This window comes from Periplaneta americana, chromosome 3 (genome assembly GCF_040183065.1).
Source record: "Periplaneta americana isolate PAMFEO1 chromosome 3, P.americana_PAMFEO1_priV1, whole genome shotgun sequence".
NCBI lineage: Eukaryota > Metazoa > Arthropoda > Insecta > Blattodea > Blattidae > Periplaneta > Periplaneta americana.
Window position 1 is genome coordinate 205,796,876 of NC_091119.1, and position 62,047 is coordinate 205,858,922.

The window sequence follows — 62,047 nt, forward strand, 5'->3', positions numbered from 1 at the left end:
TATAAGGGTGGACTGGAAGAAGGGGTGATCTCGTACAAAATGTACACAAAAGGAAATACTATTACGAGTGCTTATGAAATGAATTCGCGTTCAATGTTTGCAAAACTATCTTGGACTATAATTAATTAATAAAGAAATATTTATTTTACAGAAATAATAGAAATTCTATAGCTACTTAAATGTACAATATCATTTTGTTATATTTTTATTTAGCAGTACATGAAAACGAGGTTTTATGCTGTTGGCAGCTGAAAGGAACAGTAGCCTACTGATCGTAATGAAACATCAGTTACAGATGTTCGATGTCTGCCTTTATTAAAGTTGATTATAGAAAACAGTTGCTCAGAAATATAAATGTTGAGCCAAACATAGCAATCATTTTCACAGCCAGCCTGTGTAGTCGTGGATATTATTGCTAATGTTTAGGCTTGTAAAACTCAACCAGACTAGTAGTATTATTCAAACGATCTTTAGCCCTTAGGTCACATTGAAAATCAATAAGTTCGAGCTGTAAATCGTTAAATGTTAAATGTTATGTTCCGTCTTTTAGATTCCTCCATGCTGTACTGTAGCAGTAGGTAAGCAACGTGAAACAGTTACTGAGAATAGGCCTACACACTGCACTCCACTAGATAACTGAGTGGTCGTTTCCCTCTCCTCTACATATAGCAAGTCTATGTCATTCTGACGTGTTTTCCTCTCCGTTTCGGCGAGCGGTAAGCACCGCTCTCTCGCTCCCAAGGAGCGCGCGCGCTCGTTGAGCGCTGTTTGTGCAGGCCTGCTCTATAAGGTCTAGAAATTAACATCGTAAAAAGTATGCCTTGATATAAAAGTATGCGAAACATATGTGCAGCTTATAAACTGCAACAAAGACAGTTAAAAGTCTGCATTAGGTTTAAAGAATAGACAGTTATTGAAGGACCTTTGATATTTATTTTCATCTACTTGTTAACTTATCGGACCAACATGCCTTTCAAATAATGAGTGCTTTGTACAATATTCATGAATTTTAAACTTGTGGAAAATATTGTTTAATTTTGTCATTATTTATTAAGGGAACCCGTATGTTAAAATTTTAGATTTTCATGCATTTACATATTTTTAAGTAACTAGGCCGTTTTTGCATATAATGAGATAAAATTTTGAACACTCGTTCTTAAAAGTAGGAGAAAACATAATTTAAAATTGCATGTAAATCGACATAGTAGTTTTGGAATAATTCAGATGTAAATTATGCTAATTAATTATACATAATCAATTTGATAGGTACACTTTTCAAAGAATGTATTAAGCCTAGAGACTTGAAACTTTGGAGGCCTAGTAATAATGCTTTTGGCTATAATTTACTACCTCTGCTAGAATGCTGACTTATTTCTAACATTATTTAAATCAATTTCATTTTTTATAATTAATTTACATAAAAAACAATCAATCCTGTGTGACTGGTAATGGAACTAATAATGTTAGAACAGTAATTGTGGTAGCAAACAATTACTAATACGATAATAAAGCACTGTTCCAAATTTCAGACTGATAGCTGCAATAGTTTTTTAGAAAAGTGTACCTAAATTATAAAAAATGTAGTTTTGAGAAAACAGTGGATAAAGTTCAAACTTACAATTACTGTAGTTTCAATGCGTCCCTGGATTGTAATCATCTTCCTTCTCCTTTTCTTCCTCTTCTCGTCTTCTTTTCTGGTTCCTCTTTGCAGTCCTATGCTCTTTTGACTGGGTCTGCATCGCTTTCTCAGCTTCTTTTACTCTCCGGACGTCGATGGCATATAGCGCACGTTCCATATTCAATCCTGGTTTTATGCCCATCAACTCCAGAACTTTCTTTCTGCTGCTACTGCCATCATTGAAAGTGATGACAGCATCCAGGACACCAGTCTTGAGGACATTCAGGCCCACAAACACTGTCTTTGGCAATCTTTCTCATATACAATTGTTGAAACTTTCATTGGGGTTTTTGGTGCAGCCGTGTGTACATTTCTCTAACAGCTTCTTGTCAGCAAGATCTCTGAATATTGGCTTTACCTTCAACATGACAGTTTCTTGTAGGGAATGTTTGTGATCATATACTTTATTTTGAGCTTGTACCTTATTATAACCGCACCACGAATCCAGACCTTTGGGACAGAGTTGATGGTATGGTTTCTCGTTGGTTGAAATTTTATGGAAGTATGTAGCCCATACACTCTTCCTCATTTCTTCCACATTCCCTGTGTTCCTTCTAATGGTTAAGCCATAGTAGGTCTGAAAGAGATCAATTTCTGTATTGGTCAAACGACCCGCTCCAGCGAGTGTCTTGCCATCATCCAGTTTTATCCCCCTTAGCTCCTTCTTGAGTCTTCCCAGTCGTGCTCCCATTCTCTTGTGAACATGGCCTATGCATTCAAGTTTTTCAATTTCTACCCCCTCCCCATAGGGTTTGTCTTCTTGTACCTTTTTGAAACGCTTGCTGTCACCATCACCAAGATATTGCACATACCGAATATTCAGAGAATCCTTAGACTGCCTAAAAATGTTCAATGCACCTTGCACCTCCATTCCTCCACTATAACCTTTATAGTTTTTTATACATGTACAGTTCCCTTTCCCTGTGAACATGTCTGACAATATTTAGTCAATATTTCCACTGCCAACACCTTGCCAGTGAGTAATGATGTTGCAGTGACAACACCATTTAGTGACGTATGCCCCCGCTTTTGCCAACTGCCATCGAAAGCCCCACATATATCTCTGTTGTTACCATTCAACTCCACAGTTTCCATTGCAGCTTTTCTCATTGAGGCTTCTGCAATTTCAGAGAGGGATTCATTTATAAAGAAAACTTCTCTGTCAAACCTAGCAGGTGGAGGAGGAAGATTCATAATAGCACAAAATGTTTGTGCAGCCTGTCTGCCCTTACCAACGCTTCGCATACCATACACAAGTCTTGTATTTACATCGTACAGCCTATTTCTGTTCATTGCAGATGTCATTGTGGACTTTACACTTTCACAATTACTGCAATGTAAATTTATTTTTGTTGCCAATCCTTTCCTGGAACTAATGTTTTCAAACATTTCCACACAGTCTTCACTATTGCAGTATTTGCATTTCACATGCTGTTTTATGAAGTCAGATAGTATACCTAAATCTATAATAATATTATTATTATTACTAGATGATGACACATTTTGACCTTCAGTACCTGTTATATTCTCATTCTCCAAATAAACAAGTTTTTTCTTGGATGAGCTAGGTGTAGGTTCATTGTTTTTCTCTGCCCTAACCTCAATGCTGGGGGTACAACTAACACTGTTTGTATTTGTATATTGATCGCCACGGAACTTATGTTTTTTCCCTTTATTAAAACTCTTTCTTCTAGGCATATTTACACAATAAGAGCACTATGAACTATATTCACAACACCACAAAATCACAATAAACAAAGCCACGTGCTAATTCACTCTCACAACTGTAACAAGCAAAACACTGTTGGCTACTCTGTGCTAGAACAGAGTAGCCAACACAATTTTCGTCTTGTACATGTTTTCTTCTTCTCCTTACATGAATTCAAGGAGAAAATAATGATAGAAACAGACTGCAGCCGAACGAACTACAGAAGTGGGCGTGACGCTAGCATGCATTTAAATACCCACGCACACTCTGCCATTTAAAGTCATAAAAAGACATTCAAAAAGGTCCTACCGCTAATAATGTATATATCAATCTGTTCAGAATTGAATAAGGAATAATATTAAGTAAAAATCTAAAAATGGATATTTTGGTCAATTTTAACATACGGGTTCCCATTTCTGACATGCAATACTCCATTTTAACTGCCTTTGTTACATTTTATAAGCTGCACATATGTATCGCAGACTTTTATATCAAGGCATACTTTTCACGATCTTAATTTCTAGACCTTATAGAGATTTGAATTATTACAAATATTCGCATGTTTTAAAGCCATTTTTTACTTTGCCTTTTTTACATTGTTATTTTAATATTGTAATTCTCTCACGTCGAGTACCTTATTATATTTCATTATGCTACATTTCCATCCATGTCTTTATGTGAAAAGCTCAATAATACGCAAGCCAGACTTGAAGATGCTATCTTAATAGCGAAAGCTCCAGTCGCATATGTGTTTTATGTATGTAACCTAATGTAATCTTTTGTATTATGCATTAGGTTTGAAGAATAGACAGTTATTGAAGGACCTTTGATATTTATTTTCATCTAAAGCATTCATTGTTAACCACTGTCTGGTAACAATTTTAGAATCTATATTTAAATCACAAAATATGAGGGCTTCAAAATGTGTATGCTAAATCACAAATAAAATTCCCATGACATTACAACAGTCATTCAAATTCGAGTTTGGGGTACGATAAATACACTCCAGCTGCTTTCCAAATAGTTTCTCAGTGCAAAATTGAGTAATATTAATACTGTGTTAAGAAATTCCTAGAAGAATTTTTTAAGTAAAAATCTGATATTTATTATCGACTATTTTGCAATAATTATATAGTGTTCCTAACAATTAATAGTTAAATTAATAGATTAATCCTTTAATGGGGACAAAGACGATGAAACATAAGTTGGATGTAATTGTGAAAAAGAATATTATGAGTTCTTTAAACAGTGAAGATGGTGATAAAGCTGAATTAGAAAGAAAGATTGAATGAAAGATGGAAAGGATAAGACGGAATCAGGTAAACTAAGAAGTAGAGAAATCAATAAGATGAAGATTAAAATGACAAACGAGTGTTAATAAGAGGTTGACGATATGGAGAGGAAGTTGAAGAAGTCGAAGGTGTAGTAATGGTGGAAATTATCATGACAAACGTGTAGAACAAAATTAATAAAAGATGGCAACAATGCATCAACAATGATGATTTGAATACTATAGTCCCGTCGCTCTAATTTCCGGCAGCCAATCGCGTTGCAGGTCGGCTACATTTAAACGTGTGCGTCTTGTGATTCGCTTATGAAGACGTTATTCATTTCTTAAGGCTCGATAAATACTTAATATAATCGCCCGCCATTTTGCCTCTTTCGTTGGTGTTCGCAGAAAGCACACGAAGATGTTATTTGCCGCTCAATTATTTGCTGAATTACATTGCGTTTGATTTATTATCATAGGAGCTACGACATGATAATGTTTAACGGTGTGGCAAATAGATTCCTCATATGGTAGCTCGGGAACGAAAGAACAAAAATGTCGAACGATACTACCTACCTAGACTTTATAGAGCCTTCACTTCCTAAGACGTAAGCAAAGAGGAGGAGTCACGCCGGAAATAACAGCGTCGCGACTATAGTTCTGCTGTGACAGCAACTTATGAATGAAAAATAAGAATGTTAGCAAATACGTCCTCTAGAACACAAAATAACTGAACTTCAGAATTAAAAAAATGTGATTATATTGTGTATAGGTGTACTTCCATTGACATAAAAATCATAATCCTGTCCTGTAAGTGTATCAGTTCGTAATTCCAAGTATCAAACAGAATTGCGGTAATAAATGTGGCCATGGCAGATCTTCAACAAAGATAGTTGTTTTTCCCCATGCTTCCGGAACCAAGGCCAAATTATTCAAACAATAGTGTAAAAAAAATGCGTTTCAACGTCCCCCAAGCAACATGTGACTGATGTGTATAAATATTGCAGAATTTCTGGCACTTTCCACAGAGCTCAACATGTCTGCTACATCGGTGTTTGTATTCGTGGCCCTTGCCTATGTCGCTGTGACAAGAGCGGCAGTATTCAAAGAGGAAAATCCTTGTGAGTAAGAACTACACTAAGTTCACTTCATACATTAAAATCATTCCATTACAACGTGGTCTAATTTTAGTTCCAGTTTCCACTTGTTCTGTGCATGCGTTCTGACATGGGTTCGAATCCCTCTTGGGTTGAGTACCGTGCTGGATCTTTTCCCAAAGTTTTCTTCTTTTTTCAATTGTAAGGAGAATATTGTCATGGTGATTTTTTGGAATTCATCTTGCCAAAAGACAATATCCCCCTATCATCAATTACGTAGACACTGGATAACTTCGAATTCAATATAGCGTTATTAACTAATAAATTATGAATAGGCCTACTTTTTTAATCACCATTACCTAAAATATAATTTTTCTCACAATCTCTCAAATGTTAAAAGCCTAAGTCATTTTTAACAACTGTAATTTTTTTCCGTCAAAAAAAAACTAGCACAACAGATAGTTACCTTACAAAAAAGTAAAATTTTCAACAAGATTATTTCAATGAAATTTCATTAATTGTTAACGAAAATTGTATTCTTATTAATATTATTTAATTATATACCCATTAATTCCTGGATCACGAGCTTCATCTGTACAACAAACTATGATAATTTGGTGTTAGATTTATTCCTTCATGACATTTTTACGAAAGATCACATCGACGGGCAGAGCGTTTCCTGTATTTTTGCTTGTAAAGATCTATTTAGCAACTTCCATTTTGTTCTCCATGATATCTTCTACATAAGCTGATAGCAGTATGTTTACTAGCAATAATATCTTCTACGCTATGACTGCTAATAAATATTAAATATTCAAGCAAAATTAACAACAAATTTACTTAGGCCCATATCTACTCATATTTTATATTGTTGGTAAATTGTTACTATGGAAACCACTAAAACTTATAACCATCATCGTCGTGGAAAAAAGAAAAAAAAAAATGCCTAGTAGATCCTATAGCCTATACACCACGGAATCCAAACACAATTTTATCCTTAATGTACAATATACTAAATTAATGGTAATATAATTATGACATCTTTTCAGGAATTGTATTTATCATCTTTCGCGAAATAGCCCTAGCCTGTTCAGAAATCTACGTAAAGATTAATTTTTGGTCCTACAGAAAAATCTGTTATGGCAACAATGATTATTACAGGAGAAAAATTCGCTCCGGCACCGGGGTTCGAACCCGGGTCCTTACCATACCAAGTACTCTAACCACTGAGCTTCGCCGAAGTTCAAAAACACTAGAGGAGAGGGATTAGGTCCGGTACTCGGCGTAGCTCAGTGGTTAGAGCACTTGGTATGTAGAACCAAGGACCCGGGTTCGATCCCCGACGCCGGAGCGAATTTTCTCCTCTAATAATACTGTTCAGACAGGCCTATCATGCGAGTTGTAATCTCTTTGAATAATTCACTCACGAAGTAGCCACAAGATAACTCTTGTGATAGCTTTAAAAATGAGTATACCCTATCAAGACAAATAAAAGAAGAAAAAAAAAACATTATCGGATCTGAAACTCGTAGACCTAACAAAACCTTTGGCCACCTCTGTATAATAGGTGAAGATTCATAGACCTACGTTACGTAGAATGCAGCCGATCGTAAAATGTGTTAACAATAGCCTAACTTGGAATAATTTGAGCGATGTAAAACTGGCTTTGCTAGGCACACATTCGGTTCTAAATCATCACAGTCTATTTAAAATATCACCAAATCTTAATCCAAAGATTGTCATTCAGTCATAAGAAAATCTAGACTATTCCTATCCATGTATAACTTAGTCTAACACCTTATGTTTGAAATATTTTTTACTCGTATATGGAATACAACAGAATGCAGTGCGAGACTCTTGCCCCGAAACTGCGCTAAGGTGTGTCGGTTCGAATCCTTTCTGTGACGGTTTTATGTAGTTTGATTATTGGTAAGGTTTCCTGTAATTGTAGGCTATAGCAAATGTCCCATAATTCCACAGTGAATCCTTAAACTCGTGTCCCAAACTACCACTTCGCTATCGAATTCCAAAACGATACTCAACTCCACGCCATACAGCGTCATTAAACAGTAAGTACAAAATGTAATTATACAAAATCCTACGTAATCCTAGCACTTTCCACCAACTACAGAACTCAAGACCCCAGAAATATTAACACTGAAGTAGTAGTAAGTTTGCCTACTGACCCGGAACTGCGCTCAGACGTGGGTTCGATTCCCATTTGGGCTGATTACGTGGTAGGATTTTTTCCGAGGTTTTCCTAACTGTAAGGCAAATGTCAGGTAATCTATGGCGAATCATCGCCAAATACTATCTGGTTATAACCAATGTCAACGCCTTCAATGCCAGGTTAAATACTTAAATCATTATTATTATTATTATATTATTATTATTATTATTATTATTATTATTATTATTATTATTATTATTATTATTATTAAATAATCTAGCAGTAGATACAAGTTTGTTAAATAGCCGAATCAGAACAAAGAAACACTGCCACTGGGTTACAGCTGGCTATAGCTTACTTTAAGGATCATCAAAAGCGCACTTTCCTCGTAGCTACTGACGTGCATCTATGCTTACAGTTGCGCACGCTCTGCTTCAGAATCAAATAAACGACATCTTTTCTGCATTCTCCACCCACTCGCTCCACAACGTGTCCAGAGTCACCCGAGGGCTAGGCAAGACGGTGAGCTGGCTGATTCCTCTACTATTAGGCCCGTAACACACTTGCAGAGTTTTCGCCAGCGAGAAATGTATTGCGAGAAAATTAAAAAATTGATAACATGGATTCAAATGGACGTCCACACACTGGAAGAGATTCTCGTTCGAGGCAAAAACCTCGCGCGAGTTTCTCGCTGGAATCGGTAGCTCAGCGAATTTTCTTGACACATTTATCAAAGATGTTTGACATTTATACTCTTTATGACGATTGAATGTAGAAAAAGATATCACAGGTGGCGATGAATTGTATTGTTTTTATTTGAAAATGAAGAAAGATGGCTGATAATTGCAGTCAGAAACTTATCGAACTTGTACGATGTCATCCGTAGGCCTATTTGTATGATACACGGGATGAAAACTATGAAAACACGGAACTTAAAGAAGAAATCTGGAGACAAATATCAGATTGTGTGAAAATAAATAGGGCTATATTTTATTTTGATGAGATTTAATAGTATTAATTAAACATTTGAAATAATGTATCTATGTCTTAACAGTTTACATAATTTTAATCAGAACATAGCAAAGAATCCTCTATCATATCATGAATAGCAAAAAACTGTGGTCCATTCAATCTGAAATAACGCCTAAACGTATCATCATTCAAATCGAAACCAGTGTCCAAAACTCGCCCTTATTTTCGTAAGATACAATGTGATTTTCAGATATTTCTGGTAACAAAATATGTTCATGTAACTCCATTTCCTCATCATCTGAATACTCAGTTTCAACACAGCGTTCGTACGTAATTTGTAAAGTACAACATACTTACAGGTTATACATTTAAGTACGACAATATACGTAAATAAATAACCTATAATATTTCCCCCAACGAGCCATTACTATAATCAGAAAAATGCTTTCTGCATGAAGGCAGTGCATAGCTGATCATAGCGAGGTGTGATCTGTGACAGCGAGAACTCGCCAAGTGTGTGGAGGAAGGCTCTTCGCCTCTTTCTCGCAACACATTTCTCGCTAGTGAAAGCTCTTCAAGTGTGTTAAGGGCCTTAGACCATAGCATTAGTAATCATTAGAAATTCATGAGCCTAATTCACAAGGGTAGGCTTATAGTAGGGCTATAGTTTAGAGATTAATCATAAGAACAAATAATCGCGTATAAGTTAAGCTATATTGGATTGGTGTATAAGTTCGTAGCGTTTTTCTGTACTTTCATTTATTTAATAGTACTATAGTGACACAGCTACCATAGCAACGAAAAACGTTATGAACTTAAGTTATACACCAACGCAACAGATAGACAGTAACTGAAGTCTTGAATAAATGAGGTCAATGGACTAAATGAAGCATTTGTAGCAACGGTTTCTTTTTAGATTATTCTATGATACATTTGCAGGTTGTTCATAAGTGATTTCACTATTTTAACAGGTATCGAGTAAAACGTCATCGTGATCACTAGCAATAGTGACGTCGCAGGGGTAGCGCAGTGAACTGTCCTTGCTTCACTGCCTCTCTTCCAGCCAACTCTCCTACAAATCCGTAGGCCTATACAAGCATCTATCAGTGGCGGGTTATCTGCTTAGATTTAGATTGCTTCTTTCTAAAAACCTAAAACGTGTGTTTAAGGAATAATAGGAGGAACAGTATTATTTTGTTGTGCACGTGAGGCCGAGACGTAGATGGGAGGATAATATTAAAATGGATTTGAGGGAGGTGGGGTATGATGATAGAGACTGGATTAATCTTGCACAGGATAGGGACCGCTGGCGGGCTTATGTGAGGGCGGCAATGAACCTTCGGGTTCCTTAAAAGCTATTTGTAAGTAAGTAAGTGATGAAGCTGCAGATGCCTCGTGTGTTCTAAAATTCTATAGACACTTATTAATCAGCATCGGACGATATTGTGACACATGTCATAATGATTATCACAAAATCATAGGTAAGCATGAACATAACCAATCTAATTATAAACGGAAATATCTACAGTAGAAAATAAGAATAAAATATTTATCTTTACCCAGGAATGGACGGGGCGAAGAAATTATAACATTTGAAAATATAAAATTAAAATAATAGTAGGCCTACCGGTACTAAAATATGATGAAACAGGATATGAGTGAAAGAAAACTGCATGGCAGTTACACATTACTGCTTTGGAAATAAAAAAATCATTGAAGTACAATAATGAAAGAGAATTTATTAAGACATGTTTGGATAAAATTTCTAATATTATTTGTTTCGAGTAATCTGATGTGTTTAGTAGTACGAAATTATCCCCACGAACAAAACAAAGGAGAATAATGAGCATTGAAATATTAGCTGAACGAAAATAAAATCAAATATGCATCATTCTCTCCTTACAGGTGAAAAAACAGATAAGTTATTCATACAATAGAATTGGTAATTTCCATCCGTGGAGTTACGAAGAATGTCTCCAAATAATAATATTTTCTCGATGTCATTTCACTTGAAGGAAATAGAACAGGAGAATTCCAAGCATTAAGAAAATATAGGCCTATACAGGGATATCATTTTATTTTTACTAAAATTTTTAATATTAACCTGTCTATATCTTTGGGATTAAAGGTCTAGAACCAGAAACACCGCTTGCTCCCCCTTCCAAGACTGGAGTTCGATGATACTGGCGTAAAATACAAATCACTTTACTAGGTATAGGAGGGAAGAAAAGTAGTTCATCCATTTATATAAACTAGGAAATATCGCAATTTTGAGTTTGATAATTTTCATTAGGTTTTTGTTTAATGAAAATATAGTACTGTATTAACACTTAGTGTTTTTACTCACGAATTGAGCTATCCATTCGGACTTATTAATTATGCAATGTATATTGTACTGTTAGGCCTACTGTTAGCGTACAATATAGAGAATGAAGTTAAATTGAAAAATAATCATAATATGGATATTTAAACACATTTTTGATAATGGTGGCCGTTCATTTCGATACAGGCTTCAGTTCTTTTGTGCATATTATCGCACTATAGACTATTGCATCTAATTCCAATTGCCAGTTTCGTCCTTCGTACGAGTAGGCCTAACTCATGTTGAAATAATTCTGTACCTACTGTATAAAAGAGTACCTTACGTACTGTAAATTTAATCTTCACTTCTGCCCGATCCGAAAAGATAAAATTACTCAGAAATGCTATCTACTGTCCGTTCAAGTGGTTTTGTCGCAGGGTCGTAGAAAAGGGGGGGGATCACGTGACATTTAATTACTTAACGAGGCCCTTTTATTTAAGTTATTTTAAACAGTTGTATAATATTACGTAAACGTCCAATTCCTAACAGAAATTAATGTTTTCAGGAAAGAGCTAAGACAGCCCAGCTGTTACAGAGGGGAGAACAGAAGTAGGTGGGGGAAATCGGGATGGGACGTAGGCAAACGGACGACAGTACCTGTGCGAAAATATGATTCAATATTGAAAGCTCTTTCGTCACTGGAAAACGCGACCATATTTCTGGAACGTACTATACTCACTAACTCATTACTGCATACGCGGCCTCGGTTCTGTGTGGAGAACGGTAGGAAGTTTAGTAGTAGAGGGGGTGGGAGTAAAGTACATTCAAAAACTCGGGTACAATAAAAATTGAAGTAAAAATAAATGATGTCCCTGAAGCCTACAAGATTCAAATTAAAAGATAGAACAATGCCGGTCATGAGGTTTTTATGAAGTACTGTGTCTATGCATAGACACCAGAAATAAAATACTGCAATGAATTAGCATCGTATGTGTGTTAACATAATGTAAGGAAAGAAGCAAAAATATTATAACACAGGATGTCTGACAAGATAACCATTTGGAGCAAATCTATTTACATACTTTGTGGCAGTGTTGGCTTCGTAAGACGAGTCAATCAGGTATGAGACGTCAAAATACTTCGTAATACAGACATCGTCAAGAGTTATTTTCTTCCCAGCTGCAGGCAGAAGCTTTGTAAGTAGGAGAGATCGAACGGTTCCGTTCCGTCCACGTGATGAGCAAAGACGGCTAACATTGGTGCGGAAACGGAGGCGGGTCAGGTAAGGATGCACTCGGGCCAATCAGCTCCTCTCTGCTTTGACAACTCCTCCTGTGCTTTGTTCTGTTCTTTCACATTACAGTCCAAGTCAGCGGTTCCCTGCATGTGGCCCGCGGGCCCTCCAGTGATTTGAAGGGGGTTCGTGGAACCAAGTGTGTGTTTTCGAACGGTATTTGACTAACCTGTTGTTTTAACCAAACTTAACTTCATCACGCTCTCTGATTTGTATCAGCTTTTTGGAATATTTTTTTTGTTTATCTCAGACTTCTGAGACACAGGAATTTTAACAAAAATCAGATCTTCTGCGGAATTCTGTTGTCTTGCAAGTCATGCGTAGGTACCCATCCGATATTTTTAGTTTTTTTAAATAATAATTCAAAATAATCCATTTTGAATCTTGCGTACACTACTTTTAACACTTGAATATAAGTAATTGATTAACTAGCGGTCTTACTCGTGTTAATTATGTAAGTTTGTGCGCCTTACAGCTGTTTCGGTGTTTCATCACACCATCCTCAGAGCCTACTAGATGCCACATAATTACACTTACATAATTAACACGAGTAAGTCCGCTAGTTAATCAATTACTCAAAATAAGACTCTAGGAACGACATAGCATTTCTGAGTAATTTTATCTTTTCGGATCGGGCAGAAGTGAAGATTAAATTTACAGTACGTAAGGTACTCTTTTATAGAGTAGGTATAGAATTATTTCAACATGAGTTAGGCCTACTCGTACGAAGGACGAGACTGGTAATTGGAATTAGCTACAATAGTCTATAGTGCGATAATATGCACAAAAGAACTGAAGCCTGTATCGAAATGAACGGCCACCATTATCAAAAATGTGTTTAAATATCCATATTATGATTATTTTTCAATTTAACTTCATTCTCTATATTGTACGCTAACAGTAGGCCTAACAGTACAATATACATTGCATAATTAATAAGTCCGAATGGATAGCTCAATTCGTGAGTAAAAACACTTAGTGTTAATAAAGTACTATATTTTGATTAAACAAAAACCTAATGAAAATTATCAAACTCAAAATTGCGATATTTCCTAGTTTATATAAATGGATGAACTACTTTTCTTCCCTCCTATACCTAGTAAAGTGATTTGTATTTTACGCCAGTATCATCGAACTCCAGTCTTGGAAGGGGGAGCAAGCGGTGTTTCCGGTTCTAGACATTTAATCCCAAAGATATAGACAGATTAATATTAAAAATTTTAGTAAAAATGAAATGATATCCCTGTATAGGCCTATATTTTCTTAATGCTTGGAATTCTCCTGTTCTATTTCCTTCAAGTGAAATGACATCGAGAAAATATTCTTATTTGGAGACATTCTTCGTAACTCCGCGGATGGAAATTACAAATTCTACTGTATCAATAACTTATCTGTATTTTCACCTAAAGGGAGAGAATGTGGTCTCGCTGTGTTATCAATTGAGAATTCAACAGTGTGAACCCAAGGTCAGTCCATTTGACTATTTTCATTATTCATACATAGGCCTATACATGATTATTAGGGACCGGATTTTTTTTGTAATATCAAGGTGTGAAATATATACATATTTATGTAAGAAAAATAAGCTGAATATGTAAAATCATGAAAATATTTAATATCAATATCTGGCAGGTATAGGATAGGTAAGACTCCCCAGTTGTGATTTCATAGAGCACCCGACTTTTTTACTGCACACTTGACACATTACTATTTTTCCATCTGTAGTGAAAGCTTCGTCCATCGCAATCCGTGGTTTTATTTTTATCGTTAGGGTTGAAGATACAGGGGCCATTTTAGTTAGTTAAAAGCAGTAGATAAACTCACTCGCACTTTATACTGTAAGTACTAAAACTAGAGAACTGAGTGAAATGAATGACACAACAGTACTGCAAGCACTGTTTCGCTTTACTGGATTAGAGAAAATAAGAGGAGATGTGGGACACATGCATTTTAGCTGCTCCCTGTAAGGAACAAAGTACCTGCTAAAAGCTCAAACTATAGGCATTTACAAACAGTTGTTTGCCTGGAACTAAGGACGTTGTGTTTCGTGCCGAAATATATCTTTTCTTGGGTAGGTAAAAAGGCCTTTTAAATCTGTGTATTTCAAATTGTAAACTTCCCTATGAGGAGTTTTTTTTTCCCCCTTTTAGAGAAGTAAAAATGAATAAACCCCCTAAATATGTAGATTTATGTAATATCAAGCCATAATATGTAATGTGGGGTAAATATGTAAAAAATGTAGTATCAAATTTCATTATATTGGTAATTACAAGATTCGCAAAGATTTGTTATATATGGTTAGGTTGAAAGGAATATAATATGTAATTACATAAAAATCCGGTCCATAATGATTATGTTTGAGCCGTGTATCATATTTTAAGCCTTTTTTTCCAAAACAACGTCAAATCTTAACTAAAAGTCTACTGCATGTTATTGTGCATGGCACTAGAAAACTCGCCAGTTCGTCGAATGGTAGATTTAAAAACTACCTCAGTCCTTTCATAAAAATGAACTTAACGCGTTTGGGGATGACACTCTTCACTTCGATTCATTTCCCATTCTCAGTGCCTTTTTAGCAATACATTTTGAACTCTCGTCCGATAATCTTTAGAAGTATAAAAAAAATCTTAGCTGATTTACATTAAAATGAATTTAAGGAAACATTAGCCTTTCTGCAATGGAAAAAAAAATGTATGGAAAATAGGTGTATTTCCTTGGTGACAACTTATTTTCCCCGTCAAGAAAGATTAGAGCTTAAAAATCGTGTTTTTCTTACAAAGTCCCTCTCGTAATTCAGGTTACATGCACCACCCATATATCCCGATGTTTTCCGAATGCAATACAACACTTAATGCCATTCCAAGAGTTAATTACAGTGCGTACAGTATGATGTTAACATTTATAAATGATATGAAGGTAAGCTTAATTTTAAAATGTAAATAGCTAATAAATGTATACAGGTCTAATATGGAAAATAGACCTAGTAAACGACAGCGATATAAATATATGTTTAAGTTCCCTATCTCAAAACGTTTTGTAGAGCATCCGCATTTTCCTGATCAGTCTTCGCGCGCTTTTGCTGAATCACTCTGTATAGGTTCCATACCTAACCTTGCGTTGAAATCTCCTACAAATAAATACCAAATTTCCACTGACTTGGGTTAACATGGTTGTAAATAAAACTGAAAAGGAGAAAAAATGACTCTATATAGCTACTTAGACGCCACTGATAGTGCTGATAGGCCTATTCGTTGTCAAACTGCGTTCTTGTTAGTGTGTGCACTCGGCGAAGAGAGCGATCGCAAATGTTGTTAGAAATCTTTATACTAAACTGTTGTACTCAATGCAGATTCCTTTCATGATATTTTTCAGTCTTGTTGTGGAGAGATGCCAAAAATAAGCGACGACGACAAGAAGTTAATGAAGGAATGCAAAGGAGACATTTGTAAGTAAAAAAGAGTTATCACATCTCTGTGAAAATCACTCTACTTCGATTTTATAATAAAGTCGGAAGTTCTTCCTCCCTGACAACAGATTTACTGAAGCCTGCTTTCCTGAAAAGCAAAATTCGCGAGTTCCAAGTTTCAGCATCACGTTCCTCCTGTCTTTGAGACAAATAAGATTTTTTGATTGATAACTAGATACAGTTTTCTTAGTCCAAAAACAGTAGAATGAGTAAAAGTGTGCACGGGCATGGATTACGTCATGTGTTCTTCAGCAGACACCCCGCTCACAAACACAAGTAACGCGAACTAAAGGGTTATTCTAAAACAGGTTCCTTACTCCTAAACAAGTATAGTAAGCTTCAGTTTAGCAATGTTTATGATATTATGCACTACTAGTTGAAATAAAGGTACGGTCACACGTCGCAACTTTTATACTGCAGCTGCAAAAGTTGCGTGTCGTGTTCACATGTAAGCCAAAAGTAGTGCGCTGCACGCTACTTTTCGTGCTGCGCAACCCGAGTGCTGCAAAAGTTGCAACTGGAGGTTGCGAGTCTGTTCACACACAAGGCGCTACTTTTGCAGCCGCAGTCATGCTGCAGGTTTCCATCTCCGTGTTGACTTCTCAATATACATTTTGTGGTTATGTTCGCATTATTAAGAAACTCATGCGAAAGCTTACTTATCTATTATTTGCTTTTCTGTCCTAACTATCAGAAATTGGCATTATTTTTACTATAAAGCTTTTAATAAACGCCTATATACTTAAATGATAATCAACAGCATATTCACGTAATCAATGTTGGCAACCCTCCTGTTTGAAACTACGCTACAGAAAATTAAAAAAAAAAAATAAATTATATCATCAGCAAATATGCTCAGACTGTGTTGTGTATTTAATAACTGTTACAAATAATTTATTTTCATCACATCTAACATTAAAATACATCCAAACAATAAAAGTATCATTGGCACATTTGGGTGGTAACACTGGTCGAAATCGCAGCAAAAGTTTCAACAAAAGCGATATCAAAAATGCTGCGGCTGCAACCCTGAGAACCCTGTTCACACGTCGCTACTTCTAAGCTGCGCGCAGCATGGAAAAGTAGCGAGCAGCAGGTTCGGCAGCGCTACTTTTCGGGTTGCACCGTTGTTCACACGTCGCAGTACAAGAGTTGTGCAGTTTTTTGTACTGCAGCGCTGCAAAAGTAACGACGTGTGACTGTACCTTAAAGGTGCCTAAAACAAGAACGAAAGTACTGGAGTGAGTAAAAGAATTCGGAAGAGAGTATGTCTGTTTAAGTTAAGACATAGGCCTAATTGTGTGTAATTTATGTACGACTGACATAATGTGTTCTAAAAGATAATAATTACAGCATCACTTAATTAAAAATAATATATAAACCATTTGAAGTTGATAGAAAGAAGTGAGTCTGACGATCTTTCATCAACTAGTAATTTAGTGTCAGCGGACGAGTTTAGCAGAGATCTGTATGAAATGATGGTGAATACCAATATTTAACAAAGATGAGGACAAACACTTTAAACATATTGTTGGAAAGACACTAATTGTACAGTAGTGGCAAAAAAAAAAAAAGAACCGGACCGACCATTGTAGCTGATTTCAGAGCCTTGTTCACTCCAGAGCACGATAGACTGGTAACTAAGACTTTCGTGGTTCGAATCCTGCCTGGGAAGGAATCTTTTATTTTGTTCCTTATTCAGATTTATTCCCAATACTTTTCGATTGCTGGTAAAATTCATGTTCTGGGAATAATGAGTTAATTACGTAGTAAAATATCGCTGCAATCGAAAAGGAGATCTGATAAGGAGATCTTGCTGGCCTATTTCTTGGAATTAGTCGATCAGGAAACATGGTTCTGAGGGTAGTCACGTTTTCTCTCGCGTTATGCGCCGTGGCACAGTCTTGTTCAACGAGAGGATCATTTATCCCAAGTCTGCGCAGTTCTTGTGAGAGTCGCACTAGGGATATTCAACACCAGCGAGTGCCTCACTACAGATCAGGTTGGACTTCTTGCCACGGCAGTTCGTACTCGTTGAATGTTTTCTCGGGCGTTCGAACGTGTAATACCACCACGAAATGACACGAAAATTGCTAACGCATTTTAAAATTTTATCCCGTTTCGGTATTCTTATGTTTTGGAACTCGAAAGTCAGTCAAGAAATTTTCTTCTGCCTGCACAATGCTCCCGGTTGTAAGAAAACATCCCCAAAGAAAATGTTTCTTGATTTACTAAATAAATAATATGTCACGCTTCAACAAATTGCATAAAACAACATTAATTCGTAACAATATTGAGTATTGTTGCATTTGCATTACACAGCCTACACTCATACGCAATGGCCAACACTATATTTTATTCATTTTCATTCTGGACGAAATCCAATTCGAAAACTGTTTCTAGAACGGATATCTTATCCTTAAGTTATGAGCAGAAGACTAAAAGCGTTGATTCCACATTATGGTAATAAAACGTGAAACAAATAAATCCTAAATCATCATATAAATAGATCATACTCAACTTGAATCCTATTAGCAGGTTATATTTAATGTCGGAATTCTTTTTCAGCTTCTGAAGATGAAGGAGAACACGACAAACCGAAGGGAAAGCACTTCGTAAGTACTCGGCTTTTATTTCTGTGGATTTCACTAGTTTTAAGAAGACGAATTGCACCCAGAAACACATTAAACAGCATGATGTGAAGGTTACTTTCTATAATCTGTGACAAATATCTATTAGGCCTACAATGTAAAACAGAAATAGACAGTATCAAAATACTGTAGGCCTAAATCTTTACGTTGCGTAATTAGCTCTAGTATTAATTTGAGCGAACATCTGAAACACGGGAATTAAATTTCAACTATTTACTCGTCATTTGTTTCATTTTCAGTGTGGTGCTGCCTGTCTGTTTGAAAAGAGTAACATGGTAAGCAATAAATTAACAATATACAAGTTTCAAATCTTTTCTTGTAAAGAGAATTTTCGACATCCTATTGAATCCAATATAGGCCTACTCATAAAGAATTACAAGGTTTCAATTTGGCCCCTATGTTCTAACAAACATCATCCTTATCCAGACGATTTACAAATACATATCCATACACCCCCGGGCTCACTCAATGACGCAATACGCAGCTTAAAGAGGATCTTGAATCTGTTTCTGCATGGACCAGAAAGTTCGGTCTGTCTCTCAATTAAGGAAAATCACAATCATAATGGAACATCGACATCTACGCAGCATTACTCCTGCTCTTCCAGTTAAATTAATCGACACAATAATAGACTACTTTTTGTTTTCTGTGTTAAATCTTTTTAGTTTCAAGTAGAACAGTTAATTTATTTATTAATTCTGTAAATAATGAGTGTTGAACGGGTTACATCAGCTTCTTGTCTATGCGGATGACGTGAATATGTTAGGAGAAAATCCACAAGCGATTAGGGAAAACACGGGAATTTTACTGGAAGCAAGTAAAGCGATCGGTTTGGAAGTAAATCCCGAAAAGACAAAGTATATGATTATGTCTCGTGATCAGAATATTGTACGAAATGGAAATATAAAAATTGGATATTTATCCTTCGAAGGGGTGGAAAAATTCAAATATCTTGGAGCAACAGTAACAAATATAAATGACACTCTGGAGGAAATTAAACGCAGAATAAATATGGCAAATGCGTGTTATTATTCGGTTGAGAAGCTTTTATCATCTAGTCTGCTGTCAAAAAATCTGAAAGTTAGAATTTATAAAACAGTTATATTACCGGTTGTTCTTTATGGTTGTGAAACTTGGACTCTCACTCTGAGAGAGGAACATAGGTTAAGGGTGTTTGAGAATAAGGTGCTTAGGAAAATATTTGGGGCTAAGCGGGATGAAGTTACAGGAGACTGGAGAAAGTTACGCAACACAGAACTGCACGCATTGTATTCTTCACCTGACATAATTAGGAACATTAAATCCAGACGTTTGAGATGGGCAGGGCATGTAGCACGTATGGGCGAATCCAGAAATGCATATAGAGTGTTAGTTGGGAGACCGGAGGGAAAAAGACTTTTGGGGAGGCCGAGACGTAGATGGGAGGATAATATTAAAATGGATTTGAGGGAGGAGGGATATGATGATGGAGACTGGATTAATCTTGCACAGGATAGGAACCAATGGCGGGGTTATGTGAGGGCGGCAATGAACCTTCGGGTTCCTTAAAAGCCATTTGTAAGTAAGTAAGTAAATAATGAGTGTTCATAATGGCCTATGTTTAAAACTGGCAACACACAACCACTTTTTCCTCCTTTATTCCCATGGAAACAAAACTAACAACACTCCAGCCTCAACGCGGCAGTGACGGACACTCCTTGCATCATTGGGATTAAATCCTCCTGCTCAAGAGTTATTTACAAATTGTAAGCGCTCTTCACTAGATTCATTCTCCAGTTTGTGTGAGCCAGCTCTTCTCTGTTAGATTTCAGTTGTGAACAAGGCCTCAAAACAGTTGTAACCGATATTATACCAAATAGGCTAAACTCAGTATCATCTTTAGCTTTGGAAATTGTGCATGATAAAACACATTCCTTCTTTTCTTTAGATGAAGGATGGATCCGTCGACCAAGATGCGTTCAAGAAAGAAATCCTTGCCCGTTACCCAGATAACATGCATCCAACAGTAACCAGCGCTATTGAAAAATGTGTTCCTAAGGCCAACAGCATAGCAAAAGGTAACGTCACCATTCTTACTATTCTACGTCATCTCCATCACTGCTATCACCAGAATATCGTCACGATTGCATTAATAAATAGTACTGTTTTTTTAATAAACTACAGAAACTCTTAAATAAGAAAATTTCGACCTGGGAAATTTGCAGTGGCGTAGCATGAAATTTTGAGCAGGGGAAGCTAATTTAAGTTGTCTTTCATGCCATATGAGAAAATGTATTAAAAAAAAATATAATCTTAAAATAAATAGCAGTCAATGTCAAGTCAGCAGTCGAAGATTGGTTGGAACCTCGTAAGTAACACCAATAAGGCATGACCTCAAATGATACGTAGTAAAATATGATTTCACGGTTTACACATATCTCTAACAAACAGACAAGGATACGTATAACATTAGCTCACTCCCTGTCATACTTAGAGAAATCACAATATTAGTATCATTACGTAAGTATGCGTCTGTCTTTTGGTTGTGTCCTTCATTGACAGCAAGGGAGTCGGTCATTTGTTTTTTAAATCACACTTTTGTTCGTAAGTCAATCTTGATAATACAATTGTCCTAAAAATTCAAGTAAATTGGTGTCAGCAACTGTTATTTCGCTCATTATTTATTATATCAGCCACAATGCACACTAACACTTCAACTGAACACAAATCATGAAAAGGGATAACTCGGAAACTACTTATTTTCAATGTCAAAGCTAGCTTCTTGCGAGCCTTGCGACCAGGATAGTTTAGTTAGAAAGGGATGGAAAATCTGCGGGGTGGATTACACAGAAGAAACCAGTCTGCTTGGAAGCTGGTGTGTGCAGGCTTCTTGTTTACTGCTGCATCACAAATCATCCTGAGCTGCCGCATCACAATATTTAACGCGTAAATATAAATTCTATTAAAATTAATAAATAATTTTGTCCATAGACTAAAGGTTTATTATGAAATTATTATTAACTGGGGAAGCTGAGCTTTTTAGCTTACATTGACGCTACGCCACTGGAAATTAGAACTAAAGAAGTGAATCAACGTACAGAATGCCTTCGTTGAAGTACCTGAAATTACGGTATTCTTTTATGATATGAAGTAGGTTAGAGACATTCTTAATATTATCGTACGTTGTGTTAAGTTCCAGTAAAAAATTTAGGAATTTTTGTTGAGAAAATGTAGGCCTATGTTTCTTGTGCGAACCTTAATAATGAATTTGCTAGAAGTCACACTAACGTTCCCATGTTGTAGGCATTATAATTGACACTTGTATCAAAATCAGGCGTTCCAACAGAGTGTCCTTCCTTAGACGCTCGTCTCTTTTAAAGGGAGGAGATTGGTGAAAATTCTAACTACTACTATTTTCTAACTATAGAATTTAGTCTTTGCACACATGTTCCTCTCGAAATACGTTTAAACGATACATTATTGTCATTCGTATCACTTAAGTAGTTATTGGTTTATGATTTATTATTATTTTTTTTTTGGAAAATTCGAAATATATTCAAAATATATTATCTCCTAGCATAAATTTTAAGTAAATAATACAGAGATTTGTGTACTGACAATATCCCTGATATAGTTAGAAAAACAATGAGTCTGTACATTAAAAAACTTAATCCTGAGCAAAAAAGAAAGAAAATATGTTCATTATCAAGATATAATTTTCACCTTTTTGTGCTTATTCCGCAGATATATTTGATTTCAACAAGTTACTGAAATATAAAAGTCCAGTACTACAATTAATTAACCACATGTAAGCATGCAGCAAATAATTTAACTCGGTAGCTTTGAAATTGTAGACCCCTTTAGAATTTGGATAGCTTATGTAGAAATGTGATAAAAAAAACAGAAGTGTCGAAAAATCACTTTCAAAGCGTACAGCGAAGTACCAATTGTAGTAGGATTCTGAAACCTTGGTAACACAAAGACTGTGGTAATTTTAATTACATTAGTGACCGCTACATGAGATGAATGCTAGCAGTGCTGCCACTCCTTTGCAAATACAGTATGTATTAATGACTTGGTGGAAATCAGTACTACTTTTTAATTTACAGACATGGGAAACGTAGAATCGGAGGGACAGAAATGCAATCCTGCACCGTTGATAACCATGGCCTGTACTTACACTACCATACAAAATGTAAGTAGCCTACCTGATACAACACTAAGGGCCTGCAACACATAACTCATTATAATAATAAAATTAATAATAATAATAATAATAATAATAATGGTTTATTTAACACTAGCCGTACCCGTGCGCTCCGCTGCACCCGTTAGAAATAAATATAAAGTAATTACATAATTAAAATAGGAAATTTGATCCAAGGAACATTCGTGTTTGATAGAAGGATAAATCGTTTAATATGTTACATAATTTAAATTGCATCCAAATAATTAAAATGCTATCATTTTGGTCCAGAGACACTCATTTGGTGCAATGACAATTCCTTCAACATGTTTCTTAATTTTTATTACATGCAACCATAGTTTAATGAACACTGACATCATTTAGATTTAATGTGTATATTTTATTTTACTTATTATAGGTGTCCATTGAATTATGGTAATAACTTAATTTTAACCCTTGTTTTCTACGTATTCAGTAAATGGCGTTTGGCCCACTATGGTTTTGAACCCTTCAAGTAACTTAAATTATATTATACGAGTATAATATTAAATATTATATTATATTATATTATATTATATTATATTATATCAGAAGTTACTGTAATAACATTATAGCATTATGTCCATCTAGAGAAACTACACTTTCCAATGGTGAAATAATAATTAATTATACAAATCGGTTAATTTAGCTTCCGATATTACTTCATACAAACACAGAAATATTCTCTGTAGGCTATCTTTCATAGCTTTCGATTGTTGCTGTCCAAGGCCCCTTATAGACGAAGTCATTTGTTTTTTAATTCATTACACGGCCTTAGATGGCAGTTATTTTAATTTTAAAACTCATTTATCTCATTAAATATCAGTCCTATCAAATTTTTTCAAGGAATAACACTTATCGCAACTTATTTTTAAAGAAACGTTCGCTATGTAACATTTTTCACAAAAATCAATAATAAGCGAGATATTTCGATTTATTTAATTCAGGCCCCCTTATAACCCCCCTTTTAAATAATGTATTTTGAATGCCATATAGCCTATAATCTAAGTTACAACGAACTTAATTTATATTCCAATTTTCATCGAAATCGGTTCAGCCATTATCGCGTGAAAAGGTAACAAACATGCAGACAGACAGACAGACAGACATACATACAAACAAAAATTTCAAAAAAGCGATTTTCGGTTTCAGGGTGATTAATTACATATGTTAGGACCAATTATTTTTGCAAAATCGAAAATTACCAGAAAAATTTCGGCTACAGATTTATTATTAGTATAGATGGCAGAGCTAAGGACATACGGTCTTCCATAACAATCAACTAAGAGTAAAACTGCGATACAAAAAACAAAATACAGTACATAAAAATAAAGAACTGAAGGAGATAAGAATTAGACAATATGAACAACATGTCTGTAGAAATGAGACATAACATATTATAGGATATAAAAAAAAAGGCAGAATATAATGTAAACAGTAAGTCAAAATAAATTAGACGTACAAAATAAGGCAATAATAATAATAATAATAATAATAATAATAATAATAATAATAAGAAGAAGAAGAAGAAGAAGAAGACGAAGACGAAGAGGAAGAAAATAAAAATAGTGACGTACAAAGTATACAAATGAACACAATATGCCTCTTTACCTCTTTATCAGATATTTAGATAAAAAATAAATATCACTAGAATACAGTATCAAATGTAGTGAATACGTGGAAACATGCAATACAACTTGGATTTAACAGATTTCAAGGTTCGACAGCCCTTGACTTCAGGCGGCAAAGAGTTCCAGTGACGAGAAGTAGCAACAGTGAAGGATGAGGAATACAGAGATGATGTGTGGAGTGGAATTTCTAGCGTATTATCGCGTTGTGATCGAGTATTTAAGTTATGATAGCGAGAGAGAGAGAGAGTCTGGAAAAGCAAGAATAAGTAAAGGGGAGATAAAGTGTGCATAATTCGATATAAGAGAGAAAGAGAGTGCAAATTTCTCCTCTCATGTACAGTAACCTAAGCCATGATAACTCGAAACAATATGGCGTATCTAATTACAGATAAAGACTTAAAGGTTTCACTCCCTTTAAGTACACATTGCACACATATCTTGTTGCATACAAATAACTTTTGTGCAAATTTCTATTTCGTCTGGTCCAAAGTTATAACAATTTTTAAAATGTTCTCAAATTTAAATGTATTAAAAATAATCATTACTCTATAAATTAAAAAAAAAACGTTATCTAAAATATGTTCCACGAAAATTTCGATATCCCTTACATATAATTTGCTATTTACTTTTTTCAATTTATTACTGGAAAGTTAAGAAACACATTATTATTTTATATAATCAAATATAAAAATAGGTAAAAATTGTCTGCAGAAATAAAAACATTTCCCCCAAAAATCTTTGGGTTTACAGAAAACCCTGATAGCAAGTTATGTTAAGCACATGTACATAGTACATAATGTTTAGAAATATTAGCAATTTTAATAACAAAAATGAATTGAAATATTTAGGACCAACCAGAGCGTGCAATCCTCTAAAAATGGAGACTAAAAACAGCTTATTCAAAGGGCCTATATGCGTGAACATTTGTTAAGGGATTCTCTGAACCCTGTACAATTTTTTAATGTTGAAAACGAAAAATCTATTTTTTTCGACAATACTGATAAAATTTCAACTCAACTTGACTGTAAATAATTCAAACCAATCTCTGACATCGTTGGCTATATTTCGGTCATATTCGCCTACGTAATTCATATATTACTTTCTTACAGTAACATGAAATATATGACGAAGTAAACAGTTCACTGGATATAAAATGTGTTACTGCGTTACCAGGATCTCAATATCACTCATTTTCGTAACTATCAATGGATAGGGCCAAAATGTCGTATTCCGTGATGATGACGAAAGAATAGGCCGTGTCACGTGAGGAGACCTTTGTAAAGCTCCAATATAAGGAATTATAATATTATGACTACAGAAATAAAGTAACGAACTTGGAATTTAGAAAAAAAAATAGAAAGAGAACAAACCAAATAGGATCATGTTACTTACTGGTGAAGTTCAGCTGGTGTGCCAAAGTTTGAGTTGAAGACTGGTCGAGCTAGAAAAAAAAGAAATACCGGTGAGTTTTACTGAACGTTACAGATGTACCTACATAAAAATGTCATTATTACTCCAAATAACAATTCACTAGGTACCATTTCTCTTGAACCTAAGACATTTTACTCAGCCTAAATGGCTGTTTATGCCATAGTTGTTTCATTTGTTCATTTTTCAAGGTACATGTTCACTTTGTTTACAACAAAACATTATCACTGCAAAATAATTCTAACTATAAAATAAAGACCTGTTCTATAGCTGGGGCCATCCACGAACCCAAGGAATAAAAATGAAAAATATAATTGATATATGATTATGAAATAATAATCTTAGTAAAGGAAACTAAAATAACAAAGGATATCGTATCTAGGTTACTGAAAAGTTTCGGACTACATGCATGTAAATATTAACAATAAAATATGGCGTGGAGTCAGAAAAGACCCCAGGTAAGTGTCGAGCGTAAATATATCGGATAATGCATACCTAATAGCAATTATTTATTTTCTGTATTATTTTTTTTACGTTATTGTCATAAGTAACCTATTTAGTTTTTGAAATATGACTGTGTATTAACAGTGATGTTAGTTACATTTAAATTACGATTAAGCACAAAATATTTTTTGTCAACATTTACTCTAAGACAGTTCCTTGCAAAGTTTTTAATAACAATACAGTGAGCATTTAAATTCCATGTTCGTTTTTACCAAACAAACCTGAATCAGATGCATATGAGGCTATCAAATGCAAAACTCTACTTATCCAGGTAAAGTGATTTGTCAGAAAACAGGAAAAACCGTTATGGAAATGGACAGTTTTGCATTTGATAGTAGTTTTCTGAGCTCTATGGAAGAGGAATTAGACAAGATTTGCACAAACCGACTATATCAGTAGATAGAAAACTGCAAGAAGTACAACATCCCATATGTAACTCATTTCTTTTTTAATTTTTGGATAAGGCGAGTTTTGCACTTGATAGCCTCATATTTCAATATGGGTATTCAGTTTCCCGGTGTCAACTTGGGGAGACTTTATTATTTGAACAATTTTTTTCAACAACTGAATTAAACACAACAGGTGACAAGGAATGTTCCTGTTTAAGTTCAGTAGTAACATTGAAATTTTTTGGACTGCAATTCTGTATTTTAACTTCTTAGTTAGAATTTGCTATACTAATTTTTAATATACAGAAAATAATTAATTTTAAAGGCAAATAAAGGAAACGTAATTTTTGTTACCTACTCTATCCAGTTCACATGAACCTACGTTAAGATGCTACGTTTTTAAATTTATTTCACCGTGAAATGTCAAACATTGTGAAAGAATTACTTTATTATTTTAATTTATTGAAATAATTTACTTAAACTTTCTTCTGTTCCAGACGTGTCCAGAGGATCTGAAAGTTAAATGTAAGTATTTCATTAAGTGTGAACTTTAGGACGTGTATAGTAATATCAAAATTATAATGTTTGGTACATAATGGATCGCTTCAGTCTATCAATCAGAGAAGGTGAAGACCCATAAAGAAAATCTCGGTCAACTAATACAATGCGACAACGAAAGCTCTAAACGACTCTTTATATAATTGACCCCAAAACGTGTTAAGTCCATTATTATGAAAGAGCTGGGCTAGTATTTTTATCCACCGTCTTACGAACTGAGCCAGTTTTCAAGTGATCTATAACATAACCTTTTAGGCAAGGATTGTTTTGCAGGAAAACTTACTTAAAATATAATGATAGAGAGCTCAAACATAATCACATATACGTATAAATCATAAAAATTGCCAAATGGACTGAGCGAGTTTTGGGGTCACAATCTACAATTATATAAATTATTAATTGCTCGGGGAAAACAATGAATTCTCCATGCTAGTAAATATGAGAGTTTCTAAATTCGTAATAGGATAAGAAGAAGAAATAAAATACCGTACTGTGTTACCTAAATTTTTGTGTAACATTAGGTCAACAATAATTGAACTTATTTACGAACCAAATCGAACAAGAAACTGTTACCTGTAGAGGCAATACAGCATTGATAAACTACGAAAATAATAAAAGATTAATATATCTTATTTGCTTTACAGCCGATGAGTGTGACAAAAGAAGGGCGAAGTGCAAGGAAATTAGCAAGAAGTTCGATTGAAGAGACGGCTGTGACAATCTGCGTGATGATTGAAGGTTAAATTTACAATATCACAATGTAGCGTGCAATAGAATGGACAGTAACAATATACTACAGTAATGTAATGATCTTCCTGTAGCAATTTTAATAAAGAAATATACCCTCTGCATATGCTAGTGAAGTTTTTTGAGTGTAAACTCTGTCAACAGTTTCTGTTATAGATAAGACCACCTTCAGATGAGGCGACTTTTAGAAGTGCTGTTGAAGCGCTACTGCTTTTGAATAATGGATATGCAACAAAGAAAGGACACGCTCTGTATATCACCGAATTAAATCAGATTTTGTGACATGAAAGTACAAGACACACTGTTTAAAGTCATACCTGGTATGGGTGGCCAATGACTCCTCGTTTTAGAAATATTGGCAATTGTTTATGACATACTTCCATTAGGTGCCTAATAGGGAAGCATTAGACTGTGTAACGGCGTAGCTCATGTGGTTGGATGCTGAGTTGTCATCCAGGCAACTTGAGTTCGAAACCTAATGCCTTCTCATATTTTAAAGCTTGATATTATTATTATTATTATTATTATTATTATTATTATTATTATTATTATTTTAATTCACTTTCAGTTGTCAGTTCCTATATACAAAGCCATGTTGAAATATGCGTGGTATGCATCAAAATTGATGAACGAACGAGAAGTGTTTGTGAATGTGAAAGATGTCTGTTTCGCAGCAGAAGTGCGGAAAAATGTGTGTGACTGTGGACAACCTTCTTTCATTTTCTGTGCATGGTGCAGGAAATATGTATGTTTTGTGTGTTTTTATGACATCATAATGAATCAGGTACAAATGAAATGGAATAGCTGCTACACAAATAGAACAAACACCAGTGACACATCTTACCTTCCTAAGTGAGCAGTATTTCATTGTTTATCCTTTACAATACAATGTTAGTTAATTAGTAATTTGTTTAAAACATGATGAAGCATTCAATACATTGTGAAATATGATATAGGTATGTAAATAGATAACTCTGATCACAATACTAATCATTATTAATAGAAAAAAATATAGGACCAGTTAAGATTCGAACTCAGGTTGCCTGGATAACAACTCAGCATCCAACCAATGGGCTACGCTGTTACACAGTCTAATGCTTCCCTATTAGCACCTAACGGAAGTATGTCACAAACAATAGCCAATATTTTCAAAACGAGGAGTCATTGGCCACCCATACCAGGTATGACTTTAAACAGTGTGTCTTGTACTTTCATCTCACACAATCTTATTCCATTCGGTGATATACAGAGCGTGTCCTCTCCTTGTAAGTTTATTTCAGTAGGGCTGCTAATAACGGATGTTTACTGGGTCACCACTTCCTTACACCGCACGGCCTTTTTTTTTTTTTTTTTTCGAATTTAATTGGTAATTCCAGCTCTTGAATGATTTCTTAAACATTAGAAAAAAACCTTTTTCAATTCTGATGTAACTTAAATCTATACTAATAATAAATCTGTAGCCAAAATTTTTCTGGTAATTTTCGATTTTCCAAAAATAATTGGTATTAACATGTATAATTAACCATCCTGAAACCGAAAATCCTTTTTTTGACATTTTTGTTTGTATGTCTGTCTGTATGTTTGTTTGTTACCTTTTCACGCGATAATGGCTGAACCGATTTCGATGAAAATTGGAATATAAATTAAGTTAGTTGTAACTTAGATTTTAGGCTATATGGCATTCAAAATGCGTTATTTAAAAGGGGGTTATAAGGGGGCCTGAATTAAATAAATCGAAATATCTCGCTTATTATTGATTTTTGTGAAAAATGTTACATAACAAAAGTTTCTTTAAAAGTGATTTCTAATAAGTTTTATTCCTTTAAAAATGTTGATAGGACTGATATTTAATGAGATAAATGAGTTTTAAAATTAAAATAACGCAATCTAAGACGGTGCAATGAATTAAGAACAAATGACTTCGTCTATAAGGGGCCTTGGACAGCAACAATCGAAAGCTATGAAAGATAGCCTACAGATAATGTTTCTGCGTTTCTATGAAGTAATATCGGAAGTTAATTAACCGATTTGTATAATTAATTATTTCATCATTGGAAAGTGTAGTTTCTCTGGATGGACATAATGCTATAATGTTATTACAGTAACTTGTTAGTGAATTAAGGACAGGTAAGATTAAAATAGCTTCTTATGCACAGAAAACTTGATAGGTTATTCTGTATATTCATTTCCTGTATTTCTTAAAATAATGTTTATGAACATATTCATTTTTATCTCAGAGAATTAACCAACAACGAGAGTGTATTGATTTAGTATGCAGTAATAGTACGTTAGCTTAGCAATCCATTATTTTATAATTCAAATTTTAACTATGCTCAATTGAATCGTGTTAAAATACATAAAATATATATGCAATAAATGCAATGCAAAAAAATTGGGTAATGAGCCAAGCAGATTATGTTGCGCTGTTGTAAATGCTGTTCCTCCTGAGATTCAAGAGCTCCCACAACAAATTAAAAACTATCTAATTCGAGTACATTTGTTATCAACACACTTTTTACATAATATAATATAATATAATATATAATGTAATATAATATAATATAATATAATATAATATAAACATAATAATAAATCTGTACCCAAAATGTTTCTGTTAATTTTCGCTTTTCCAAAAATAATTGGTAATAACAATTAAGAAACATGTTAAAGGAATTGTCATTGCACCAAATGAGTGGTCTCTGGATCAAAATGATCGCATTTTAATATTTTAAATACAATTTAAATTAAGTAACATATTAAACGATTTATCCTTCAATCAAACACGAAAGTTCCCTGGATCAAATGTCCTATTTTAATTATGTAATTACTTTATATTTATTTCTAACGGGTGCAGCGGAGCGCACGGGTACAGCTAGTCATCAAATAAAATGTGAAATAATCCTCGATTCACCCTTTCCAAAACCAATGAATGGACTCAGATCCTTATTCTATTCCTTCGTCTATCCTATCTCCAGGTCTGTCCACGTTCACTGAAAGACTAAAATATTCTCTACTAAAATCTAGTGCGTTGTCGACCTGGTTGGCGAGTTGGTATAGCGATGGCCTTCTATGTCCAAGGTTGCGGGTTCGATTCCGGGCCAGTCGATGGCGTTTAAGTGTGCTTAGATGTGACAGGCTCATGTCAGTAGATTTACTGGCATGTAAAAGAACTCCTGCGGGACAAAATTCTGGCACATCCGGCGACGCTGATATAACCTCAGCAGTTGCGAGCGTCGTTAAATAAAACATAACAGTAACATATAGTGCGTTTGAGACGTTATATATCTACAGTCTTACACTATTTAATAACACACGAACAACAATTGAATGAATTTATAAATTGTACCAACAAAGACTTTCCTACATTTTTTCCAAATAAAAAAGAAATCCTTCTAAAGAAAGAACAAAAATTGTTCCTCTCCTGAATATTCGCGGACACCCAGAATGAGCTTCGATGACCACAATTTGAGTCTTTTTAAAGAAGATAACCATAACCTTTCTTAAAGTGCAAAATTTCTTCAATTTGAACTTATTGCTGTTAATCAGCCCCCTTTTTTCCCCCAGTTCACTTTACGTTAAATTAAAGTTCTCTGAAAATGCTATAGACGGAGCCCCTAAACCAATTTTTCATAAAATTTCAATGAGTCCCTTCTGTATGTGTGCCCATTTTCAAAGACATTTTAAACACACAAAAAAAAAATAGTTCCAAAATTCTCACCAAATAGGAAAACTTGCAAAAATGTACTTGATTTCGTTTGTAATACAAGAATATTACACAAAGAATGTACTGATAAAAGAGTGTAGTTTTGCTTCACATTTTTTTAAAGTCAAGTCTACTTTTTTTCAGGACAGTAATATAATTATTTTGTAGGCTTTAACTCAAATATATCGTTAATACTGATTTTATTTTGGAAAATATAACAAATATCACTACTCATATTCACTTAGATTAATAATAACCCCAGAATCTAACCCACCTATTATTACATTGACGACTTTCAAGGGTCCGCGAAAATACTGATTTATAGAACTTCTGCCTGAATTTTTTTATTTTTTTCTTTCAAAGTTTTCTGCCCAATGGTAGGTCCTTCATGGAAATACAACATTCACTTATCTTCATATTATTGTCTTCCACTTAGTCTTTGGATACGATCCCAATATTTCAATATTGTCAATCATCTGAAATATTCTTCTTTCCCGAACTTTTCTGCCGTTCACCATTCCTTCCAGTGCATTCTTCAGTAGCCAGTTTCTTCTTAGCCAGTAACGTAATCAATCATTTTTCTCTTCCTGTTCAGTTTCAGCATTATTCTTTCTTTACCCACTCTTTCTAGCACAGCTTCATTCCATATTCTGTCTGTTCATTTCACAAGCTCCATTTTACCCATATCCTCATTTCAAATACTTCTAGTCGTTTCTCTTCACTTCGTCGTAATGTTCATGTATCTGCTCCATACAATTCCACACTCCACACAAAGCACTTCACTAGTCTCTTCCATAGTCCTTTTCCCAGAAGTCCGCAGAAGATGTTCCTTTGTCTATTAAAAGCTTCCTTGGCCATTGCTATCCTCCTTTTGACTTCCTTTTGTATACAATAAGCTGTTTTTTTAATTCCAGCTTATAGGACACAAAAGCTTTACGGCCTGATATTAATGTATCAATACACCAACCTTAACAGAACATCATCTACATTCGATAGCTTTGTGGTATCACTGATAATGTTCAGACATTCACCTTCCACACACACACATCTTGTTCTCGGAGTTATGTAAAGGAAATAATGTGAATTATGGTTATTTTATATTATCTAAAATAACTATCTACAAATTGATACCACGTAATATAGGACGAACTTTTTTTTTTCTTGAACGATCTGATATTATGTCTACTTCATTCTGCAACTCTGCTGCCATCTGTGATCTGTGCATTTAATTTATTGAACTTTCTATCGCTGTCAGGGATATTGCAGATTTCAATGTTATCGATTGATCATTTTCGAAAAGGAATACACTAAACTCCTGCCCCTTGCAGGAAGCTCCAGATCCTACATCCCACATCACAAAAGTTGATGACGTATGAAACGAGTACACACCGTTCCAGAGACTGAACAACGATCATTACTCCACTTCACTTTCAGATCCAGTTGCAAGAGGACTGACTTCTGTAGTGTCCTCTTTAAATCAATATTGAACATTTTTTCTGGTGACGTACAATTCGTGAGATTCACGTCCCTGCATGTCTCCGAGAACATCGCGAAGCCTGTCTCAATTATGCCCGGTCGACATTTATATTCTAAGATGGAAGAACAATTCGAAGAAGAGCAGTTTGACTTCAGGAAGGGAAAAGTTATGAGAGATGCAATTGGACTGCTACGAACAATCGGCGGAAGATACCTAAAGAATAATAAAGAAGTGTATGTAGTATTTGTGGACCTAGAAAAGGCTTTTGACAGACTGGATTGGAATAAATTGATGGGAATCCTAAAGTAAATGTGTGCGGATTGGAAAGAGAGAAGGCTGTTCAGTAACCTATATTGTATATGAAACGAGTCAAAGTCAGGATAGGAGAAGAAATGTCAGGAGGAAGTGAAATAGGGAGAGGAGTAAGGGAGACTGGGGATATTTGATACACAGGGATATACAGGATGTATCCGGGCTGGTGTTACAAACTTTCAGAGATGATGGGGAAGGGCGCATGTGTCAATTTGAGACGAGGAACCCTGGTCCGAAAATGATCGAATCGAAAGTTATAAGCAAAAATAGTTGTGTGGAAATGGAATTGTAATTTTGCACCACGTGCCCTCTTTCCCTTAACCTTTGGAACAGTTGTGGAAAGATGGTATGAGGCGAATGTCTCCTACGTGGGTACTTGACCCGATACAATCTGTGAGCTTGTCTACTGTTCCCATTGGCTCATCCGTATTCGAAAATCAGGTTTGCATATTTCGCTCTCGTGTACTCCTCCATTTCACTAGGACTGATCGACTGGACACTGCAAGTTGTACACATACACTGCTGTCTATAGACGTGCATATCAGGACCGACCATGTCCGTTACACATTACGCTATCTACATTGCTTTAGTGTAGTTTCCTGTCCCCATCCCTCAGACAGCGCACTGAATGAAATACTGTAGGTAGACAACGCAAACAACGTCAGTTGAATACAGTATGTGTAAAATGTACAGATAAATACATATAAATAAGGTGTACAGAGGAATAAAATTATTCCATTTCCACACAACTATTTTTGCTTGTAACTTTCGACTCGGTCATTTCCGGACAAGGGTTTATCATCTCATATTGATACATGTGCCCTTCGCCATCATCCCTGAAAGTTAGTAACACAAGCCCGGAAACAGCCTGTATAATACATGATAAATTTTGGCTCGATCGTTGATATTACTGTTCTGTGATTCATATGTTCTAATAATCACTTCATATTGATGGTTTGTTGTCATTTGTGGCAAATGCGAAGTTGAAGAATTTTATCTAGAGCTAGAATTGCAATCCTGACCGATCAAAGTAAATTTTACGTAAAATATTCCTCATCATTTTTCAATAATATGGATAAGATTTATCGATAATCATTTTGTTGGATTGCAAATATCTTTAAGTAATTATGTCCGGCAGCCATGACACCTTGATTGTCCAAATTCCTTTTCGACTAAGAGTATAACGTTAGCTTGTTGCATGGAGAAGCATGATACAAGTGAACAGGGGATATGTGATTCGTGTATCAGTCATCCCTGTGTGGAAACTGCATTTGCATCCATTACCCCTCCTACAAACAGACGAAGACCAAGGTTGTCGGAAGAAAAATAAGAAGGTAAACGTGCGAATACTAAATGAGGCAGTAGAGCAAGTGGACAGCTTCAAATACTTGGGATGTACTATAAGCAGTAACATGAGCTGCTGCCAGGAAGTCAAAAGGAGAATAGCAATGGCAAAGGAAGCTTTTAATAGAAAAAGGAGCATCTTCTGCGGACCTCTGGAAAAAGAACTAAGGAAGAGACTAGTGAAGTGCTTTGTGTGGAGTGTGACATTGTATGGGGCAGAAACATGTACATTACGACGAAGTGAAGAGAAGCGAATAGAAGCATTTGAAATGTGGATATGGAGAAGAATGGAACGTGTGAAGCGGACAGACAGAATAAGAAATGAAGCTGTGTTGGAAAGAGTGGGTGAAGAAAGAATTATGCTGAAACTGATCAGAAAGAGGAAAAGAAATTGACTGGATCACTGGCTGAGAAGAAACTGCCTATTGAAGGATGCACTGGAAGGAATGGGGAACGGGAGAAAAGTTTGGGGCAAAAGAAAATATCAGATGATAGACAACATTAAGATATATGGATCATATGCGGATGCAAAGAGGAAGGCATAAAATAGGAAAAATTGAAGAATGCTGGGTTTGCAGTGAAAGACCTGCCCTTGGACAGAACACTATGAATGAACGGATTTCTTTCGTGGAGTTAAGACAATCATGTCTCCCCTTTCACATCACCAGGAATATATAGACATACAACATTTTTGGATAGCGTCGACCTGGTTGGCGAGTTGGTATAGCGCTAGCCTTCTATGCCCAAGGTTGCGGGTTCGATCCCGAGCATTTAAGTGTGCTTAAATGCGACAGGCTCATGTCAGTAGATTTACTGGTATGTAAAAGAACTCCTGCGGGACAAAATTCCGGCACATCCGGCGACGCTGATATAACCTCTGCAGTTGCGAGCGTCGTTAAATAAAACATAACATTTCTAACAACATTTTTGGATAGCAGCGAAGAAACTAAAGAGGGAGAAAGAAATAGAGGATCTAGAGAGAAAAGGAAGATATGATTTAGTCCAATGTTCTCTCTCTCTCTCTCTTTCTCAAACACAACCTGAAGTTAGACTTGGAATGGGTGTCCACAACGATCTGTACATCGAAGTAAAAAGCCACCTGCAGAAAGTAAATAAAAACAAAGGAGTATCTGATATATACTAAAATATTACAAAGTCACAGTCATTCTACATTTTAAACTAAGTTTTAATGAATCATGTTATTAAAAAAAAAATTGAGACATTAAACATAAGAGATGGAAGTTAAAAACTGTGAATTTCCAATCGGTCACGTAACTATCATGTGTGTAACACTAAATAATGCTCCACGCCGTATAATTTAACCTCATAGCTAACAATGTTATTCTGAAACACTTCCTTCCATTTGTACGGATCGGAATTCCGTAATGACTTAATGCCATGTATTTAAATTATATAATGACGCAAGGAAATTGACAACAATATTAACAGTGTGATGTGGATGCTTGCTGTCGTGGCATTTCTGCTGCACCGAAGTCAAGTACTCCAAGATCAACACTACCGAAGATCCAAAACGGTCGTTATGTTCTTAATCAATACAATTGTATTACTTTTTCTTTCCTGTGTGGTCGTGTGTGATACAGAGACTCAAGAATCGCAAAATCGTAAGTTACTTGTTAATAAATTAAGTGTTACTAAACTGAAATATAAAATTTACGAACATTTATTTATTTATTCACTCTTTCATTCAATTTATTTATTTATTCATTTATTCATTTAGTCATTTATTTAATTAATTAATTTATTTATTTATTTATTTATTTATGTATGTATTTATTTATTTATTTATTTATTTATTTATTTATTTATTTATTTATTTATTTATTTATTTATTTATTTATTTATTTATTTATTAAATCCATTAAGTCACACTGGTAAGTTCTTCAGGACTTTCACTTCCTACATCACACAGCCTTCTGGATTATGTTCTTGATCCCAATCAGAAGGTTAGTACAAAATTTTACATTACAGCACTGGGTTATGGATGTAACAAAATCGCCATATATTAATACTATGGAACATAAAATGAAGGGTTCAGAGCCATGTGGGCCAAGCGCCATGTATTAAAAAAAAACTGAAAAAGCAAGGGTTAAACTTATGTTAATACCATAGTTTAATGAAGATTGATATATCATTTAGTTTTCATGTGTATACTTTCTATTACTTGGTATATTTTTCCATTGAATTATGGTAATAACTTCATTTTAACCCTTGTTTTCTATGGTTTTAGTAAATGGCGCTTGGCCCACTATGGTTCTGAATCCTTCAAATATACATAGTTTCGTGTAAAAATGTTGCGTGATGTGCTATTTTTTATGTCATTTCTGAATTCAGCACACAAAACTACAGACAGGAGAGCTAAAATATTTAAAAACGCTTTTTCATCGCAGGCCTGTGTTATCGGCGCATGTCCTACGTCGTGAATAAGCCATTAGTTATATCGTGAAACCTACCTGCGTGTCGGGAAAAGAAGAAAGTGGACTGAGAAGCTTCCCTCCCTCGTAACGCTTCGACTCGTGGCTAGCCAGCTCATTTATCCACACCATAAGTTCTCTCGAGATAATGAATGACACATAGAATACTCATATGCTAATTATTAGACAATTTTTGTTGTACTTTTGATCCAGGGAATTACTAATTACACATTAAGTTCAACGATGTCGTCATTTATGAAACGAAAGGTTATAAGTAGACTTCGTGGAATTGCCACGAGAATCGCTGTAAACACTGAGCAGTATACTGCGGTTACAATAAAACCTGTATCCTGCATTCAAGAAATATAATGAATGATCATTGAAGTAGGAAATGCCTAAACATGTAAATACACAATTATTTTGTAGTGAGATATATTAACTCTTAAAATTTAATGTAAGATACTCACATCATCCTTGAATATGTGCATTGCAGTGAAGAGTTATGTACATTTCGAGCGACTGCAAAGTAACCTCCCCCGATGGTCACTTAAACAGTTTTTATTTTGGGAAAATGTACGTTCAACAACACACGATGTAATACGTACACACTTGAAGAAAGGAAAGTCACTACTTTTTAGTACATCAACTTCAGGTGTCTTGTCGTGACCTGATAGTACATCATTTATAATACGAAGTTGTGAATAGGCAGAATTTTTAGCAATAATGTTTCTCAACTTACATTTCACTTTTTCTGAGATTAGTGAATTGTTATTTTGGATAACGGTTTGTGATACTTTATCCACTATATTAAGGGATTCTGAGAGTTGTAGTTTAGACGATTCTAACAGGATGATGCTTTTGGACGAGATTTTAAAATTAGAATCAATGAACAGAATATCTTCCAATAGCAATGATTTTACAGCTGCAACAGTGGAACTGTCTGTGATATCCAATGCATCAATTACCTCCATTATTTTGCAGTAATGTTCTGCATAATAATTAACAGCATCCAACCACGTTCCCCAACGGGTCAAGACTGGCTGCGGGGGTAAGGGTATTCCAGGGGAAATTGTTTGGAACAGCAACACTCTCATTGTAGCATGTTCGATTGAATTCTTGTCTGCACTGAACAAACGTTAAGCTTTGACTATTCCAACCACAGTAATGCAGAAACAAGTGCTTATATAGGTATACATTAGCTGTAACTGCTCTATCTATTTGGACCGGTCACAACTCTTAACATGAACTGCTTATACTACGAGACCGGGCGGTCGCTCACCTCCTCTATACTACCGTACATCGGCAACCTGATTGCATGCTGCGTGTGGCAATTCAACGAAGTGTAGTTATAAGTAATTTTATGGGCGGTATGCGAAGAAATGTGGCAACTATATATAGTATTTGTTCCTCACTGTTTACATTAGCAGACGACTATTTAGTGCAGTGATGTCAACTCATGCCCATAGGAGCAAGCGCGCGCTTTAGAGCTCAGGAGAGCCTGACCGCTTTACAGCGGAAAGGAAAGAGACAGACGAAAGAGGTAGTATATGCCGCTTGGTGGAGCTATATTCAGGAATGGCCAGCACTGATTCAATAGATAAAGGGAAGAGAACTTATTAAAACTGTATCCATGGTAATTTTTAGATTTGTCTGAGAAGTATAAGTGCATTATAAGAATGTAAGTTTTAATTTTAATGCTCATATTTCACAAGTTTGCTTTTTTAACCAAAAGGAATATTTTCTCAACTTTATTACAGAAAAGTGAAATTTTCAGATATGTTTGTTTAGTAGCCTTACAGGTATTAGAAGAATGTTTTTTTTTAATCTAATATATCGTAAATACGTATTACTAAATATAGTGTATTAAAATGTTTGAAAATATTCGCATGGAAAATATTTGTAAGGAAATGAATTAACAAAGCAAATACTGTTACATCACAAACAAAAGATATGTGCCTATGTGTTGGTAAAACGTCAGCTCTATAGCTTCAGCAGATTTCGAGATAATTTAATATTCTGATACCAGAAAGTTGCGCACCAATATCACTTAAAAGCATAATGCGATAAGAGTTTTATTATGTAATATATTAGTTACAGTTATAACGTATACCTAGGCAACTTTGCTTTGTACTATAATATTGTTTTAAATACTTTTACAAGGCTAAAGACTCCATCAGTATCAATGTCATATTCAGTGTCTTTCTTTGGGATAACTTTCTTTATGAATGATGTTTTTAATTCACTTAGTACAGTATAGTTGTAGTTATTATGGAATTTGTGTGAATATTCCTTCTTTACTCTTTATTATGTTATTAACATTTAAAACACAACTGCAATATAGGCTAAGAAATAGGTGTTAGTACTTTTGTTTTACAGACAATATAGAAAATAACAAACAGAAAGAAGCCATATAAAAATAACGACATAAAATTTCACGTTCCGTTTGAAGTTTGTGCACCACTGTTTTCTTAATCCAACAGGCTGCTTATTCCTCCTAGCATACCTAGCGCTTGGCACGACGTCAAGGTCAGAAAAATTCGCTTGCTTTGACATCACTGGTTTATGCGTCGGAGCGTTGAAATTTGTTCGGTAAAGATAAGCGAAGATTAACGAAAATAATAAGCGTTATTTTTTAACGCGGTGTGAAAATCGTTGTACTAAGTAACTATAATATGATACTTTCGTTTTCTGCAGCTAAATACGAGGACTTCAAACACACAGTATCGAGAACTGAACCGAGGGCCAAAGAAGAGCAAGATTTCATTGCTTTGCCACAGAATGAAGACGAGGGAGTTTCAACATATGTATTTCCCAAGAAAGATTCTCGCACCGGAGGAAGGCGTGGAAAACAAGTCGCAAAAGACGAGGTAATGAGAATTTTGAAAATGTAACGAAATGAAAACTTGTGATGAATATTTTAAGAGACAAGAGGGGCTGATTTACATAATAATAGTCCCCTCGGTGGTCTCACAGCCACCATGCTCACATAACGATTGGTATAATACTTAACATGCTTCCCGGGAAGAAATAGGCCTGTAAAGCTGTAAGTATCGTATTTTAGAATGAATGCTCGTGAAAGAATTAGTGTAGATTGAACTTTTTTTCATTGCATTTTATATCTACATCTAGATCTATCTTAAATAATTCACAATGTTTGTTCCTTCATTCTGATCAACACGTAACAAAACTCTAACGCTTTTTAGAGTGATACAAACAAATTCCGTCCTAGGGAAAATCCTGCTGAACATTTTCCACTAAAAGCATTGCTAAAATAAATTACTACTGCGACTATAATATATTGAAACAGTGATTTCAAAATCCAAAGGATTTACTAATTCCAATATGCAATATTGGTGATACAATTTTTCGGAATATCTCACCAGCTTTATCTATAAGGCATTCACTCTAGCTGTTCATCAGTTACATTTCGCTTGCATTATGGTATTATAGGATGGGATTCTGCTTTTAGTGCCTCCATCATCCCAATAACACTGCTAATAATAATAATAATAATAATAATAATAATAATAATAATAATAATAATAATAAGTATATGACTATGTCTCGTGACCAGAATATTGTACCAAATGGAAATATAAAAATTGGAGATTTATCCTTCGAAGAGGTGGAAAAATTCAAATATCTTGGAGCAACAGTAACAAATATAAATGACACTCGGGAGGAAATTAAACACAGAATAAATATGGGAAATGCGTGTTATTATTCGGTTGAGAAGCTCTTATCATCCAGTCTGCTGTCCAAAAATCTGAAAGTTAGAATTTATAAAACAGTTATATTACCGGTTGTTCTGTATGGTTGTGAAACTTGGACTCTCACTCTGAGAGAGGAACATAGGTTAAGGGTGTTTGAGAATAAGGTGCTTAGGAAAATATTTGGGGCTAAGCGGGATGAAGTTACAGGAGAATGGAGAAAGTTAGACAACGCAGAACTGCACACATTGTATTCTTCACCTGACATAATTGGGAACTTAAAATCCAGACCTTTGAGATGGGCAGGGCATGTAGCACGTATGGGCGAATCCAGAAATGCATATAGAGTGTTAGTTGGGAGACCAGAGGGAAAAAGACCTTTAGGGAGGCCGAGACGTAGATGGGAGGATAATATTAAAATGGATTTGAGGGAGGTGGGATATGATGATAGAGACTGGATTAATCTTGCTCAGGATAGGGACCGCTGGCGGGCTTATGTGAGAGCGGCAATGAACCTTCGGGTTCCTTAAAAGCCATTTGTAAGTAAATAATAATAATAATAATAATAATAATAATAATTATTATTATTATTATTATTATTATTATTATTATTATTATTATTATTTAATAAGCCTCTTGATTATCCCCCAGAACTGCTGTATTCTGAATTTAAAGTATTTAATATCTATCAAATTCATAACGAAGTTTTACTGAATTTTGTACATTTAAACCGAAGTGTATTTAACTTGTATTTACATAAATATACAACTACAAGATCAGACAACATATGTTTGACAGAACCTAAATGTACCATGACTGTAGCTCACTACCACTTCAAAACGAACGCGAATGCCAATATAGTAATATGCGTTACAAGAGCGGTATGTTGAAGTTTTCATGTTCGAGGAAAAGATTGAAAAAGCGAAACGTAGTTGAGCTTTTTTAATTTCCGAGAAATGGAAGAAAATATACCGCTCGTGTATCGTACATTATTTTGTGCGAAGATCGTTTATTACATACCTGAAAGAGGAATTTCTAATTAGTTGCAATGAAATCTCCAACTTGGTTTCTGTTCAATGACGGCAAATTTGCAAAACAAAAATATCTATCTTCAACATTGTTGCTTTAAAATGTTTTCTGTGTTTACTATACTCCAGTAGGCCGTGATATACTTCTGTCTTTTTTCCCCCCAGTCTATAAATGCGAACTTAAAACAAACGGTAAGGTTATGTAATGATTTATTTTTCACTTTAACTTGCATCACGAATGCAGTAACTTTAGTGGAGTTGTAGACTTTACTTAATTTTTGCAAATATTTAAAAACAATAATTAACAGTGCAATTTAGGTGAAATTGCAGTGGTAAGTTTCCAATTTATAATTATTACTATATTGAACGTCTCTAAAAATAATATGTTAAAAGCCTAAAGCAGTAAAATCAATATGTCACTTAAGCGGTAAGAAAAGGGAAATTGTTATGTGTGTTAGGTTGGGAATACTGAATGTGGAATTTTAGACTATCCGCGAATTGGTTTTGTGCGGAAACCAAGCAAATACGCACGATCTCGCACACAAAAAAATATTGTTATGACGCAACAATTCTCCGGTTGACGGGAAGAAAGGCTTAAGGGTATAACATTTCCTTCATTAACCCGATTGCTAAAAGAGATCCTATAACAATAAAGATAATCATGAAATTGCCGAAACATGCCAATTTTCGGATTTACAGCAGTTGTTTAAATCTTTGAAAATTCCTCCTGTAAATTTTGCATAGAGTGACTTAAGTCCTTTTGCCCGGTATCAGAGAATTATGAGCGAAGCTAACCCAACCCAAGTTGGAAGTTTGATAATCGCGATCTATACAAAAGTCTTAGTGGTAAACGTGACAGTCAAGTTCCAGGTTCATGGCCGGAAACTGTCAGCCCTATTTACTAGTGAAACAATTAATTAATTTTTTAGTACTTTTCTAACTCGACATTAGTATGTTGTAAACTCTCATTTGCGAGAACTAAAAGTATGAAAATATAGGAAGAGAATATTAGAACAATCTCTTATGTCAAAGATCTACAAGACTTCAAAATGGCAAAGAGAACAGCTGACACCATTCAGCGGAGGCATGAGTATAGAAGCGATGCAACTTACGAAACACCCTGTCGGCCTGACTTAAACGGAAGGCGTAGTTGAGTCATACATGTAACTCGAAGTTCCTAGTTAGACTGAGGTACGATATTATTGCGATACAAAATATTACGACAAAAATATAACAATTTTAATCACTGATAAAACTTAGTCCATATAACACATTATATATTTTGAATTACAAGCTAAACGACTGGCCGTGTACATCGTATCTATCCATCACATCTAAGCTGAATGGTGTCTCCAGTTTACGTTTTCCTTCTCTTACCTCTTCTAGCTCCTTCGAAGCGAAGTCCACCGGTGAAAAGTTGATATTGTAAGCTTTAAAACTTCAGACGCTGACTGTCCACCGAAAACATATTGTAATGTCACAACCACTGACGGAATATTCGCGAAGACTGACGAATTGCATGTAAGCCTAACCATTGTATTGAATATTAATTTCTAAATTATTTTGTTTTCGCAACTATTGCTAACATGCCATTATTGACGTCCACTATTCAGTGCTGTTACACGGCTCCCTACTTCTTAATGGGCCGGCTTCTTTTATTCCGAATGGGGTTATATTTCTGGGCAGACCCGTCTACCAAAAACGTGCATGCGAGGCATACGAAGAGCCTCAACAAACCAAACCTGATACATCACTTATCCTCAACCTTACGAAATCTCGCTTTCTATCAAAAAACGTATATGCAAGGCATAACAAAAGCCCAAACTAACCTAACATGTCACACATATAAGGCAAAACAAACGCCTAAACAAAACTAACCTAACCTATCACAGATCCGTTTATTAAGGTTCAACGAAAGTCTAAACTGACTTAACATGTCACAGATCCGTATGTTCAAGGCATAACAAAAGCCTAAACTAATCTAAACTAACATGTCAGAGATTCGTATATTCAAGGCTTAACAAAACCTTAAACTAATCTAAACTAACATGTCAGAGATCCGTATATTCAAGGCTTAACTAAGGCCTAAACTAATCTAACCTAACATGTCACAGATCCGTATATTCAAGGCATAACTAAAGCCTAATCTAATCTAGCCTAACATGTCAGAGATCCGTATATTTTTTATTTTTTTTTTATTTTAGTAGGTTATTTTACGACGCTTTATCAACAGCTTAGGTTATTTAGCGTCTGAATGAGATGAAGGTGATAATGCCGGTGAAATGAGTCTGGGGTCCAGCACCGAAAGTTACCCAGCATTTGCTCATATTGGGTTGAGGGAAAACCCCGGAAAAAACCTCAACAAAGTAACTTGTCCCGACCGGGAATCGAACCCGGGCCACCTGGTTTCGCAGCCAGACGCGCTGACCGTTACTCCACAGGTGTGGACGAGATCCGTATATTCAAGGCTTAACTAAAGCCTAATCTGATCTAGCCTAACATGTCAGAGATCCGTATATTCAAGGCTTAACAAAAGCCTAAACTAATCTAAACTAACATGTCAGAGATCCGTATATTCAAGGCTTAACAAAAGCCTAAACTAATCTAAACTAACATGTCAGAGATCCGTATATTCAAGGCTTAACAAAAGCCTAAACTAATCTAAACTAACATGTCAGAGATCCGTATATTCAAGGCTTAACTAAAGCCTAATCTAATCTAGCCCAACATGTCAGAGATCCGTATATTCAAGGCTTAACAAAAGCCTAAACTAATCTAAACTAACATGTCAGAGATCCGTATATTCAAGGCTTAACAAAAGCCTAAACTAATCTAGCCTAACATGTCAGAGATCCGTATATTCAAGGCTTAACAAAAGCCTAAACTAACCTAAACTAACATGTCAGAGATCCGTATATTCAAGGCTTAACAAAAGCCTAAACTAATCTAAACTAACATGTCAGAGATCCGTATATTCAAGGCTTAACAAAAGCCTAAACTAACCTAAACTAACATGTCAGAGATCCGTATATTCAAGGCTTAACAAAAGCCTAAACTAACCTAAACTAACATGTCAGAGATTCGTATATTCAAGGCTTAACAAAAGCCTAAACTAATCTAAACTAACATGTCAGAGATCCGTATATTCAAGGCTTAACAAAAGCCTAAACTAATCTAAACTAACATGTAAGAGATCCGTATATTCAAGGCTTAACAAAAGCCTAAACTAATCTAAACTAACATGTCAGAGATCCGTATGTTCAAGGCTTAACAAAAGCCTAAACTAATCTAACCTAACATGTCAGAGATCCGTATATTCAAGGCTTAACAAAAGCCTAAACTAATCTAAACTAACATGTCAGAGATCCGTATATTCAAGGCTTAACAAAAGCCTAAACTAATCTAAACTAACATGTCAGAGATCCGTATGTTCAAGGCTTAACAAAAGCCTAAACTAATCTAAACTAACATGTCAGAGATCCGTATATTCAAGGCATAACTCAAGCCTAAACTAATCTAACCTAACATATCACAGATCCGTATGTTCAAGGCTTAACAAAAGCCTAAACTAATCTAACCTAACATGTCAGAGATCCGTATATTCAAGGCATAACTCAAGCCTAAACTAATCTAACCTAACATGTCACAGATCCGTATGTTCAAGGCTTAACAAAAGCCTAAACTAATCTAAACTAACATGTCACAGATCCGTATGTTCAAGGCTTAACAAAAGCCTAAACTAATCTAACCTAACATGTCACAGATCCGTATGTTCAAGGCTTAACAAAAGCCTAAACTAATCTAAACTAACATGTCAGAGATCCGTATATTCAAGGCATAACTCAAGCCTAAACTAATCTAACCTAACATGTCACAGATCCGTATGTTCAAGGCTTAACAAAAGCCTAAACTAATCTAAACTAACATGTCACAGATCCGTATGTTCAAGGCTTAACAAAAGCCTAAACTAATCTAACCTAACATGTCACAGATCCGTATGTTCAAGGCTTAACAAAAGCCTAAACTAATCTAAACTAACATGTCAGAGATCCGTATATTCAAGGCATAACTCAAGCCTAAACTAATCTAACCTAACATGTCACAGATCCGTATGTTCAAGGCTTAACAAAAGCCTAAACTAATCTAACCTAACATGTCACAGATCCGTATGTTCAAGGCTTAACAAAAGCCTAAACTAATCTAAACTAACATGTCTCAGATCCGTATGTTCAAGGCTTAACAAAAGCCTAAACTAATCTAAACTAACATGTCAGAGATCCGTATACTCAAGGCATAACTCAAGCCTAAACTAATCTAACCTAACATGTCACAGATCCGTATGTTCAAGGCTTAACAAAAGCCTAAACTAATCTAACCTAACATGTCACAGATCCGTATGTTCAAGGCTTAACAAAAGCCTAAACTAATCTAACCTAACATGTCACAGATCCGTATGTTCAAGGCTTAACAAAAGCCTAAACTAATCTAAACTAACATGTCAAAGATCCGTATTTCAAGGCTTAACTAAAGCCTAATCTAATCTAGCCTAACATGTCAGAGATCCGTGTATTCAAGGCTTAACTAAAGCCTAATCTAATCTAGCCTAACATGTCAGAGATCCGTATATTCAAGGCTTAACTAAAGCCTAATCTAATCTAGCCTAACATGTCAGAGATCCGTATATTAAAGGCTTAACTAAAGCCTAATCTAATCTAGCCTAACATGTCCGAGATCCTTACATTCAAGGCTTAACTAATCTAGCCTAACATGTCAGAGATCCGTATATTCAAGGCTTAACGAAAGTATAAACTAATCTAACCTTACATGTCAGAGATCCGCATATTCAAGCCTTAACAAAAGCCTAATCTAATCTAGCCTAACATGTCAGAGATCCGTGTATTCAAGGCTTAACTAAAGCCTAATCTAATCTAGCCTAACATGTCCGAGATCCTTACATTCAAGGCTTAACTAATCTAGCCTAACATGTCAGAGATCCGTATATTCAAGGCTTAACTAAAGCCTAATCTAATCTAGCCTAACATGTCCGAGATCCTTACATTCAAGGCTTAACTAATCTAGCCTAACATGTCAGAGATCCGTATATTCAAGGCTTAACGAAAGTCTAAACTAATCTAACCTAACATGTCACAGTTTCGTATATTCAAGGCTTAACAAAAGCCTAAACTAACCTAACCTAACCTAACCTGTCACAGATCCTTATATTCAAGGCTTAACAAAAGTCTAAACTAAACTAACCTAACCTGTCACAGATCCATATATTCAAGGATTAACAAAAGTCTAAACTAAACTAAACTAAACTAATCTAACCTAACCTAACCTAATCTGTCACAGATCCGTATATTCAAGGCTTAACAAAAGTCTAAACAAATCTAACCTAACATGTCACAGATCCGTATATTCAAGGATTAACAAAAGTCTAAACTAACTTAACCTAACCTGTCACATATTCGTATATGCAAGGTATAGTTAAAGCGCTTATCATGATAGTAACACAAAAAATTCGAATGCATATTAGCGTAAAACTTTCGTAATGTCACCTAAGTAATGTTAGTATGACTGAGGAAAGAGAATCCCACGTATTTCTATATTACAGAATATGGCGGACCGTCAGCTTGCGCTAGTATTTATGCCCCGACTGATAACTAATATTTGAGTCTCAATTCCGAATAATTAGCACAACCTCTAGTTTATGTGGATTCATAACACGTAAAATTTAAAATGTAAAACTTCCAGCTGTCTGGTCTTATTTCACACAGATAACGTTAAGTTATATTTATTGTATTAATTTTAACAAAAAAAAAAAAGATAGTGTTTCACCTCAATTTATCTCTATGACTACCGAATATAATTGAGAGTTAATATTAGCATTAGTTTTTTAAGAACGTAACGTAACATTATAATCACTTACTACACCACACTTTCACGATATACTGTATATAAATATTAGCATAAATTCGTCAGTTTCAGAACGCAATTATAACACAAATTTTACTCTCTAGAAAATATATAAATATTAAGTATAGCACAATCGAAGGTATTATACAGCAAGTACATGGGCCTATTTCATCGTTAAGTATTTACGAACACAAATAACCTAATGTTGATTATACGATATTAAATATTTCCATAATTTTAAGAATATATAATTATCGCGGAAAACACATCCAAAACGTTCGATCACTGCCCATTCCAACTGGGTACAGGAAGTGGGTATTACAGCGTACATTGCGCAGAACATAAGCTGGTTTGTGATTGGCTGCAATCTACATGAAACTCTCAAGACACTCAAAGAGCTCACCAAGAAAGTATATGCATTAATCACATTGGCAGAATAAGGATAAAATATGATGAGTCGTTACAAGGAGAACTGAGTTTAACTCTCATCTAAAGAATAATTTCTTTTATTCGAAATGGAATTACACAGCATGAGAAGTGTACATAATGCCAAAACTTCTTGAAGTGAGAAAAATGCCTGGCCTTTATTATTAGATTGAAAGATATAGGGGAAATCTTTCAAGATAATGCTGATATAGTAGTGGAATATCTTAACAGCTCATTAAATGCAATGATGGCTCTTCCAGGGTATTTCTTGTGTAGCCTAATCTACTAGAAATTTTAACATATGTACGTAATAATCTCATGGAATAATTGAGGTATTGCAGTATTTTACTGGTTTCTCTATGAACTTGCAGCATAACTGTCGACGTGAGGCTAGTTAGGAGTGAAATTTTGTTATTTTTTTATTCAATTTATTTTTATTTCAAGCTCAAAAGTACTACAATCCATGCTCTTTTCAGAAAGGCTACAGATTTTATCTTGATACCATTTTCAAGCCCTTTTCCGCCATATTTAAATGTATAAATGCAGCATTTAAATAACAAATACACACCACCTTTCCCGCATGCTATTTTCATAGAACAGAAGATGTGAACACTGACTGAAGCTATGATTATTAAAACATTTAAATATAAATGTAGAAATCAAAACTATACTTATGTGGCCTAGATCTGGACTCTATTTTTGTTTTAGTTCTTTAGTAAAATTATGGCTATGCCGTAAAGATAATTTTTATTAGTTTATTTTACGACTCATTATTAACTGCGATGGTAATCTAGTGTATAAGTGAAATGGCGATAATGCCAGCGAAATGAATTTACGGTTCAATGCCGAAAGTTATCCAGCATTTGCTCTTAACAGGTTGAGTGAAAATTCCGGAAAAAATCTCAATCAGGTAACTTGTCTTAACCAGGATTTGAACCCAGACCCGATCGTTTCAAAGTCAGATGTTCTAAGCGTTGCTGCACAGATGTGTACGCGTAGTGATAATAATAATAATAATAATAATAATAATAATAATAATAATAATAAATCTTAATCTGTTTTGTATTCACAACTCTTTTGGGAGGTATTCCGTTGTAATACTTGTAGTGTATGTTGTTGTTTAGGCTACTATCCAAAGACAGGTTGAAACCACAGTTTAGTATATACAGTCGCGAAGCTCAATACGTAGTAAATATGCAAACATTAGATAGTTGCTCACCACTAGGATCGCTAATATCGCCTCATTACAGGCAATGCAAAATAGTACCGTCACAGTCTATTGTTTCTAGCACCATCAAAACTCAAACTTCGTGACTGTATATAGTAGACTGTGATACCGCTCCTATGAAATTAGTGTATGTACGATTGTGTTACTTCGTCTCTTAGGTAGTAGATAAATACAATAATTCAGTACTCAATTGTAGTACTAAAATACAGACAAATAGAATGTGACGGGTGTCATACATGACATTATGTTTATTTTTTTTTATTTATTTATTTAAATTTAAATATACAGAATAAAGAATATAATTACAAAATAAACAAGAGAAATAGAAATAAAATAATACAAGCAATATAAAAGGAAGATACAGTAGTATTAACAAAATTTGAGACCAAATGAGCAGCGCTCGTGCTCGGTCGCAGTTCAGATATAATATTAAAATAAAAAGAATAATAACAATAATAATAAAAATAAATAAGTAAAATAAAATAAGAACTAAAATATAATTACAGCGGCAATGGAATTATATAATATAATATTAACACTAGAGAAGAATAATATCGCACGTGAAAAGTAGGACTAATATATATTTCAAAATTATAGAATACAAATATAATATAGGTTGATTAATTCATACACATAGGCTATAAATTTATTTAATCAAATTGAAGATATTAACACGTTTCTAATTTTCTTGTTCTATGTTAGTGGGTTACATGTTAGAAGTTCTGGGTGTAATTTAGTTAAAGCATTGTGCAACCGAGGGCCAATGTAATTATAATTGCGAATATAGGAATATAAGTTAAATATAGTAAACATAACCTATAATTTCCATATGACATAACATATATATGTAGTGGCAGGGCATTGAAGACCACTAAAATTAGACAGAAAGGGGCAATTGGTACAGTAAACATAACCTATAATTTCAACATATCTAAATATTCGTACGGTCCAACTGAAAATTACTGAATCGTGCATAAATGAATGTACAAGAAGTTCGCAATATTTAATCGAAATAAAGGCAGGTATTATAAATAAGAGCAACGTAATTTTCACACCAAAATAATATTACACTTTAATTCGCAAGGAATTGTCTGAAGTGTCTCCTAATCATTGTTCTAAATTTTATTAATGCAATTACACTACATTTTACAGAAATATATGTTACTCTTTATGCATTCCAATTAATTTATATGGTTGAAACGCCGCCCTTCGTGATCGGAAGCCAGTCACATAGTCTGCCTTACGGCCTGTATTAGATCACGATGCCGGTGACACAGTCTATTGTTCGTAGTACTTACAGCGCTCCAAGCGGCTAGCAACTATTGCGAGACATGCAAAAAATCATCCCAAGGTTCGTGATTGTATATAGTAGACTGTGGTTGAAACCTCATAAATAACGCTAATGAGGTATCACTTATGAGGTAGCTAAGCCAGGAGACAGTGAGATAGAATGACCAGCTCCTTTCCCTGTTGCGGTGTATATGTACCAGTTCTTCAGACATCATGCTATGTAGGAATTGTTTGTTTTATTTAACATGTGAAGACACGTCTTGTCAATCCTTAATACAGAGGAAATGTAATGTATAAAAAACAATAGAAAGATATCCATAGAGTGGATGCTATCCGGAATTCCACAGTTCCTAGTAAGTCATGGTAAATATTGTAAGCCCTAAAAGATTACAGCCCTATAAACAGAAATATATGCTTCTTTGTGTGTTACACAGATTTGCTGTGGAAACACACCAAAACTATGGAAAAGAAGTGATGACGTTTTCAAGAAGTGTTTATCCGAAATTAAGACAGGTAAGAGATCAAGGATCCTTCAAGTCGTGTCTACGAAATGATTATATAGACCAGTGGTTCGCAGTTACTTAGAGTTGTGGACTCCGTTTTTATTTTTAAGGCAAGCTACGAACCCCACACCTTTAAATTTTGGTATCTGCGTAGAAGTAGCGGTTGGGAGGTGGGTAGCAATATTAACAACAGTTAAATTGAACATGCTGTACAGTGTATACGTGAATCTAGATGTCATGGGAAAAATCACACCTCCTTTTGTTTCAGAGTATTCTTTCCACGTCTGGTTCAATATTTGCTACTTTTAACCTTAAATCAGGTTCAACATCATGGCGATTTCTATGTTTGTAAGGAATCAAAGTATTGAAAATCTTTGTTCACAAAGATATATGCTAGTGGAACTAGGTCCTTCAATGCCTTTTCATCTATTTTCTCATACTGAGAAAATACATTCACCCGAAACTAATCAAGTGTACATTCTATGAAAAATATGTTTAATGAGCCTTTACAAGTAACACCAACAAGTTCATCTTGCTCCTCCTCAGACAAGCACACTACACTCGAAAAGATTTCTTATCCATGCGTAGTCGTGCTTCTTCACTTTTGCATACAGGAATGCAATGATATTGTATTTATTAACATTCCATGGTATTCATACATTGCTTACAGCTAGAATATAGAACAAGTCAAAAAACTTAATACTATTATAAAGTCTTAATTTATAGTCACAGTCTAGACGAGATTTACAATATAGTCTACTAGTACAACACAAAGTTTTAGTATCAATTTCACGAAGTGTTATTGAATGTCATGAATTCACCTACAGAATAGAAGGCGTGAGAAATTAGGTACTTCTTTAATTTAGCCCTAAATAATTTTATGTTTTGAGTTTCATTTTTTATATCGATAGGGAGGCTATTAAAAATTTTTACTGCCATATAACGCACTCCTTTTTGATAGCACGATAGACTTGCCGATGGAATATGAAAGTCATTTTTACGTGTATTTATGCTATGAACTGTTGAATTAGTTACAAAGTTTTCACGATTACATACGAGGAAGATTATTAATGAAAAGATATACTGACAAGCCATGGGCATTATTTTTAGTTTTTTGAAAATAGTCCTACACGATTCCCTAGATTTGGCACCTACTATTATCCTAAGTACTCTTTTTTGTAATAGAAATATACTGTTGCTATCTGTGGAATTTCCCCAGAATATTATTCCAAAACTCATTACCGAGTGGAAGAATGCAAAGTATATTGTTTTTAAGGTATTGGTATTTACTATCTTTTGCATAGATCTAATAGCAAAACAAGCTGAATTTAGTTTGGGGGTAATTTCTTTAATATGATTTTTCTAATGTAACACATTATCGATTTTTAAGCCAAGAAATTTGGTTGTTGTTGTTTCTAATAGGGATCTATTGTTAATTATTGCGATAGAAATTTGCGACGTTGAATTTGGACAGGATTTAAATTGAATTATGTTAGTTTTGTTACAATTTAATACCAATTCATTGACTGAGAACCAGTCACATGGTTATTCATAGGAAAAATTCTGCTGCGATTGTTTGCAAAATTGAGCATATTATAAATTATGAGATGTAAATAGTGCCACGGACCCAGAGGAGTCCGCGGACCACCAATTTGAAAACACTGATGTACAAACAGGTAAGCAAGTTGCGTTAGTGACCGTCCTGTTTAAAAAATAAAATTGAATTACCCCCAAGACACAGAAGAATAGGCCTACATAGTATTAAGGAAATCTTTACATTTGTAAGATTTACAGCAGTGTAAATTGTAAATTAGTATTGTGTAAAATACAGGGTTAGTTAAAAGTCCCGCACCATCTAAATAACTTTTGAAGCATACGGTTCAGTGACATGAAACTTGGTATGTGGGGATAACCATATACTAAGAACTCAATAATGGTACTACCGAGTTTTTTCTACTTCCGGTTTAACCGGAAGTAACTCCAACTCTCTTACTTTAAATGGAACACCCAATATATATATTTTTTTATTTTTGAATAGTGCTCATTAAGAGCTTTTCAAAAAGTACACACACTCGATACTGCTGTACAAATTCAGTGTTGCTAAGTCAAGAAAATAGAAAAGAGTATCGAATATTAATATAATAAAATACTCCTTCCTTAACAAAAACAAAACAAAGCTAGCTCACCTGACAAATTATGTGTTCAAATTGGTAGCCCTCAGCTGCTTTACAATGTGTCACTCGATCATAGAAACCATTGAAGGAATGATTTAACCAGGCTTTAGGGATACCTTGCAACACTTCCATTTTTATTTAGCAACACTGAATTTGTACAGAAGTATCAAGTGTGGGTACTTTTTGAAAAGCTCTTAATGAGCTTTATTCAAAAATAAAAAAAATATATATTGGGTGTTCCATTTAAAATAAGAGAGTTGGAGTTACTTCCGGTTAAACCGGAAATAGAAAAAACTCGGTAATACCATTATTGAGTTCTTAGCATATGGTTATCCTCACATACCAAGTTTCATGTCACTGAACCGTATGCTTCAAAAGTTATTTAGATGGTGCGGGACTTTTAACTAACCCTATTAAAATCTATATACCTATGTTCATCTTTATTTCAGGATATGACGAAAGAGCAACGAGGAATAAGGTGGTAAGTAGATATTGTATAAGTGTGATTCCAACACTTAGCAGTGTAACAGCTACATGTTACAACATGAAGACACTGATTGAACTTCAAGATAAAGTGTTGCAATAATATTAATATATTGGTTTGTTAAATGTACTTTAATACAGTATAAGGCCGAGTAATATGGTACGAAAGACTTGAATGAAAGATTTTGGTATAAATACTGGTCTAAAATGCATTAGCACAACACTTTTCCAACTTCGGTACTTTAGTTGTAATTCAATATTCAGGGTTCTGAACCAAGATCTTCAATGATTACATCACCAGCTGTGCAGCTCCTCCTTATTGTAAGGGCAGGGCAGGGTATTTATGGAGATCGCGAAAATCACGACATAATAGATATGCAATAGATGTTTTACTAATCTTTACGAATTAAGTGATTCTGATTAATAATATGCGGATAAAACAATCGTAACAAATCGCGAAATAGAGTTCTATTAGCGAAATATGAACACATTCGCGAATTATTCCCATTGCGTCGTTTTCTAGCGAATTTCATATTCTGAGTTTTTTTCGCATTTTTTTTTTTCACTTGAATTTGTTATACAGTGAAACCTCTCATTTACAGATGTCGAAGAGACGTAACAATCTGTCCGCATCTGGGAGGTGTCCTTTATTGGGAGGGAGGCTACCCAATCTAACAGTAAATTTATAATATGTATTATGTATCCCTTCACGCTTTAAATTAAGTCTATTGCTGTAGTTTAATTCTAAATACAGTACAGTATACTACAGTAAATTCTTTGCAACTTTGAATTACAGTAGATAAGACGGAAATAGTAATATGCGTTACAAGAGCGGTATGTTGAAGTTTTCATGGTCGAGGAAAAGTTTGAAAAAGCGAAACGTAGTTGAGCTTTTTTAATTTCCGAGAATTGAAAGAAAACATACCGCTCGTGTATCGTACATTATTTTGTGCGAAGATCGTTTATTACATACCTGAAAGAGGAATTTCTAATTAGTTGCAATGAAATCTCCGTCTTGGTTTCTGTTCAATGACGGCAAATTTGCAAAACAAATATATCTATCTTCAACATTGTTGCTTTAAAATGTTTTCTGTGTTTACTATACTCCAGCAGGCCGTTATATACGTCTGTCTTTTTTTCCCCCCAGTCTATAAATGCGAACTTAAAACAAACGGCTTCCTTAATGTTACATGCATCACGAAATGCAGTAACTTTAGTGGAGTTGTAGAGTTTACTTAATTTTTGCAAATATTTAAAAACAATAATTAACAGTGAAATTTAGGTGAAATTGCAGTGGTAAGTTTCCAATTCATAATTGTTACTATATTGAACGTCCCTAAAAATAATATGTTAAAAGCCTAAAGCAGTAAAATCAATATGTCACTTAAGCGGTAAGAAGATGGAAATTGTTATTATGTTAGGTTGAGAATACTGAATGTGGAATTTTAAACTTTCCGCGGATTGGTTTTGTGCGGAAACCAAGCAAATACGCACGATCTCGCATAAAAGTAAAATACAGTACTGTGCCATGCCGTTTTATTCTAGGTCTACAGTTATGCAGTACTGTAATTTGCAGTTTTCAACTCAACCTTTACGTTCAGGTGCCATGTCTCTCGAAACAGAACAACTATTGAAGTGAAGAGAATAATCCTACTAATCCAATCATGCGTCGAATACAATTTCACGATCGTGGAAACCTTGGACCCATCAGACAGGTTACATTTTATGACTTTGTTTATCCACCCGCTTCCAGCTAACAAGGGGTAGCCGGCTGGGCTAGTGGTAGCCTACGAGACCCTTATTGTCTTCTGTCATGTTACGGAATTTCTGTACAGTTCTCAAAACCAAATTTTCCATTCTTGTAACACATTAGGTCTTGAAATCCAAGTTCTCTCCGCAGTCAGGAGGTAAAGCAAACTTTAGGACTGTGAAACAGCTGTCCGTGTTCGTGTCTGAAAGTGTCCGTAAACGAGAATTAAATTTATCATTATTTGTATATTATTTCAGTTGGGACATAAAAATCTGTCCGTATTTGAGGAGTGTCCGTATCTTGGGGTTGTCCGTAAGGAGAGGTTTCACTGTATATCCAAGTAGGCTACATTACACGGTATTGCAGGTGTTCTGATTACCTTAGTGAATTCAAAAGACGGAGAATTCAACATTTGACTAATATAATTTGAAAGTATTATTTGAGGGCTGCGAGTTTTTTCTTTTTTTTTTTCGTTTTTAATGAATGTGTTTTAAATACAGTCTCAATCCAACAAATATTGTCTATTGGCCATAACGCACCTATACCAGAATCCAACGAATCTTTAATGTTAATTATTTGGAAAGTAATATTCATACTGATTTAATATTCCAATTCAAAAATAATTATATTTTCAAACATTTTCATTAATCTCTACCAAAAGTACAAATCAATCTCCAACAATCTCCGCCGACACCAATATTAAAAAAAAAAAACAAATGATAAAATTAATCTCCATAAATACTGCCCCTGTGTATAGGTCAGTGTTGCTGCATCTATCTGAAAAATTCTGGAATTTATGAAAGTTTCATTTATTTATCTGCAGTGAGTGTTCGTTATCATTGTGTGGGAAAATAATTTATTTTTAGAATGTGAGAGGAATCCGAGAACTAAAATTTTATCACATATTTTTTCCATTTCTCATAAATATCATTCCATTCTCTACCACTCTGTATAATTCAGTATTATGAGTTTACGTAAACATTGTTAGCGATTATACCAAGAGATATTTAATATAACAAGTCTTAAATAATTTTTCAGTGTATTGCCCAATGCATTGGCGAAAAGAAATTTTTGGTAAGTTTACTTAAAATTGTGGAGTTGCTGTATATATCTCTATATTGGGAAATATTATTCAGTTACACATACTTTATTTCTTTCAGGTTAACAACCAGGGATATGTGAAACAAGATGCCTTCTTGAATGCTGTATCCTATACCTACATAAAGCCCGGTTTCAAAACTCTTATAGAAAAAATTGTCGCAACTTGTGTTGCAGAATCCAATCAGAATGCAGAAAGTATGTTATGCAAGGGAAGGCTATAGATTTATGCATGCTAAGAGTAGATAAGTAATTATTATTATTATTATTATTATTATTATTATTATTATTATTATTATTCGTTAGGCATAATATCTGTTGAAAATATTAACAATTCTGTTTCGTATTCCAATCTTAATAGACTCAATGTCGAAGAACCTTGATGGAGACAACTGTAACCCAGCTTCACTCATGACCAAGAATTGTTTCGAGAGAGAGCTGGTGCTGGTAAGAGTAACATCTAATATCATCGTTAAAAATTACATTTCTCCTGTAATAGATACAACTGTGCTTTTGTTACTGTAGGGGAGGATCATAAATCGTTTTCTAAGTGACTTTCACTTACGGGAGTGTGATCCAAAGAATCTCATATTGTAAGTGCATGGGAACTGCTTCGTAATGTCATCCAGGAGATGATTTTCTATTAATGTAACTCAGTGAAATATGATAATTGCTTAAATTGATGCGACAACGAAATAATATTAAATGCTATTTCCTTCATAATACTTTGAAAATTATTTCACTCTTGCCCTGTAGTACCACATCATATTTTCACGGTAGTGAAATTATACTCCTTACCTGCACATTATTCTGTAGCCTAAACTTATGCCATTGCCTGTGGGGCTGTCTTAAGGCAAGAAATATATTTTCAGATTCTTAGAAACAGCATGGACTTCAGATGACTGGTAATTTGAAAGTTACTACCAACTAGAAGAGGAGTAGCTTGGACGTTTTTCATTATCTGTGATGAATAAGAAAATATCATAATATTTCTGAGATTGGCAGTACATTCGTCTCAAGATAAACAAGTAAAGATAAGCTGAGTCTGATCTCCTGCTGCTGGGAATGTTAGAAAGACTAAATGTAATATGACTGATCTGTGAAAGTAGGCGAAGGTGGACCCAATATTAACACCATGGATGAATATAAAATAGGATGCGAAACTTACTGAGTTTCCCGTAACACATACTAGAGGCGCTGTTGTAGAAATTGCTCTTGCTGCCACCTCTTTGGAGGAGGGGCGTTATTACATCTAGCAGCGCACCAAGTAGCGAAAAGAGTAACTAATTGCTACATGCATTTAGCAGCGCACCTGGTGACGAAAATGTTAAACTGTGCAGAAAGTATTCCCTCACACCCTCATCGATATTCAAAACTAACCCAATTTAAAATAAAACATTTACATTTTTATTCCTCACAGCAGCTTCAACTGAAAATTCTTACCGGAGCCAACAGGAAGATAAAAGAGACGATCTATTTTACACTACCCAATTAAAATATAACCAGACAGAGACAAAAAATAAAGCAAAAGGTTAGATAATTGGGATTGTATTCTTTGGGTATTTATTGTACAGCACAATGGAAAAGTCTGCAAGAACTACTTAGATAGTTCAATTTATTATATTACTATTACTTTGCAATACATTCAACAACACTATTTTTACAACGTCCATAAACATCACTGCTTATACAAACACGTAGTATCACTTTATGTTCACTTATTAACAAGTTTCTGTCTGCCATCTTGTCTCCTCGAGCAATATCTCGAATGGATAAATAGAGAACTCTGGGTAATGTACCCAGCACGTAGTTCTAATGTTCACCACCTACGACGTTGGGCGCTGATCATCTTATTTCAGCCCCCCGCCGCCAGATGGTGCTGACCGCAATTTCGCATCCTATTATATATTTGTCCATGGTAACACGGTCTTGAATGCACTGCCTAATTATCTTGAAGCTTTGAAGAGTCAAGAGAAAAGGTTCAGAACCGAATTAACAAATCTGATGTACATTCATACCTTTTACTCAATTAATGAGTTCTTTATGTATGTAAATTGAATTAAATTGCTTACTATATTCTATATTTTTATTTAATTCTAACATTTTCACATCTAAAAGTTACAATGAAGCTTTAAGATCAATACAATACATTTTTGTTGTTGTTGTTGTTAACTAGTTCTAAGTTCTTGACAACAAAGCCATTAACTCTGGTGCTCTCCACACAGTGGGGTTTAGAGGAACGGGCTGTTCATTCCTGAAGATGATTCTGAGCCATTTCTTTCTCAACACTGCACAGTGGACAAATTGGTGAAGAAATAATTCCTATTTTTTCAACTGTTCTGACAAATAGTCATGCCCTGCGAGTAATCGAAACAATGCAATAAGTGGAATTACATCAAGAAATAAATTGCATTAATGCAAGATGATATGGTGACATTAGCGCTTCATAGTATGATGGTAGAAATGTTCCGCATGGTTCGATATATTATGTAATTTAAATATTTTGTAGGTAATATAGCAATTATTTAAGTGAGTAATTGTAAATATCCACAGAGTTACATTAATTCGAAAGTCATAAATATCCTCTGGCGTAAACTCAATAATATTGCTAGTGATTAGTCCCCATAAATCACTTCTGATAAGCATTGTTTTCTTCCAGAATTGTCCTGCAGATCAGGTGGTTGAAGGTGAGTAACTGTATTATCAACTTCAGTCTAGAAACGTATTTACTATTTGACAGTATATGCCACATATTTCTAAGTCATACAGATACTGAATAAATATATACTGTTAAACAGGTTAATAATTGTAAGCGAACATCGCCATTCCTCCTTTTTCTTTCTTTCATATCTTTCACGTAGTCGAATCTCTCGAATTCGCGACTTGCGGTCTCCATATAAAGACTGAACTGCCATAGGATTATTCGTTTTCGTACATCATCTAGTGGCGAAAGTTTAGTATTTCACAAAATGGTCTGAATGATTTATTTGTAATTATTAAAATATTATTCCACTTAAAATATAAAGACTAGCTAAGATGAATGCGTTATGTTAACAGTAAAGAAACTGTTAATACGAATACACATTAACCGATGATATGCATTATTTACACGTTTTGATGAAAATAAACCTATATACCTATTTAAAGATCACTATGATGTTTTCATTATTAAGATTTATTTTATTTTCATAAATCTTCTGTTCATGGTTTCTAAGGAGCAATATACGCGTACAGTATTACAGAAATGGTAGAAAACAATTTTCAAGAATAGGTATGCACTTAAACTTTCCTTGTTTTACATGGAAGGAATTCTTATCTACAAAAATCTTCATTACATGATCGAAACATGAATGTTCATCTTTCTGTTTCAGGTGAAGAATGTGACCAAGTTCGTCAGAGGATGAAGGAGTCGAAGGACAAAAAGGATCAGAGATATTGAAACAGCGACGTCTGAACAGCGAAGGAAACAGATCTTGCTGATAATAGAATTTTTTGAAGACATATTCATATTATTTTGATCGATTACGAAGCTTTTCATTTTTAATTTCACATAGTATAATTTAGAAGGAGTAGATGGACACATGCCCCTCTTCACAAAAAAAATCCCAAATTAATGACAAATAAAATTATATGAAAATATAATTGGTTTATTTTGTTGTAATTTACCTTATTTATGTATGTATTTATTTACACTGCAAGTGGGCAAGCACCCGGTGGCAGTGGTATACACAATATAAACAATACACAATAAAATTACAATGAGTTATGTACGAGTTATTTGTAAAGAATTTATAAATAAATGTAATTGAAATTCTATATACAGATATTTCGTAATAAATTTTGCTTATGTCAAATTGCCAAATATTTGATTATAATGTTTACTTTAGTAGGTTATTTACGACGCTTTATCAACATCTCAGGTTATTTAGCGTCTGAATGAGATGAAGGTGATAATACCGGTGAAATGAGTTACGCCGTAAGTTAAGCAGCATTTGCTCATATTGGGTTGAGGGAAAACCCCGGAAAAACCTCAACCAGGTAACTTTACCGACCGGGAATCGAACCCGGGCCACCTGGTTTCGCGGCTAGACGCGCTAACCGTTACTCCACAGGTGTAGACGATTATAATGTTGAAATGTATTATTATAATTATAATAATTAGGCATACTATTGTCATCAATAATAATAATAATAATAATAATAATAATAATAATAATAATAATGCAATCTATCCCTATTGAGAGTTTTCCCAGAAGACCGCTATCCAAAGTCGCCTGATAGTCTAGGAATGACATCACATGCCAAGCCTCATTCTCTTTGCACACGCCACCAGTATGCTCACTGACAAGGTTTCCATCAGTCCCGATTTCGATGTTGTCCCTTGCCCATACAAGATATCAGTTTGTACGCTAGTTGTCCAGACTTTTGGAACTTTTACAATAATTCAATTTACTTAGGTAATTTTCCCCTTTTTAAAATAAGCAATTTATCTTAATATCTCAGTATGTTCATTAATTCTAATACAGACATCAGTTTACAGTAATGTAAATGACCTTTCAAATTTTTCCGGTGTCAAAAGTTATTAAGTGCGGTATGTACAAGATAACGTAAGAAATTATGCCAATTAATAACAAATTATTCCATAAATTACCACACATTTCAACTGTGTAAGAATATCTCCCTCAGAAAAAGTATTTACTTTCTTTGAATAATTTCGAGGGAAAAATGGTTCCGGGGCCGGGTATCGAACCCGGGACCTTTGGTTAAACGTACCAACGCTCTACCACTGAGCTACCCGGGAACTCTACCCGACACCGATCCAATTCTTCCCTCTATATCCACAGACCTCAAAGTGGGCTGACAACAGTCAAGCAACCAATATTTGGGTGCACACTAACTCTGTGTGACTTTAAATTGTGGTTTTCTGTTACGTACAGTGACGTGTATTATGCAAATTAAGCTTTCAGGATTAACTCCCTGTAAAGTTAATTTGAATAATTTCGAGGGAAAAATTGTTCCGGGGCCGGGTATCAAATTAACTTTACAGGGAGTTATTCCAGAAAGCTTAATTTGCATATTTACTTTTTTGTCTTGCGCTTTCTTT

At 34.7% G+C, this 62,047-nt stretch overlaps 2 protein-coding genes across 2 annotated transcripts; both read left to right on the forward strand.

The window, feature by feature from the left end:
• The first annotated feature begins 5,668 nt into the window (after window positions 1–5,668).
• Window positions 5,669–28,173, forward strand: Obp58c (Odorant-binding protein 58c). The gene is made up of 9 exons (XM_069822508.1): window positions 5,669–5,777; window positions 8,342–8,445; window positions 15,864–15,936; window positions 18,526–18,572; window positions 18,848–18,883; window positions 20,536–20,665; window positions 22,697–22,782; window positions 27,262–27,289; window positions 27,967–28,173. Exons 1-9 carry the CDS (start codon window positions 5,693–5,695, stop codon window positions 28,023–28,025), a joined length of 648 nt encoding a protein of 215 aa, XP_069678609.1. The 5' UTR covers window positions 5,669–5,692; the 3' UTR covers window positions 28,026–28,173.
• Window positions 28,174–36,382: 8,209 nt separating this feature from the next.
• Window positions 36,383–60,711, forward strand: LOC138697174 (uncharacterized). Its single transcript, XM_069822739.1, has 9 exons — window positions 36,383–36,527; window positions 40,032–40,204; window positions 51,370–51,448; window positions 54,062–54,093; window positions 56,884–56,919; window positions 57,006–57,141; window positions 57,305–57,390; window positions 59,603–59,630; window positions 60,315–60,711. Exons 1-9 carry the CDS (start codon window positions 36,446–36,448, stop codon window positions 60,380–60,382), a joined length of 720 nt encoding a protein of 239 aa, XP_069678840.1. The 5' UTR covers window positions 36,383–36,445; the 3' UTR covers window positions 60,383–60,711.
• The last annotated feature ends 1,336 nt before the right edge of the window (window positions 60,712–62,047 follow it).

Bases quoted from the DNA above. Each gene is read 5' to 3' on its own strand.
- LOC138697174 (XM_069822739.1), top strand. From the start codon at position 36,446: ATGTTCTTAATCAATACAATTGTATTACTTTTTCTTTCCTGTGTGGTC. The intron at 57,142-57,304 runs GTATGTTATGCA...CAATCTTAATAG, and splicing joins ATCCAATCAGAATGCAGAAA to ACTCAATGTCGAAGAACCTT. The intron at 57,391-59,602 runs GTAAGAGTAACA...GTTTTCTTCCAG, and splicing joins TCGAGAGAGAGCTGGTGCTG to AATTGTCCTGCAGATCAGGT.
- Obp58c (XM_069822508.1), top strand. From the start codon at position 5,693: ATGTCTGCTACATCGGTGTTTGTATTCGTGGCCCTTGCCTATGTCGCT. The intron at 22,783-27,261 runs GTAAGTAGCCTA...CTTCTGTTCCAG, and splicing joins CTTACACTACCATACAAAAT to ACGTGTCCAGAGGATCTGAA. The intron at 27,290-27,966 runs GTAAGTATTTCA...TTTGCTTTACAG, and splicing joins AGAGGATCTGAAAGTTAAAT to CCGATGAGTGTGACAAAAGA.